Here is a 68819-nt window from a genome sequence, read left to right on the forward strand (position 1 = left end):
CTTATCATATACTAACATGTTTTGATGGGAGGGAGATAATGCCTTGCTAGTGTATGCGAGTGGTCGACCATTTTGTATGAGAATGACTCCAATTCTGACTCCAGATGCATCAACCTCAATGATGAAGGGTCTATTGAAATCTGATAGCGCAAGTACCAACATCGTTGTCATGGCTGCTTTAAGTTTGTCGAAGGCAGCAGAGGCTTTGTCCGACCATTGGAAAGCATCTTTTTTCAGTAAAGAAGTGAGTGGTGCACTGATCTTCCCATAGTCCTTAACAAATTTTCGGTAGTAGCCCGTTAGTCCAAGGAACCCCCACAGTAATTTCACGTTTGTAGGCTTCGGCCAGCCTTGTATTTCCTCAATTTTTGTTGGGTCTACCGCCACTCCTTCTTCTGATATTATATGCCCAAGGTACTCTACTTTTTGCTGGAGAAAGCTGCACTTTGGTTGCTTAACAAAAAGAGTATTCTCCCAAAGGATCGTCAAAACAATCCGTAAATGCTGAAAGTGAGTCTCAAGAGAAGGGCTGTAAACGAGAATATTATCGAAAAATACCAGCACAAATTTATGAAGAAAGCTTTGAAATATATCATTCATGAGACTTTGAAAGGTTGAAGGAGCATTAGTGAGTCTAAAAGGCATTACCAAGAATTCATAATGGCCATCATGTGTGTGAAATGAAGTTTTTGGAATGTCATCATGTTAGGACTCTAGCTAGGAGAGTCCTAATTGAGAGGGACATTCATGTAAAACCTACCTAAGCAGACCCCTATTAAAGAGGTAAAGAGGCCGGCTAGGGTTAGGAGGTTGTTTCTTAAAGAAGAATTAGGAGTTGTAAAGGAATAGGAGTCTTAAGGATTAGGAGTTGTAAAGGAATAGGAGTCTTAAGTAGGAGTCCTATTAGGAGTTGGTTAGAAGTAGGAGTCTTGATTAGGAGTCCTATTAGGAGTTAGGGTTTAGAAGCCCTATAAATAGTCATGTATTCTTCCTCTTTTCACAAGCAATAGATGAATCTTTTCTGCAGCCTTTGAGCAGCAACTTGGAGGGAGGAACCCCTATAGAGTTCCAAGGAGGTCGATCCCCTAAAGAGATCAACCCCAAGTTTAGAATCTGCAAGGGTTCTAACACCTGGTATCAGAGCAGTGTTCTTGGCGTCTCGCTGCCCTTCCATAGCCATCCATCAACCCTCCACAACCGCCCAAAGCAATTCCCACAATTGCTTAAGAGATCGTTGCCAAATTCCGCCGTCATCTCCACCACCACGGATCATCCTTTGATCTCCCCGTGAATTGCAACAGGTTCTGGTTTCTTACCTTACTGCTGCTGCAATTTAGTTATCCTTATTCGAAAATCCAAAAAAAAAAAACTGTTCCTATATTGCTGCATAAACCTTTCGTCACAAAGTTTTCATCTCTACGACGAAAGATACATTGCAGAATTCCAGCCGCATAGTACCATCTGTTTGATCTTGCTATTATGCTTTTTCTATCCAAATTTCTATGAAATTTTTATGACATCTTTGACACTTCCTAATAGTAGATTTCCCTTTGGTTTTTTCAAAAAATTCTCAATATAAACTACTGATCTTTTATGTCCAATCTGCTGCACTTGAATTGCAGAATTCAAGCCGCATAGCACCATCTGTTTGATCTTGCTACTGTGCTTTTTCTATCCAAATTTCTACGAAATTTTTATGACATCTTTGACACTTCCTAACAGTAGATTTTCCTTTAGTTTTATCGAAAAATTCTCAATATAAACTACTGATCTTTTATGTCCAATCTGCTGCACTTGAAAATCTATGCTGCAGAAAATTTCAGCTGCATATCGTTGCCTTAACCCATCTATTTGCAATCTTTTTTGAATAAAATTTCTTATACTCTTCATAGATCATCTTGGCTTCCTTCTAAGATTGATCTATTAAGAAATTCATCTCTAAAAATGATTTTATGTTGCTGCAAATTTTCATCGTAACCCGCTGAAATTTTTCGACGATAATTCTGCAATTGCAACTTGCACCAATTTCCTTGTTGTTATACTACCAAAATTTTCTTGATTAAATTAGATATCCTTGCTGTCATATAAACTGTGATTTTGCTATCAATTCAATTCTCAATTCTCTCAAGTTTTTGGTGGAAATTACGTCGAGAAACCGTTGTTTCTTCGACGACAATTATACTCTTACAAGACAGCACATACTTGCTGCAACTTCCATGGATTTCTATCAAACCTTTGCTACCATCTACCACAGATCCAAAACTTTCATCCACAGCCCTAAAACTCTACCAAACCACACCCTCAAACTGCACCCAAAACAGCCACAAAACAAGCCTAAACCGCAGCCTACATCCACCAATCCACCAACACTTTCGACCATCACTTCTCTCAACCTATACATGCCTTTAACCCAATAGCAAAAGAGAGATCTTAACATCATTGATTTGGGGCCATATACTATGGCATCTAAGGAGGCAATCAATGCTAAATTCGAAGCCTTGGAGGCGCGAATGGAGGATAAGATTCGGACGCTCTTTTTCGAACTCAGATTGGGCCGACCACTAAGCCCGAAGAAATCATATCAAGGAGAGAGCTTTGCCCAATCACACCAAGCCCGAAGAGATGACTTCCAAGGGAGGGTAGGCTATATTACCAACCCCAACTATCCATGCATGAGAGTGGACTTCCCTAGATGGGAAGAAGGAGACCCGATTGGTTGGATCTCGCGCGCGGAGCGATATTTTCGGTACCATAAAACCGCGGATGTATCTATGGTGAAAATTACAGCTATACATCTTGAAGGGGATGCTATACAGTGGTTTGACTGGTTTGAACATACTTATGGAGTCCTTTCATGGCGACAATTCAAAGAAGGACTGCTGATTCGCTTCAGACCAACCGATTACGAGAATATTGACGAACAACTAGCAAAGATCCGACAAACCTCCACCATTCAGGAGTACCAAACCAGGTTTGAAAGGTTATCTAATCAAACTCATGATTGGTCTTAAAAACAGCTATTAAGGACCTTCATTGAGGGCTTAAAGCCGGAGATCCGAGGAGAAGTTAAAGCGCGACAACCGTATACGCTTATGGCAGCCATCTCTTTCGCACAACATCAAGAGGAGCAATTGAACCATGAAGCTCAGAGGACTAGGGTCGCTCCTCAACCAGTAATATTGAAGCCCTCAGCCCCCCCTACTATCGACCAAGTACCTACACCAAAGAGGTTAACAAGAGAAGAGCTTCGGGAGCGATATGCGAAGGGGTTATGTTGTCATTGTGACGAGCCGTGGAGCCATGAGCATCGCTGTAGTAAAGGGAGACTTCTTATGATTGAACCAATAGAAGAAGAGGTCATTGAACATCCAGAAGAGAGCCTTGAACATGAAGAAGAAGATGCAGAAGAAGAGCCACAACCGACTGAAGTTACGGTACATGCACTAGTTGGCTACTCAAACCCGCAAACGATGAAAGTTGGAGGCCTTCTCAAACAACAACCGATCACTGTTCTTATCGACACGGGCAATTCTAGTAACTTTCTAAATAGTAAGGTTACTATCCAGATGGCCTTACCTATTGAGAATTGCAGCAGGTTTGATGTTAAGGTCGTCGACGAACGGATTTTGAATTGTGATCGTAGGCGCCCGCAGGAGAAACTATTGCTGCAGGACCAAGAGATAATTGCATATTTCTTCCTTCTCCCTCTTGATGATCATGAGGCCATGCTCATAATTAAATGGTTGATGACTTTAGGTGATATTTCTTGGAATTTTATGCAACTAATTATGAAATTTTACAGTAAGGAGAAACAGGTGATACGGAACGGGAAACGTGAGGGCGACATAACAACGATTTGCACACAACAAATGAAGAAGGTTTTGCATAAAGCATGCAGTGGCCTTTTGGTACAACTTGAGTAGCAAACCAAGGGAGAGCCAATAGAATTTGAAGATCCAAACCTACTTCCTTTGCTTGCTGAATTTTCAGATATATTTGACGAACCGCACAACCTATCTCTTACCAGTCGGCATGATCATTATATAACGATTCTTTTAGGCAAACCTCCAGCAAATACTCAGCCATATCAGTATCTACATCTCCAGAAGGATAAAATAGAAAGGATTGTAAAAGAGATGCTCGAAACAGGAGTTATTCGGCCAAGTTGCAACCTCTACTCTTCACTGGTGCTACTTGTACGCAAGAAGGACGGAACATGGCGAATATGCATTGATTATCGAGCTCTCAATGGCATAACCATCAAGAACAAATACTTTATTCCAATAACAGATGAATTGCTAGATGAAAGGGAGCACAAATCTTGCAAAGCATGACCTTCGATCCGGGTATTATCAAATACGAGTGTATGAAGAAGTCATACCGAAAACCGCCTTTCGAACACACAACGGCCACTACGAATTTTTTTACTTTCTTCAACAAAAGGTGAAATATCTTGGGCATATCATATCAGAGGAAGGTGTGACGGTGGACCCCTTCAAAATTGAAGTAATGCAAAACTGGCCTACCCCGAGGAACATAAAATTGCTACATGGCTTTCTGGGTTTAACAGGCTACTACTGCAAGTTTGTGAAAAACTATGGAGAGATTAGTGCACCAGTTACTTCCTTACTGAAAAAAGATGTCTTCCAATGGTCGGACAGAGCCTCCACTGCCTTCGACAAACTTAAGGCAGCCATGATGACGACGTCAGTGCTAACACTACCAGATTTCAACCGACCCTTCATTATTGAGGCCGACACATCTGGAGTCAGAATTGGAGCCATTCTCATGCAAGATGGTCGACCACTCGCATACACTAGCAAGGCATTATCTCCCTCCTATCAAAATAAGTCAACATATGATTAGGAGATGCTCGTCATTGTGCGCGCAGCAACGCGGTGGAGACCCTACTTGATTGGTCGACGATTTTAAATTAAAACCGACCAAAAAAGCCTTAAGTACGTTTTGGAGCGAACGATATCATCCTCTGAGCAGCAAAAATAGGTAATAAAACTTTTTAGATTTGATTATGAAACAACTTACAAAAAGGGGAAAGAGAATGTTCTTGCAGATGCGCTTTCACAACTAACCGAGCAAGCTGAAGTTTCGACCGTTTCACTTCCGACCAGCGACTTCCTTGAGGATATTAAGATAGTATGGCAGGAAGATTTAGAGACTAGTAAGATTATAAGCACCAAGCAGATTTTACAAAAATTGGAGGAAGCACCAAGCTCCATGGCTCATTACAATTGGGACTCAAAAGAATTACACTTTAAGGGATGCATTATACTTGTGACAAATTCTACTTGCATCTTCACAAGCAGATTTTGGACAAAGTTATTCCATATGCAGGGTATTAAATTGAAAAGGAGTATGACATATCACCCACAAACCGATGGCCATACAAAAGTTGTAAATAGGTGCTTAGAGATAGCCCAAAGCCACCCACCAAATATGACTATGCAAGGAGAACTCCAGACCCAACCAAGTGCTATTATTGATCGACGGAATGTGACTCAACGATGACGACCCACTACTGAAGTGCTAATACAGTGGGCGAACCTATTATCAGAAGATGCCACTTGGGAGAACTACGACGACTTGAAGATCAAATTCCCAGAATTCATGAATCGTCAGCCTCGAGGACAAGGCTGATTTGAAGAGGGCGGGTCTGTTAGGACTCTAGCTAGGAGAGTCCTAATTGAGAGGGACATTCATGTAAAACCTACCTAAGCAAACCCCTATTAAAGAGGTAAAGAGGCCGGCTAGGGTTAGGAGGTTGTTTCTTAAAGAAGAATTAGGAGTTGTAAAGGAATAGGAGTCTTAAGGATTAGGAGTTGTAAAAGAATAGGAGTCTTAAGTAGGAGTCCTATTAGGAGTTGGTTAGAAGTAGGAGTCTTGATTAGGAGTCCTATTAGGAGTTAGGGTTTAGAAGCCCTATAAATAGTTATGTATTCCTCCTCTTTTCACAAGCAATAGATGAATCTTTTCTGCAGCCTTTGAGCAGCAACTTGGAGGGAGGAACCCCTATAGAGTTCCAAGGAGGCCGATCCCCTAAAGAGATCAACCCCAAGTTTAAAATCTGCAAGGGTTCTAACACATCATCACATACCCGAATTTGGTGGTAACCGGATCGGAGGTCTAACTTCGTGAAGACTCGAGCTCCTTTCATTTCATCAAGAAGTTCATCCACCACTTGTATTGGGTACTTGTCCTTGATGGTGATGCCATTTAAAACTCGGTAGTCGATGTACATCCGCCAAGTTCCGTCCTTCTTGCGTACAAGTAGCACCAGTGAGGAATAGAGGCTGCAACTTGGCCGAATCACCCCTGTTTCAAGCATCTCCTTTACGATCTTTTCAATTTCATCTTTCTGGAGGTGAGGATATCGGTACAGTCGAGTGTTCTCTAGTGGCTTGCCCGAAAGTATTGGAATTCGATGGTCATGTTGCCGAGAAGGAGGAAGACCGCGCGGTTCAGCAAATATGTCGGCAAATTCAGTAAGCAATTGGGCAAGATTTTGATCTTCAATTTCTATTTTCTTCTCTTCTGGTTGTGGTTGGAGATGCATCAAAAATCCACCATTTACCTTGTGCAAAACTTTCTCCATTCGTTGGGTCGAAACAGTGGTAATGTTGCTTCCGCGCTTCCCGCGTAGGATGGTCTGTTTGCCCTTACAATAGAATTTCATAATTAATTTAGAAAAGTTCCAAGAGACATCACCTAGTGTAGTTAGCCATTCTATACCAAGTACTACCTCATAGTCATCGATTGGTAGGAGAAAGAAATCAGTGATAATTTCTTGGTCTTGCAGTAATAGTTTCACCTGCGGGCATCTTTGGTCACACTTTAGGATTCTACCGTCGACAACCTTTACATCGAACTTGCTACAACCTTCAATATGCAGTGTCATCCGAGCAGCAACCTTACTATTCAGGAAGTTATTAGTGCTACCCGTGTCGATGAGAATAGTGATCGGCTGTTGTTTGAGAAGGCCTCCAACTTTCATCGTTTGCGGATTTGAGTAGCCGGCTAGCGCGTGTACCGTAATGTCGGTCGGCTGTTGCTCTTCTTCCATATCTTCTTCTTCATGTTCAAGGCTTTCTTTTAGATGTTCAATGACCTCTTCTTCTACTGGTTCAATCATAAGAAGTCTACCTTTTTTACAGCGATGCTCGCGGCTCCACGGCTCGTCGCAATGCCAACATAACCCCTTCACAGATCGCTCCCGAAGTTCTTCTCTTGTTAACCTTTTCGGTGCAGCGACTCGGTTGATAGTAGAGAGGGCTGAGGGCTTTAGTATTGTAGGTTGTGGAGTGATCCTAGTCCTCCAGGCTTCATGGTTCAATCGCTCCTCTTGAAGTCGTGCGAAAGAGATGGCTGCCATAAGCGTGTATGGTTGTCGCACCTTAACTTCTCCCCGGATCTCCAACTTTAAGCCCTCAATAAAGGTCCCCAATAGTTATTTTTCAGACCAATCACAAGTTTAATCAGATAACATTTCAAACCTGATTTGGTACTCCTGAATGGTGGAGGTTTGTCGGATCTTTGCTAGTTGTCCGTCAATGTTCTCGTAATAAGTTGGTCCGAAGCGGATCAGTAGTCCTTCTTTGAATTGTCGCCATGAAAGGACTCCATAAGTATGTTCAAACCAGTCAAACCATTGTATGGCATCCCCTTCAAGATGTATAGCTGCAATTTCCACCATGGATGCATCCGTAGTTTTATGGTACCGAAAATATCGCTCCGCGCGCGAGATCCAACCAATTGAGTCTCCTTCTTCCCATCTAGGGAAGTCCACTCTCATGCGCGAATAGTTGGGGTCAGTCATAGAGCCTCTCCTCTCTTGGAAGTCATCTCTTTGGGTATGATATGATTGGTTAGAGCTCTCTCCTTGATATGATTTCTTCGGGCTTGGTGGTCGGCCCAAACTGAATTCGGTAAGGAGAGTCCGAATCTTATCCTCCATTCATGCCTCAAAGGCTTCAAATTTAGCATTGATTGCCTCCTCAGATGCCATAGTATATGACTCCAAATATGTGATGTTAAGATCTCTTTTTTGTTGACGGGTTAAAGGCATGTATAGGTTTGATAGAAATCAGTGAAAGTTTGCTGCAGAATTGTGTTGTCTTATAAGAGCAGAATTATCGTCGAAGAAACAGTGGTTTCTCAATGAAATCTCTACCAAAAATTTGAGAGATTTGAGGAGGAAATTGATAGTAATATCTTAGTTTATATGACAAAGAAAATATAGTATCAAGATCAAACAAACAGTGCTATGCGGCTCAAATTCTGCAATGTATCTTTCGTTGTAGAGATGAAAACTTTGTGACGAAAAGTTTATGCAGCAATATAGGAACAATTTTTTTTTTGTTTGGATTTTTAGATAGGGATAACTAAATTGCAGTAGCAGTAAGGTAGGAAACCAGAACCTGTTGTAATTCACGGGATGATCCGCGATGGTGGAGATGATGGCGGAATTTGGCGACGATTTTTTAAACAATTGTGGGAATTGCTTTGGACAGTTGTGGAGGGTTGATGGATGGCGGTGGAAGGGCAGCGAGATGCCAAGAATGCTGCTCTGATACCAGGTGTTAGAACCCTTACAGATTCTAAACTTTGGGATTGATCTCTTTAGGGGATCGGCCTCCTTGGAACTCTATAGGGGTTCCTCCCTCCAAGTTGCTGCTCAAAGGCTGCAGAAAAGATTCATCTATTGCTTAAGAAAAGAGAAGGAATACATGACTATTTATAGGGCTTCTAAACCCTAACTCCTAATAGGACTCCTACTTAAGACTCTTATATCTAACCAACTCCTAATATGACTCATACTCAAGACTCCTATTCCCTTACAACTCCTAATTCTTCTCTAAGAAAAAACCTCCTACATGAATGTCTCTCTCAATTAGGACTCTCCTAGCTAGAGTCCTAACAGAATGTCCCTCTCAATTAGGACTCTCCTAGCTAGAGTCCTAACAATCCCACACGTACTTTATATTCTTTTGTGTCAACTTGGTCAAGGATCCTGCTATTTTTGAAAAGCCTTCTACGAATCTTCTATAGTATCTAGCCAAACCCAAGAAGTTTCTAATCTCTAAAACATTATAAGGCTACTTCCATTTTAACACAACTTCAATCTTATGAGGGTCAACATATATACCAGCACTCAAAATTATATGACCGAGAAACATAACTTCATTAAGCCAGAAATTGTACTTGCTTAATTTGGCATGTTAGTTTCTCTTATCTTAGGACTTCCAAAACTATCTTAATATGGTGTTCATACTTGGTTTTCTTTTGGAGTAGATCAAGATATCATTAATGAACACAATTACAGATTTATCAAGATAAGGGTGGAACATCCTATTTATGAGATCCATGAAGGTAGCCGGTGTATTTGTGAGTTCAAAAGGCATTACTAGGAATTTATAATGACCATTCTTATTCTAAAAGTAATTTTTTGTATGTCTCATTCCCTTATCTTCATGATACCCGGATCTTAAATCAATCTTCGAGTATACCTAAGCACCTTGAAGTTGATCAAATATGTCATCTATTCGAGGAAGAGGATATTTATTCTTTATGATCATTTCGTTGAGTTGTCTATAATCGATGCATAGTCGCATGAATCCATCTTTCTTCTTCACAAATAGGATAGGGGCACCCCAAGGTGATACACTGGGTCGAATAAAACCCTTGTCCAAAAGCTCTTGGATCTATTTGTTTAACTCCTCCAACTCAATTGGTGTCATTCTATACGGGGGTTTAAAAATAGGTGTAGTGCCAGGTAGAAGATCAATTGTAAATTCAATCTGCTTGTTTGGTGGCAATACAAATAGATCTTCAGGAAAAACATCTGGAAAATCCTATACAATGGGCATGTCCTTTAATACTGGCTTCTTAGATTCTTCTCCATAAATGAAGGCCAAGTATCCCTGACATCCCATAAATAATATGAGGGAGCTTTTCTTGAATTTTAATGAACTTGAAAGGTGGTTGATCTAGGGGTGAGAAAGTAACAGTCTTTTGGAAACAATCAACACTTGCATGGTATTCTGAAAGGCAGTCCATACTCAAGATAGCATCGAAATCTTGAAATTCTAGTAAAATAAGATCTACTAGCAATTCGTGACTTTCAATAGTAATAATGTAGTTTTTATATATTTGATCAAATATCAAAGAGTTTCTAACTAGTGTTACTACCATTAATGCATTACTCATTATTTCACGATTCCTATGCAGTTTCATAACAAAATAGAGTGATATAAAAGAATGTGTAGAACTAAAATCTATAAGTATAGATGCAGGCATACCATAGAGTGTGATGGTACCTTTAATAATATACCCCGAGACTTCAGCATCTTGGTGGGTCAATATAGAGACTCTCGTTTGACCTCCCTCTATGGGTCTTAGTTGTTGCTATCCAATTGTTTGGGGTGGAGCTTGGCGTTGATGTTGCTTTTGAGGGCAATCCTTCGCCATATGCCTCGATTGTTGATAATAAAAGCATACATGTTGTCCCATAGGGCATGAGGTAGAAACATGATCTATCTTCCCATAGAAATAGCATCTTATGACGATTTGATTATTAGAAGCTCTTGCCTGTTGATGCCTAAACTGTTAGCCCTTGCCTTTCTTTGAGGGTCTAGAATGTGATCCCTCATACAATGATGGTGCAATACTAAAATATCGCTTTTGATCCTTTGCTTATTGTAGTTCATTATCCAATTTTTTTACGACCAGAGCTTGATTTAACACTTCAGCATATTGTCACGAACAAAATTGTAAATGGGGTGTTCGACATAATGCTTATGTATGTCTGTGTCTTTTGATTTGTTCATGCTTTGCACAACATGTAAAGAAAAGGGCTAGTAGTAGGCTTAGCAGCCCTATTTTCTTTTGGTGTGTAGTGGACCATTTTGGACCCTTTGTTGTGCAACCGTTCAAAACTTGTAAAGTCTATTTATAATTTACATTGGCTATGAAGTATTTTCTGAAATGATTGCTTGTGGATCCCGAGTGAGGCATTTTCTCTAACCCGTTTTATCTTTTGTAGGTCTTAAGGGATCATATGAGGTTTCGGGGAGGCTAACCTTTGTGGACGGACATGCAAGGGTGCCGCACGACTTAGACAAAACTAGCTAAGTCTATGATAGATAGTGTTGGAAAATTTTGGGGTGACATCACATACGCAGTGAAAGAACAAGAAAATAAAATCCCCGATTCCCAAAGAGATGTTCGTCGTCGTGCGAAGATTGGTGCGCAAAATCCGTGAAACTGAAAAACTGCATATAGAGTAGATTGTGTTACCTAGGGAGATCATATATCCCTGTTTCCTTGTAGATTTTTAGGAGAGGGTGAAGGAGGTCAAGCGTCCTCCTCTCTAGCGGTGATCCACACAGTAGGGCTGCGACGACGCTCCTCAAAACTCCAGGCCTACTCTGAGGTGGAGAGGGGAAGGAGAATAAGAGAGGCAAGCAAATGATCTAGCCTATGAGGCTCTAAATCCCTCCTATTTATAGAGGTCCCTTGTCAAACCCTAATGGATCCTCCCCTAGTGGGTATTGGATCTGTATCCAATAACCCAAGCCTTTTAGATTAGTGGATCTCTATCCAATAATCTCTCATGGGCTCTTATTGGATCTCGTACATGGGATCCAATAATTCAGGGGCTTATCGGATATCCAATAAGACAAGGGCTCCGTCGAATATCTCATGTCCGAACCTCTACTCATCGCAATGCCTACCATATGTGTGTGACCCTCTAGGCCTAATATCGAGCTAGCTGTGAGTCAAACCTATCAGAACTCCTTCAAACTCAATGAATTATTATCTCTGTAATAATTCACTTGACTCATCGACTACGGACGTACTAGACCACTACGTCGTAGTCCCCACACGATACAGGGGAATCCAATCCATTGGACTTGTCTGTCCTCAGTTACCGTGTACCTATAGTCCCTCATCCATCTAATATCCCAGAGATCGTTTATCGAGCATGGTGCTGTCAGACCCATACGGTTTCTACTCGAGTCTCGCTCTAATCGGATTTTCTCGGAGAACTCTTTTTCTCTCAACCCGAATGACCCTGGCCAGGGATTTGTTTGAGCAAGAACACATGGGATATTCCTCTCATGACGCCGAGAGTGGATGATCCTCTATCGACACTCAATAGCCCTCGTAAGGTTCACTACCACTCCCAATGACCAACTGTACTAGATCTGGGACAGCCAAACTTATAAGTCTAGTATCAAAGAGTGGAGCACTCATACAGGACATCCTTGGTATCTCAAGTCTAAGGACCAGATATACCACTAGGACTACGGAATCGCTGTCTGACAATAAGGCATCATCAACTATCCAGCATTCCATAAGCGGATCAATCAGTGAACTCATTCTCCAATGAGCACTTGTACTATATCCTTAGTGTCCCTACACGAGTAGCTATGAGACTAGCTGCATCCATCATATGGACGGGTATACAACACACCAGTCTGTCCGGTTATCACGATGTCCCTCTCGAGTAACCTATGACCGGGATTATTTAGGATATGTGCTTAAAGGTGAATCGATCTTATTTTCGTGATCTCATCACGATCCAATTCCCATTGCACAAATCCAAAGACATCATAATATATATATGTGCATATATGCAATTGTTATAAAGTGATATATGCCAAAATATAATAAGCAAAGAGATTCTGTATCAAGTCACACGTGACATCACTCACGTGATTGGCTTGTTGGACATCTATGACTAGCAGATAATATCAGAGCCGGACAAGAACTTATAGAAATACTTGACATGCAAACGTGGGGGACCTAGCGAGGCTCCATTAAGGGTAGCCAGCACACGACCGTTTGGGGGAAAACGAACATGAAGATGTAGGCAAAAGGAGTTGCTTAGAGGAGCGGGTATCTGAGATTGACATTCAGAGGAATGACCAAACCTTCACATAAGAGGCACCACAAGGACAAGCAAGCTTGGAAGAACTCGTAGCACATAAAGGTTGGGATGATTGAGTTCGAGCTACACCTTGACAATGACAACCATATATGATGGTGCTCAAGGCAAGCGAGGTGCTTGGTAAAGGATGAGACCATGCAAGGTGGAATGAGTTACTCAGCAACTGAAAGAGTTGTGCAAAGCTCAAAGAGGTGAGGGGAATTGCTAACTTGAATAATTTAGTACTCATGCAAGGGCTTGCATGCGGACGATGAAATGTTCATGGTCATCCCAAGGTGACCGAAACTCGGCACCATGAAGTATTGAAACTTTCTCTTCGGCATGAGAAGGATACGTTCGTGAGAGGTTGAAGTGTTCAGTGAGTTCAGCATGTTGCTAGGCCTTGAGTGGTGCAGCGGGGACTGCATTGATGTAGAGTCACAATCTAGCAAGTGCGTTTGCGGGAGGCAGAACAATGGACAGCTTGTTTAGCAAGATGGAGTAGTCTAAGGGGATGGTGGTCTCCGAAACTTTCAGATAGAAGGAAGCGAAGAGAGAAGTTGCTCCAACGGGACAGATATCTAGGAGGGATAAGTCCCAACTCTTGAGAGGGAAAACTATGTACAACGGATCGCACATGTTGAGGAGGAGTACCTTAAAACAACTCCACAAAGCTCAATAGATTGAGCAAGTGGGGAGGAGTCGTCGCATGATCTCGCTTGAGATAATGCGTTGGGGGGAATGTATTACGAGATTATATAGAGGAGCGACCCAAGGCAACACAAATGAAGGCACACTTGGAGTCGACATGGAGATCGGACTCAATGGAGGGCTGACCTGTGGAATGGTGGGCGCGAGGGCCACCATCAACTCAATGCAAAATGAGGAGCGAAGCAACTTCGGTGTAACTTGACGAAGTACCCAACTCGCATGCAGGGAGCTAACATAGAAGATGGAACATGTTGCGGAGGCACAGAGTTTTTCTTGGACAGAGGTCAAGGACATGAACTCTTGTAGAGGCAAGAGCAGGATCATATTGTTCCATGGGTCCTTCATTCCGATGGAGTAGACTCAGCTTTCATAGTGCCAAAGATAAAGGGATCTTTTGGGCATATACATATTATCTTGGAGAAGTATTTGATGGAGGAACTAAGGCGACTCAACTTGTGGAGGCAAAGTTGGGTTCATAAGGCCTTGACATAGGGCAAGAGGACACGAAGGCGGGTACTCTTGAAGAATATGCCACAGTGTTGCCATTCAAGTTGTCATGAAGGAAGCGGTGCACAGTAGAGATTGTGCTAGTAGGGGCAGAGACCCGGGATCTAGATAATGATGTATTAATTTTAGCGAAGTCGGTGGACTTCGAGAGCTACTAGGCGATAGACTGTCCTAGAGCGGTGCTTCGTGTAGGTGTGACCCGAGAGTGGGTGGACGAAGGTCAATTGCCAAAGGAGCGAACACAATCGAAGGTGGAAGAGGCCCTACAATGTGGTGGCAGATGCCACACATGAAGGGATCACAATCCGAATTCATCCCACAATGATCAGAATATAATGAAGATGTCACTAGGAGGCGACATGGTGCAGTAGATCATGGTGGAATAGTTCGTGGCAATGCGATACACACGAATCTAGTCCAGTGAGGGACTATATCATATGGAGGTATAATTGGGAGCTATTGGGAGCTCTACTTCGGTGAACAACACGACAACAAGAAGGGCTATGGATTCAAGGAGTGAAAGCCATGGTACCGTAGAGGCGGGTCTTCCATGTGTGCATTGAATTTTATATTGGATGAAAGCCTTGGTCATCAGCATATGGGGGATGTGTACCACTAAGGGAAAAGTTCGAATGCAAGTACCAATGAGTCCCATGGGAGGGACTTGATCATGTAGAGGTATGATCAGAGTAGTTGGAGAGTTATACTACTCTAGAGCTCATATTCGCTTAAGGGAGCCTGACAAGTCAAAGGACAAGGCCGAGTAAGCGAACATTACTACCAAGGAAGTTAAGGAGAGCATAATCGGTGCGAACCCTACAACATGATGACTGAGGCCATACATGGGAGTTACAGTCTGTCTTTCTATATACCAAGGGGAACTATTGGGAGAACATAGAGGTGTTGAAGCAAGGGGTCTAAAGGGGTGAGGAAGCAACGACGAGTCCAGAGGGAATTAACTACTCAAAACAAAACATCTGTTAGAATGAAGGTGGACTCGAAGGAGTGCCACAAAGACATATCTATCGATCATGAAGAAAGGGATGCAGATGTGAGACGACAGATAGTAGGGCCATGGGCATGACAGCGCCATGGTACCATAGAGGCAGGACTTCTGTGCAATCATTGATCCCTTGCTCTTATGGAGGGAGAGCACTTGGTCATGAAAAGGGCCGAGAAGGTAGAGCATGCGGAGGCAAACTTCAAGTAGCAAGAAAAAGCTGAAGGGCAGAGGCCAAGGAACTTTATAAGACTGGTGTCAATGAGCTTCTCATCAAGATAGCCGATAGTGAAGGACTTCGGGTCGTGCAAGAGTGCACGACCAAGGAACGAAGCATGCAATATGCGGTGTTGTATCTTTGCTATTCTATGGAGTAGGCGGCAAGGTTGATGGAGAAGACGGTACAATCCCAGAGGCGACCAAAACTATTAAAGACTTACTCCAAGTTGGGGTGAAAACTTCTTGCATTCCAGAAGTTCGATGGCATTGAGAAGGTGAATCATAGTAGCTAACTCAACGCAATGAGTGCAAACACTTCGAGTGCTTCAGAAGTGTAAGCAAATAGCAGGCGAAGGCTAGTAACCAGCTTGATGCATGAAGTACAACCCTCGAGGAGGCGGGCAAAGTTAAGTAACCTTTGTCTTCTCAACTCTTAAGAGAATGGGCGAAGCTGAGTACCCCAATTCTCTTATCTATCCAGTAGAGGAGCTCTGCACATGTTCTAAGACCCTTCGAAGAAACTAAATTAAAGACAATAGTTGTCAAATCATCACCAATGGTGATAAGTGCTACTGAGAGGAGATTATCCTCTTCATTTCCCAACAGAATACCAATCGAAAGTGAAAGTAATGCGAATCTACTTGGAAGTGACAACTAAGTGAAAGAAGAGTCGATGAGCAAATTTTGTGGAGAAAGGACCTAAAAACTTCAAAAGTTTGGGAGACGATACTCGTTAAAACTCCAACAAGCAGCCACCCAGTTCAAGCAACATAAGATATTTGAGAGATTGACACATACTAAGGATGGTCTTTTCTTTCATCTGAAAGATCCGTAGGAACCAAAATGGATCAACACAACTCAGCCAACCCCACACAAGAGTCAGAATCATTGGCGAGTTGAAATAGCGTGTCAGATCAAAAGTTTGACTACTCAACAACAGTAGTAGAGAGCAGTTGAGAGCCAAGAGACGCATTACAACTAGAGCAGAAGATTAAAGACTTAGCAAAGGAGAGGAGTTGCAGTGTCGGCAAAGGCTTCGACGAGGATGTCGAAGGAATAAGTGGGAGAGAATGTCACAGACAAAATTATAAATGGGGTGTTCGACCATTTTCTTTCGGTCTATAGTGGACCATTTTGAACCCTTTATTTTGTAACTGTTCAGAGCTTGTAAAGTATGTTTGTAATTGCATTAGCTATAAAGTATTTTATAAAATGATTGCTTGTGGATCCCGAGTGAGGTGCTTTCTCTAACCCTTTTTTTTTTGTAGGTCCTAAGGGACCATAGGAGGTTTCGGAGAGGCTGACCTTTGTAGACAGGCATGCAAGGGTGCCGTACGACTTAGGCAAAACCAGCTAAGTCTGTGACAATATGTTGATAAAATCAATACTGCAATGGATTTTCTAATTGATGATCAAAGTTCCCTCTCAAAATGACGAGCTTTTTGATTTTTATTAAAAGCAATACGTGGAGAAAATTGGGCTAGTTCAGTGAAATAATAATCATATTCCATTATGGTTCTACTTTCCTGATGGATGTTAAGGAACTCTTGTTACTTCTTAAAGTGAATTGAATCAGGAAAAAACTACTCATAAAATGCATTCTTAAATTACTCCAAATTCACTACATTACCTCCCGCCTCTAACATCCTCCTTTTTTAGGTTCACCAAGTGTTTGCCTTTCCTCCAAAATAAAAGAAGCGAAAGGCACCTTTCGATTTTCCCTACATTCGATAGCTTCGAATGTCTTCTCCACTTGACGAATCCAACGTTCAGTAAAGATTGGATATGGTTTGCCCTAAAAAACTAGTGGTCCCAATTTCTTAAAGTGATCCAAGGTATTATTTTTACTTTTGAAACTCCATCTCGCTCCTATAACACTCAAAGTATCCTGCAATAGCATTAAGGACTCCGTGTATGTCATCTGGAGCATTGACGGGTGTTGGGGCATAAGGTGCATTCTACGAAGTTGGAGATATTGAATATCGGATTTTGATGATAAAAATAATTAATAAGTGTTTATGATTTGATATGCGTTTTGAGTGATGCAGGATGCTTCGATCAAGGAGGGACATTTAAAGCTGGAAGAATCATGTTGGGCTAGAGAAATATGTCAGAAGATTAGACATCGTGTTGGAGGATCGATCGACGTATCGGCAGAAGGCTTCGGACCATGGATTCGGGCATCGAGCCAAGAAGAGTGGATATTGCGCTAAGGATATCAGAGTTGCGGAGGTCAATTGGCCGATTGGACAATAGGCCACAAGAGAGGAACATATGTCGAAGAATCAGATGAAGCGTCGATGGACCAATGACATGCCGGACAACATGATTCATGCTTAGTAATAATTTTCTAGATCAAAATGTGTTTTATATATGTAGGATTAACTACGATAGCAAGACATAAAGCAAAATGAAGTCCCGGAGTCAAGAACGCGATTTTGTTGGGAGTTCAAGAGTTCGTCGAAAGTGCGGACGTTCGTCAGAAGTTCTACCGGAATTGACCGAGAAATCCAAGAGCTTGCCAAAGAAGCTCATCGGAACTCACCAAAAAGATCATTGTGAAGTTCAGGAGCTTATCGGGAGTCCATCGGAATATTGCCGAGAGATCATTGGAAGTTCACCGGAAGATCGTCGAAAGCTCGCCGGAAGAAACCAAACTTATATTGCTTAGAATATGTCTTAGGAATCGTAGTTAGCACATAATTGGAGTTGATATTGGGAGGTAATCCCATCAACTATGTTAGGGGCCCAACTGGGCCTGAAGTTAGGTTGGTTTAGGCTGGATTCAAGGCCTAACCAGGATGTTGAAAGCCTGGCCGACGATGGCACCACCTGGGAGACTCAGTCTCCTAGGTGGTCTGGGCAGTGGTACTGTTGGCAGTAAATGATGCCAGCGGTGGTACCGCCCCTGTCAGGCGATGGTACCGCCCCTGTCAAGTGGTGGTACCGCCCAGTGTTAGGGTGTCAAGCGGTGGTACCGCCCAGCATAGGTGGTGGTACCGTCCGTACCTGGAAAACCCAGGATGAGACATTTTTAGGCTCTAAGTTTGAATCAACTTGAAGCCTATAAATACCCCTCTCATCCCTGGTTAAGATACACAAGACTTGAGAGTAAAAAAGGAAAGAAACAATACTGCAATCTTGTGTGAACTCCTCTCCTTCTTCTAAGTGTTAGATTAGTTTGAGAGAGAAGTAAGTGGGGGTGTAAGGGTTATCTCCTAAACTCGGTAAAAGGAGAATCAAGTTGTAAAAGGTGGTTGGTCTTCGCCTATTGAAGAAAGACCGATAATAGATGTCGGTGGTCTCGACGGAAGAGGAATCAGTGGAGTGGATATAGGTCACGACGACCGAATCACTATAAAAATCTAGTTTGCCTTTACATTGAGTAATTTACTTTTATAGCAAACTGCCTCTCCTTTTTATTGTGCTTTTACTACGCTTACACTCGCATACACTTTCAAGTTTCCGAAATCGGTTTTCAACGTACGAAACATTTTTAGAACCGACATGATTTTACCACTACACTAATTCACCCCCCCTCTTAGTGCCGACTCGTTCCCAACAGTTGGTATCAGAGCCTCATAATTTTTTATTTGGTTTAACACCCAAGAGAAATGACTCTTTTCGACTTTCAAGAGGGTTACTCTCTCATTCGTCCTTTCTTATTCAATGGGACGGACTATATATATTGAAAAACTCGAATGAGAGTTTTTTTACTTTCGTTGAATCTAGATTTATGGAATATTATCGAAAATAGATTTCAAAGGTCTTCTCTTCCAATGAACCATTGGAATGATTTGGAGAAGAAGACTTTTTCTTTAAATGCGAAAGCTATGAATGCTTTGTTTTGTGCCTTAGACAAAACTGAATTCAATTGAATTTCTATGTGCAAAATGGCTTTCGATATATAGTACACTCTCGAAGTCACATATGAAAGCACTAGCAAAGTTAAAGATTCGAAAATTAACTTTTTAATGCATGATTTTGAACTTTTTCGAATGAAGCCAAGTAAAACCGTTGTTGATATGTACACCCGTTTTATAGGTTTAAAAGCACTTGGTAGAAGTTTTGCAAATTTTGAACTCATTAACAAGATTTTACGATCGCTTTCTAAAAATTGGGATTTAAAAATAATGGCAATATAAGAATCAAAGAACTTGAACCATTTACCAATTGAAGAACTTATAGGGTCTTTGATGACCTATGAAATGACATGCAATGCATGTGAAGAACTTGAGAACCACCATCCAAAGAACAGGAAGGATTTCGGACTTAGAACAATTGAAGACCACTCAAACATAAGCTCAAGTGATGGTGAACTTGAACTCCTCACTATAAAATTTAAAAAGTTCATGAAATAAAAATTAAAGAACAAAAAGAATACAACTACTTACTATGAATGCAAGAAGAGGGAAACACTTTGGGATGAATCGAGCTCATCCGAAGACGAAGAGAAAATCAAGAAAGGCGACGTGACAAACTACGCCTTAACTACTTTCTACTATGAGGTAACCAAAACCCCTTTGCCTTATTTCGAAATTACATAATGCATTTCATGAGTTATTTTAGTTTAAAAAATTATTTTTCTTAAAAACTGCATGTTTAATAATATAATGAAAATATAAAAAAATTGGGATCATGCTTATCTTTCTAGTAATTTTAAAAATGATCATGAAAATTACATGTTTTATGATAAATGAACAAAAATGTTAGACTTAAATCTAATGATAATCCTATGTATGTTTTAAGAAGCAATAAGGTATATCTTGATGATTTTCGTATTGATTTTTGATTTTGTTTGGAAATGCCTTATACTCAATGAAACAATAATTGATGAATATGCTTTATGTTTAATGATTTCTTTGGCTTGTATGCCTTATCATGATGAATGTTTTGAAAATAAATGTTTGTATCATACTTGATGATTTTTATGCATGAGGACTTGAAGTAATGATTTGAAATCATATGTTTTGGAATTATGTGTTAAACTTTTTGATCATGTTGATTTTTTATCTTTCCGTTTTAAACATTGATGCATGGTTTTGACATAAGAACAAATATTTGGGCATGCTAATATAAAGTCAATCACACAAATTGAAACTAAAGAGGTTTAGATATATTTAAGAATCATTCAACAGTATGTTCAACGAAACCATGCTTGAAGTCTTAATGAAAATATAATGATGATTTGAAAGCATGCTTAACGAGTTTTATTTCGAACTTATGTATGATAATTTTTACGATCTTTTGAAAGTTCTTTTTTGGTGTTAATGAATGATGCATGGATTTGAAAGAAAAGAACATGCATGTATGAAATCAATTAATAAATTGAAACAAAAGGAAGAAAGTATTTTTCTTGAAAATTTTCTTTTTCTCTATCTTATCGATTTTTCACTGAGAGACCAATAAAATTATTTATGCCATTTTGAATCTCTTGAAAGAAATGTTAAGATTTTGATGATTTTGACGATTTGAATTTGAATGAGTTTTATCAAAATCATGATCTTGGTTTCTTCGAATTACTTGAGATTTTTTGAATCAAGATCTCTTCTTTGTACCCCTATAATTTTTTATTCTTAGTATTTTATTTAAAGAAGAGATTTACTATATGAATCATGTCTTTTGGTATTCAAGTGGTCTTATCTTTGATGACATGATTTATTTATATTTATGACACGAATGCCTTAAAATGATTGAAATATTTTACACTATTATGTTCTTCCCTTATTCTTTCTTGTTTATAATGATAAAAGGGGGAAAAGTTATAATCATGTATGGTAGGATGTAATTTGACAAATTGATACCATCATGATATAAAATATTTATGATTTGAAATGATGCATGCAATACTTATACTTTTTATTATGATGATGTATATGATGTATTGCATATGATGTGAATCATGATTGAAATTGCTTTGATTTGAATTCAAGGTTTATCTCAATTATGGTATTTTGAAAGAAGAATGAATACTTTACCTTTGTCATGATTTGAAAATTATTATAAAGGGAAAAGAATTACAACATTGTATTCTTCCATTCTTTTTGACAATGACAAAGGGAGAGAAAAATTGCTAGCTCCAGATGCAAAATTTGAAAACTTGCACATTGCAAAAGAAGCAAACTTGCTAGCTTGCTCATCTCAAAAGAGAAGCAACAAGTGCCATCTTGTCTATCTCAAGAAGCAAAAAATGTTAACTTGCACATCTAGCAAAATTTACAAACTTGTATATTTCAAGAAGCAAGAGTTACTTTCTTGAACATCTCAAAATTGCTAGTTTGTATGTTTTAAAATGTTGTAAAATTATTGCTAGCTTGTATGATGATAAAACTGAAGATTATGTTTAGTATGTGATGATTTGACATTATATCCAAACACTTGATAGTTGAACTTCTCCTTTTTGTTGATGACAAAGGGAGAGAATTATGATGTTATGCATAAGTTTTATGATAACATGTAGCTTGGATTTTTGAATCCAAGAGTTCTATCAATATGACATATTGATAGTAGGAGTTTGTTTAAACTTCGGGAGTTAAGGTTAACTCCATAATCAATTGGTTGTCATCATAAAAAAGGGGGAGATTGTTGAATCTCAGATTTTGATGATGAAACTAATTGATAAGTGTTTATGATTTGATATGTATTTTGAGTGACGCAGGATGCTTCGATCAAGGAGAGACATTTAAAGCATGAAGAATCATGTTGGGTCGGAGAAACATGTTAGAATATTGGACGTCGCGTTGGAGGATCGGTCAACGTATCGACAGAAGGCTTCGGACCATGTATTCGGGCATCGAGCCAAGAAGAACGGATATTACGCCAAGGATATCGGAATTGTGGAGGTCAACTGGCCGATTGGGCAATAGGCCGCAAAAGAGGATGATGTGTCGAAGAATCGGACGAAGCGTCGATGGACCAATGACATGTTGGACAATATAATTCATGCTTAGTAATAATTGTCTAGATCGATGTGTGTTTTATGTGTGTAGGATTAACTACGATAGCAAGACATAAAGCAAAATGAAGTTCCGGAGTCAAGAACGCGATTTCGTTGGGAGTTCGAGAGTTCGTTGGAAGTTCGGACGTTCGTCGAAATTCTGGACGTTCGTCGGAAGTTCTACCGGAATTGACCAAGAAGTCCAGGAGCTTGCCAAAGAAGCTCATCAGAACTCGACAAGAAGATCGTCGTGAAGTCCAAGAGCTTGTCGGGAGTCCGTCGGAATATTACTAAGAGATCGTCGGAAGATCACGGGAAGAAACCGAACTTATATTGCTTAGAACATGTCCTAGGAATTGTAGTTAGCACATAATTAGAGTTGGGATTGGGAGGTAATCCCATCAACTCTGTTAGGGGCCAATTGGGTCCGAAGTTGGGCTGGTTTAGGTCGGATTCAAGGCCCATGATGTTGAAAGCCTTGTCGGCGGTGGCACCACTTGGGAGACTCAGTCTCCCAAGTGGTTTGGGCAGTGGTACCGCTAGTAGAAAATGTTGCCAACGGTGGTACCGCCTCTGCCAGGCAGTGGTACCACCCAGATTAGGTGGTGGTACTGCCTAGTGTCAATATGCCAGGCGGTGGTACCGCCTAGCACAGCCGGTGGTACCGCTCAACACAACCGGTGGTACTGCCCGTACTCGAAAAACCCCAGATGAGACATTTTTAGGCTCCAAGTTTGAATCAACTTGAAGCCTATAAATGCCCCTCTCATCCCTGGTTAAGATACACAAGACTTGAGAGTAAAAAAGGAAAGAAACGCTGCTGCAATCTTGTGTGAACTCCTCTCTTTCTTTTAAATGTTAGAATAGTTTGAGAGATGAGTAAGTGGGGGTGTAAGGGTTATCTCCTAAACCCAGTAAAAGAAGAATCGAGTTATAAAAGGTGGTTGGTCTTCACCTATTGAAGGAAGACTAATAGTGGATGCCGGTGGTCTCGACGGAAGAGGAATAGGTGGAGTGGATGTAGGTCACGACGACCGAACCACTATAAAAATCTGGTTTGTCTTTACATTGAGTAATTTACTTTTATAGCAAACTGCCTCTCCTCTTTATTGTGCTTTTACTATGCCTACACTCGCATACGCTTTCAAGTTTCCGAAATCGGTTTTCAAAGTACGAAACATTTGTAGAACCGACGTGATTTTATCGCTGCACTAATTCACCCCCCCCCCCTAGTGCCGACTTATTCCTAACAGGAGAAGCTGACACATAATAAGTGACAGGTGTACGTGAGGACTAGGTTTGCTCTACGATGCATAGAACTTCTAAATTATTGTTTGCTCGAACACCTCTCCAATTGCGTAGACCAATAACGTTACGACCATGAGTACCCCGAGTAATAGGACCGCTATTATCTGGAATTAGCTCCATTACTCCTATAATAGGTTAAAAAAAATTATTGGTCAAAGTCAATTAAGGGACTTACAACTACATGCCTTAGACCATGCTTTGATACCATTAAAAGATGTCACATCTAAGATTTTTTTAAAAAATCATATATTTCCACATATTCAAAGACAAATAGATGAACATCACTTTATTCATAATTTATAAGCATATATTATAATTTATTTATTCATCAAATCACAAGTGAAAAGGTAAACATAGTGATGTTAACTCAATGAATCATCCACGTGGCTCTACGTAGCGACAGAGGAAGGCTTGCTCTCTATTGGAATATGATTTAGTACTAGTGGGAGGCTGCTCTAAAATTCAAAAATAAAGAAAATTCAGTAATACTAAGTAGGAACTCCAAAAGTCAATTCAAAATGAATACATGATCAAAAATTAATCATCTCATTGACATATATCAAATACCCGAAAAAGCACTCTCCCAACAACGGATATAGAGACTGCACATACGGGATGAGTTTGTATTATCCTAACAGTAGATGTAGACAAACTCATATCATACTCCCAACAGCGGATGGAGTGGTGTCCCTTACTTGCCAAAGTGGAAACATGTTCCTCCCAATAGTAGATGGATGAACCGTCTAGTCGCCACGTTTGACGGCCCGCTAATCCCCAAAGGGAATCGCCCTACCTGCCATCGATAGGGAAATAACATAATCTCACACTACTCATGTCTATATCGGAATGAAATAACGCATTTAAAACACCTCTTTCAAATATCATCAACATTAAATAATATAAATTAACCCTCAATTGACTTGAACCCTAGTTCAATCAATCTAATTGAACTCGATTTACTAGAACCTAACTGAACTGATCTCTAATCATTATTTAACTGATCTGGAACCATCCTATACTAGTATAATTTGAACTAGATTATGTTCAATTTAGGTTAAACTGACTTAAATAAGTTAAACCAATTCGGAATCGAATTGATCTAGACTAATCAAGTCTGATTTAGTTCAATCAACGTTTGGACTCAAATCCAACAATTACATAATATTAGACTAGGCTAGGTCGACTGAGGTCATGTGTACTACACAACTATGCTTGCACCACAATCGGTTGGGCCAATCATGGCCCATGGATTGGTCATATGCCTCGCACATGACTGCCCATGTTGGGTTGGGTTAGCTTGCGGGCTAGGGCCTGACCCGCGGGTTAGGCTTAGCCTATGGGTTAAGCCTAGTTTGTTAACTAGGCCTAGCCAATGGGCTATAGCCTGACCTATGGGTTGTGCCTAGTTTGTGAGCTGTTCTAACCTTATGCCTATCTAATTTCATCAATATTGAATTATGATAATATATATTCATTAACAATAATACATTAAAATATAACATCAGATTCAAGAATAAAATTGAAAGATAAACTTCAATACAAAGAAATAACATTCTTAATTTAATACAATTTCAATACCATGAATAATTTCAACATGATCCAATCAAACAATAAAATTCTAAATTTTAAAAAGAATAAAAATTTTCAGATAATATACTATAATCTAACAATAAAAATTTTAGTAGTTAAAGGATTAATTTTTTTTAACTACTCATAATATATTTTAATCCATATAAGATTAAAAGGTAAACTGCAATACGAGAAAATAATATTCCTATTCCAAATATGAAAAATCAAATATCATATATTCAATACATAAAATATGTATAATTTTAGTATATTTAGATTGAAGAATCCCTTAAAAATTACATATAATATATCTTAATCTAATAATAAATATTCTAACATTAAAAAATTAATAAATATTTTTAAACTATAAAAATTTTTATATTTAAAGAATCAAAATAAAAAAATTTATTATCAAGAAAGGTAAGAAAACCTACCTCTTATCAGTCGGATGGAGAAAAATCCCTCCCCCTTAAATAGGAGGAGGTAAGCCTCTATTAAAAAAAACATCTTAATTTTTATATTTATTTAATATGAATCATTTTTATTTAATATTATAATAAATATAATATTATCTTATTTGAAATGCTTAATAATCATTTCCTAATTTGCAATGGTAAATAAGAAAACAAGATAAATATTTCTTAAATTAGAATGATAAGTAAGGAAATAAAAATTGATTCCTAAATTAAATATTTGATTTGATTACATTTTGGCCAACTATAAATGAGAAGAAAGAAAATAAGAGCTTGAGAATTCATTTTGAGCAGAAAGTATGTTTCTGGGGTGGTGTTCAGTCTACTTCTAAAACCACCTTGCCAGGTATAATTCTTTTCTCTTTCACCTCATGAGCTTTTCTAACTTTGGCAATGGGGAATGTTTCCTCCACAGGTATCTTCAGCTTCCCGGCTTCTGAAAGCCTGCGGAACTCGTCTAAACCTTCAGCATCAGCCCTCATGTACGTCCACCAGTACTCTGATATTTTCAACATCACCAATAATTATCAGTACTAAGACATGATCTCAATAACTGATCACATTTCTGGAATGTTAACAAGATAAATTTACTTTTTTCAAACATGTCTCTGAAAATAAAAGCATGCAACAGGTAATCAAAGAAAGCTTTTATCTTCATGCTTCACGAAAGAGACTACAGAAACTTTAAAAGATCAAGCAGTGTGATTACAGCTACTGGCATCTTGTAGTAGGAAATTCTATAAAATCTAATCTGATAATGGAAGTTTGCATTCCGCTCTAATATGTACCTCCATGGAGAAACTCCAACTGGATGAAGGTAAACTCCATAAACATAAAACTAACTGTGAGACAAAAATCAACAATCATGGATCCTCAAAGGTGAACTACACCAAATTGGCCATACTGGTCTGTCATCAGTTGAATTGTTATTTTGAACTTGCAGTATATCTTCTCCTGAATTGTTGGTATTCATAGTGATTGTAGCCCTCTTCCTCCATAAGAGTTTCCTTACTAAATTTTAATGTGACCCCTAGGAATTCTGGTGATCATACTCAGGTGGGAATCTCAACTTACTGTTGAAAAATATAAAGTGTGAATAAGAGGAAGAGGATGGATGGATCATTGTAGAAGTACAACACAGCAATCACAACATGCATGTGATCCATCAATGTCCCACAACTATGCAATGGGAACACCAAAATTTAATCATAATGTACTAGTTGCAGTAGCATAATTGAACTATTAAGAGTCAAAAAGCTAAGAAGACAACTATATTAACTGTGCTCTAATCATGACAAATACTAATTTAGGTAGGTTAGAAACCCCTCATCCCTCATCTTTAGTTAATTTCATATCAGTAGGAAATACGCAGGAGGGGGGGAATTTACAACCAGGTTAGGAAATTGCAATTCTCAACCAACTGAAGGCAACCCAATTAATAATATAATACCTAATATAATACTTCACTCAAATTAACCTACTTGGAGCAGGTTTGGATCATGATTGCTACCCCTACAGAAACACCACATGCTAGAAATATCATAGCAAGGCCACTTGAGAAGAATCCATCATCAAGAATTACTGTGATAGTAAACCCTGGATCCTTACCCTTGCCCTTTGAAGGACATGTTATTTTATCAATTATATAAGTAACTGAAAAAGAGAGAAACAGATTTGTACCTATTCCATGAGAATATCGATACTGAAGTTGCTTCTTTAGCAAAATAGTAGTGGCAACAGGAATACCAATGACCAACCCATACTTATCAGCTAAAGAAGCTGTTTCTCCCTATAACATTGGGGGTAAACTTCAATTTCAGTGACAGAACATTAAAAGAAGATGGAGATGATGAACAAAAAAGGGAGTTGCAGGGGATCAAAACACTAATGATTTGAGAAAACAGATCCCAGACACTTGCCTGTAGTGTCATAGCGTCCACCTTTCTTCAGAAGATTGATTCCTGTTCTCTCGGTTTCAGGTACACCTACAGTGTCAAGAACAGCATCAAACTGTCCTTTAATTGCAACTTCTATGTCCTGTAAATGCATGATGGTATGATGTCCAGTGAGCAACAAACTAACCAATCGTATAACTAGCTAGAATGAGACTGTAACAGACATTCGTGTTCATTTAAATGAATCATGTGTTGCATCATTCATGTACCACTACAAGAAGTACTACGATAACTTCTGTTGCTATCAATCTTTAGCTTCTATCATTTCTGTTCTTTCCTGCCAGTTGTAGGACTCTCCAGTCTCCACGATATTTCACAAAATGCTTGTTATTATGATACATTAAAGCTGAATTAAATAAGAACTTCTTCACTAGAAAATGTTCTTTTTTCTGGTGCATGTGTGTTTGCTATCTCAAGTAGCTTCGTATGAGGCTACTTATGCGTGCTTCTTTTTTCCCTTTTTTTTGGAAGGAACAGGGAGGAACATACTAAACAAGCTTTTCTTTTCTTTACTGAGAAAAAAAGACTGGTAGACAGAGCCCCCAGAAACCAGAAGAAGCTGGGCACAGCAAATTGAGTTAAAAGCTTGGTTCAATGACAAGCAAGCATCTCAATTTCTAGGATGAATTCTACCATCCCCCCTTGAAGCAAATGAACACCAAGATTCCCAATTTGACTTCTCAAATAGTTTGCAGGTCCAGTTAGTTGCAAAAATCCTGTACTAGCACGACAAAATGAACAACTACTGGAAGTCAAGCTTCATCCACTTAGAATATTATGCTAACATGAAAACTTTGTCTACAATTACCTGGAAAATTTAAAATACTCTTATCATCTGAAACAGAATTTAACTTTGTGCTTGGCAGTTCAATGCATCTTTTTGCCGATTCTAGATATCTATTGGCAACATCATGCTAATAGCATGTGCATTGCGGTAAATATAAGTATCTTCCTCACAACAAAGAGAAAAACTACATAGTAATTTATAATCATTTGCATTTTCCACATTAATAAAATGTATGTGTAATGACATTAAATAAACACCAGATAATTTAATTTAGCAATCTTTCCTACTGGATGATTGTGTGATTATAGCAAAATGATTGCATATTTGCAATCACAACAAACATTTTCATGTTTAAAACCAAGCGTCTCCCAAACCACAACTGTACAGTCGCACAAGGGATAAGTTCCTCTAAGTGGCAATTACTCAGGTATACGACACTTACCTCAGCAGTATAATCAATGGCTTGTTCAGCACCAAATGCCAAAACTTGCTCAATGCTCTGGCTTCCACACGTAGCTGATACACTGCACCCCGCGGCGACTGCAATCTGAATTGCAGCTAGTCCAACTGCTCCTCCCCCACCTAGTACTAACAACCTTTGACTGCATAAATAAACAGCGAGCAATAGCAGGAACGAATAAGATACTGTGGCCAAGTTAACAACCTTTTGTATCTGAATAGTGTATCGTCTAAGATTTTAGCCTAGCATTTTACAAGTTTGTTTAATCTTGAGAACATGATGTGCAGAAACCAGATGCACTGAGTTCAGTTGAACGAAAACAAGTGTCCTGAATCAACCATAATCATATGCTTGGAAATTGGAATTAATCCTTTGGCACCAGACCAAGACATGTTATATTACAAAACCATTTTGATTTTCATCATCCCCTCGACATATTTCAAAATACCCAGAACTCTTCACGCGTATAATAAGAAATAAAAGCACAAATTGTAGCAGAAAACCAAAAACTATTTGGCTATATTAATAAAGATAACTACTGCAAAGTATGTCAGCAAAAGAAAACGTTATTCTGTGCCTGTAGATGAATAATCACTATAACATGTCAAATAGACAACTGCTACTCCATAAGAAATTGACATGTCCTTTGGGAAGACTCTGAGCAAAGCAACTGGACATACCCATTAGTTATTCGAGCTGTACTTTATAAAGCACGCCAAGCTGTCAATGCAGCAAATGGTATTGCACTTGCATCCTGCACAATCACAAAGTTTTCTAAGATGTACCATGGTCCATAGATGTCCCCAAGTATTCAGATGCAGCATCATTAAAGCATCCCATTTTCTCTAGATATGAGCTTTAAGAAAGCATTGGTGCTGCTATACATATCTTGAATCAGTTTGTCACAAATATCAACTTGTTCCTATTTCAACAAAGACAGCAAAGGCAATCCATCAAGATGACATTCATTATTTATAACCATAGAAAACAAGGGTGCTTTGTATTTATTCCGTGGGGTGCTCTGTGTAATTTTAGGTGTATGAAGAGTTTCTGTTTCGAGATCTCACAAGGAGTAGAAGATGGCCCATTTTCTAACTAGCCAAGTTTGCCTGAATTCCAAATTGCCAACAGTTAGTTTTCTTGTTCACCCTTGGTAAAACTTGGAAAAAGGAAAGACATGTTGGTGTCACACTTCAAAAATAACTAAAAGAAACAGCTGGTAAGTACACACATGTTTCTCCCTCACATTTGCATGTAACAATTTAAAATATTTACACTTGAAGTATCAAAAAGTTAAAGCAATAAAAATGAATTTAAATAGAACAATAGCTAGAAAATCATATTTGGATGTCCTAGTCTGAGTAAAAAAAAATTCTTAAAAGCACAAAGCCACTATCTTTTTTGACCAAAATGGCTCAGAGAACACTGAAGAAGAAAAAGTTTCTTCCACTGAAGAAAGTCTTCAAGCATCAAACAAGATGTTTAGGCCTCATATAGAGCATTTTCTAGTGACTCAAGAATCAAGCTGCTAAAGCTTGACATACAAACACAAGGTTGATAGCATAATACATGAGTACATTGGCTAACTGCTGTTGGTAATAAACATTTTTCTAGCCATGCTAGATCATGGTCCTTGTAACTCATGATTTTCTAGTACTGGAAACATATCAATGGAAGATATTGAATAACCAATGACAAGTCTTGATCCTGTTCAAACAGAATAGAGGCAGGTGGAAGCCATCAAGAGTTGCAGAATATAAATGATCGAAACCAATCTTACTCTTCACATGTGTTACAGAAGGTGGTTTAAGTGTCAACTCATCTTCTGAGAGAATGGCATAATCTGCATAAGTACCCCTAACAGCTGTTGGATGTAGTGCACCGAAAACTTCTTGACCAACAGTCAGTGAAGAAACTGAAGTTCCAACAGCTGCAACTTCACCGCTAATGTCACGACCAATAATTAGAGGCAAAAGTGGTTCAAAAATGGAACGGCCATAACCAGATCGCATCTGAAATAACAAAATTTAAATCTCTTCAATAAGATTATATATTAATATATTTAGTTAGAAAATCAATGGATGCTAATTTACATATGATTCTGCCTTTGAGGTTACGTTGGAGATTATTTGTGGTTTGCATCCACATAAAACTTAAGCACTGACAACTTAAACTTTTTGTATTATGTTACCGTAATTCTCAGGAATTATGCTTAAGTTTCTAGAGTCCCACTGCCTTTCCAATAGTGACATTAGTTACACTAACAGTATGAAAAAAAAAATTGCAAAAGCATTTGTCATAAGTTCAACCATTAACTGACCCATGATCTTCTCATGATCCATTCGGAATCATTTCCCACTCTTTCCACAATCATATCCCTATTTGTCTTCTGTAATTAAAACATTTCTTAAAATACTACCATGTTGTGATTACACCATTATCTTATAATTTATAAATTTGCAAGAACTACAATATAAGTGGGGTTACTAATTTGGATCCAGGTGCAAAAGAAGATTCAAAGGAAGTCATATTAATTCTTGACCATTTATAGGCTCCAACCATAAGGAAACAAGCTTTAATTAGCTTCCCTTGTTACTGCTATGAAGAGTTATTATTCTTTTTCACTATTCTTCAGTTAAGAGACACTTACACACCACCATTGACGTACTTATCAAAAGATCAAAGTCCTCATGTACCTTACCCATCCACTTCCAAAAAACCTTTCCAACGACCACAATCGAGTCCTTTCTTGTGTCTTCGATCATTACGAGTATCCATTTTGTGTTGTATCTTAAATACTGTTTGTTCTCCACCAGGGCTCCTGACCTTCCTAAGTTTCATGCATTTCTCTCTTTATCCTTCCAATTCTTGCACTCTTTCCTCCCAATACCTCCAAGTCTATCTCAATTTTATGAGATCGTCAACATTCCTCACCATATTCTTACATGATAATTCAATAGCATCTATAAGTCTCACCGCACCATCAGCCTTACATCCCCCAAAACTCATCTTTAGTTCACCGTTTTGTGGGAGGAACTGTTCGACCTTTTGCTTGCTTCGCTACAAGTCCCTAATTCCCAAAGACACATGACTCGATTCAAAAGGTGAAAACTTTAGGTAGAGGATTAATTCACAAACTCACCCGCAAGTCCAGGGGATTGATGGAGACGGCGCGGGAGCGGACAAGCACGTCCCGCGGCTTTAGACTTGGGACGCCGACGGCCGGACGCACCTCGAGGACCTCGGGCCCGCCGAACCGCGGTAACATCACGGCCCTGCACGACGACACCGCGGCCGTGGAGGTGGCCCTGAGCCCCACCGCCGGCGCGAGGAGTCGGTGGCCGCCGAGCTGCCACATCGCAGGCGTCCCCCACCCCCCCGGAGCTAGTCGGCGGCTTACAGCCCTGGCGGGACGCGACGGGAGCGAGAGCGGACCGCGTAGCGTGGAGAATAGAGTGCAGGCAAGGGGGGCGTCGAGTCCGACCAGTTGTTGGAGTACCACCATCCCCTGGAGGCGGCGATGTGTTCTCCGGTCGGCCACGCACGCGCCCCAAACGATGGTGTCGACATCGAAACCGAACCCAACCCAATCGCGACACAAAGAGTTGTTTTTATCTATTTTCTTCATTATAATATTAGGATTTTTAAATATGTATCCTCAATAAATTCAGAAATATCATAGAGCGATTTTTCTACAAAATATTCATATTTTTTGGTATTTATAATCAGTATCTCTCTCTCCCCTTTTTTTTTTTCTCTCAAACTACCCCTCAAGAATTTTTCTACCTATTATAGGATTTTAGCCTATTACAGTGTTCTTACCACCATAATAAATATATTATAAAATTTATTTAAAAACACTATAAATGAACCAAATAAAATCAAAATATACTAAAAACTATTTGATATATAATATTATAATTAAAAAATATTTATAATAGTTTTGTTATAATGTTTTAATCACCATAATAAAAACACTGTAAAACCTATTAAAAAATACTGTAAATAATTTAAATAGATTCTTAATCTCAATAAAAACACTAGAAACGAGCCAAATAAAAATATTATAACTGTTAAAAACTAATAAAAAATGAGTAAATTTTTTGAAAGATATCAATAATTTAAATACGGTACTATTTGATTAAAAAAAAAACATGAGGAATACTGAGGTACTGTTTGAATGTAAGTATCTTTTTTGGGGCGAATCGCGCATTTAAATATCCAACATAACGGTGTATGTGAGGAGGGTTCGATACACCGGTTTAAGCCCCCTCAGTGAACAGTTTCCAGTAATACCCACTCGACGAAGGATAGGGTAGAAAGGAGAGGCCGACGTGGGCGGAGAGGAGAGGCTTCTAGGGTTTGGGCGAGAGTTGACGCGACCGCGAGCGAACCTAAGAAGCCATCCCTCTCTCGCTTCCCCCGCTTCTTGACCTCGATCGCGGTATAGCATGGGGAGGGGCAGGTTCAAGGCCAAGCCCACCGGCCGCCGGAACTTCTCCACGCCCGAAGAGATGGGTAATCGTCTCCGATCGCCCTCCCTTTCGTGTGTTCTTTACAATTCTTTCAGCTTCTAGGGTTCCCACGGACGTTTCTTGCTTTCTTGCTCAGATCTTTGGGATTCTTGATTCTTTTCCGTTGGTTCTTGTATGCTGTCTGGGTTGTCCTGCGTCTGATGCAGCATGGTCCGTATGTGGCGTACGGTTCTTTTTAATATGTAGACCGCAAACATCCCTTGGATGCTATGTTAGTTGTTAGGTTAAGCAAGGGCATGGGGCTTTTCGTTCAGGAACTCCGCTCCTTGGGTTTTTGTTGATCCAAGTGGTAAAAAATCGTACTAGTTTACCGGAGGGTGAATTGGGAATAATAAGTAAAAATATGTATATATCCATGTAGATGTGCATGGAAAAATGGAAAGAAGTTATGGAGACTAATCGATAACTTGAAAGAAGTTATGGAAACTAATCAATAGCTTGGATGATATTGATCTTGTAAACACAGTAGACACATGTAATTCAATCTTCTTTTTGTTTTTTAAAAATGGAATTTTTAATTCTTATTTTCCATCAGATGTGGTTGTAACTCAAGATCTTTGGGTCACTGTAATTCTTTCACATCATTGCAAAGAAAACAACCTTGTTTAAGGCTTCAATATTTCTTCTCTCTTAGGATATTATTTGTATTGCATCAAAAATATCCTGCTGCTTAAGGTTCAAAGATTAATTCATGGTGATTTATATCAGGCTCATTGAGATAGATTGAGCAGAATATTTTCTGAAGCCAGATATTGAAAAAGATTATAATAAATGGGAAAAGAACTGGAGACAGTGATGAAGAAAGTCAAATGAAGCAGACAAGAAATATAATACATTACTGTTTGGCTTGTCAAGTGTCTTTGATGTCATGGTCAGCTTATCTCATTCTTGGTCATAGTATTGAACAAATGCAAAGAAAAGAAGCCGTAGAGTTTGTCCTCCTCATTTCTTTGTTATGTAGGAGTCTTTTTTTTTTACGAACATAGTTGTGTTTCTCATGGATTGTTTTCTAACAGATGCACTCCGCTATAAATTATATGATTTACATTTAACTGTTTGATCTTTCATAGACTGCAGACAAGATTTTTTTTAGTTGTTGAAAAGTGATGTCAGAAGCTGTGCTTTCATCGAATTGTGAACAATTATTGTTTCTTTTTCTGTTTAGTTCTGTTGTCATTTGAGTTTTAACAATAAGATTGATATATTGTTGGTTGGGGATCTATGCAAAAGTTGCTATGGCTCTATGGGTTTGTCTTAGAACCTGCGAGATCAGCTTGTGGCTAAAACTTTTATAATTGATATTAAAGGAATGGGAGTAAAGTTGGAAGTTCATAACAAATGAGTGGAAGAAAGTTAAAAGTTGGAAGTATGTTGGATCTATTTTTCATCAAGAAGGTAATATAGATAGAGATGTTGTATTTTGCAGTTTGAGTTAGGATGATTAAAGTGGACCAAGGCATCAAGAGTTTTGGATGATTATCATGTGCCTTCTAGCTTATAAGAAATTTGTACACACTTGTTCAGAAATGATGTGTAAGTAATTAGTATTGCAAAGATGAGAATGATGAAATAAAATTGTGATATTACTAAAAATGATAGTAAAAATAATGTCTCAATTAATGAACAATTAGGTGTAGTTTTGATTGAGAATGAAACTAGAGAGTATTGTTTAAGATGGTATGAACATTTGTAAAGAAGATCCGTAGATGCACTGGATAAATGAAGTGGATTAATTATGATTGCTGATGTGAAGAGTTGTAGAGGAAAACCTAATAAACTTTTATTTGAAACTATTAAAGATGATCAGGTTGTTATTAGCTTGACTACTGTTATTGCTCTTAATTGATCTATATGGTGCCAAAAGATCCATGTAAGAGACCCCTGCAGTTGGGAGATCATGGTTTGTTGTTGCTGTTGTTGTTGTTTGTGGCTTAGATTGCATGTAAATCTCTTGGTAAAATTCAAATATACCATTTATTCTCTTTGGAGTGGATGCTCAAGACGTCACATTGTCGAGCATTTTTGAAGTAATAAGGAACTTTGTTGTTAGAAGTTCATTGTACACATCAATAGTGAAATATAAAGAATGGTTATAACAAATTTAAGAATCAAACAGAGATAGCATTGTTTCCAGTCCACTCCTTTTTACTCTGACTTTGCATTTTAGGTGATTCATGCATAGTTTTAGAACATAGGAAGAAAATTTTGTAGGTGCAGTCAGCGACATCTGTGATTGACATGGCTTATAATTTGTTGACATGAGTTCCTATTTAATGAAAAATTTTCTTTGAAGGTGACTTTTTCAGATATCTTATGTATTTGTTATATTCATTAGCACTTGAAATTTTAGTGCAGCATTGTGGAATCATCACTTATATATTTATTTGTAAGAAGCTGCCGGAGTGTTTTTTTGCGACTTAGCTTCTCTAGTTTGTTACATATATATTTGTTTGTCTTTGGCTTCTTATTCTTCACCAGTAGCTGTGAAAATGACAATCTTATAGAGGAGCTTGAGATGACTTATGATTCAAAAGTATGATAAAGCCCTTTATAGCTGTTAATTGTAGATAATTATTTCCATTTTGCTTGTTTGTAGGTTGGTTGTCTGCATATCTGGGGTTGACAATGCTTAGTTTGTCTAAAAGATGATATGGCTTGAATCCCACAAACTGTAGTAGATCTAATTGAAGTCTTTGCTTTAGATTGTTTTTGCAAGTAACATGTTTCTGCTGTTCAATATTGTTGCAGCTGCTGGCTCCTCAGCTCGTCCTCGCACCTTCAAAAAGGTTGGCTTGTTTCAAAAAATGATTCATTTTGATACTGGTATAAAAATAGTTTATAGTCATATTTATTTATTTATTTATTTATTTTTTCATTGTCATTATATGGTGCTTGTTATTCTTACTCTCTTACTCTCCTTTAAACTTTTCTATGTTGTTCATTGTTTGTATGCTAGTAATTAACTCATCTCAGTACCTCTAAATGAACTGCCTGTGCAATTTCTTTTTAGAATGTTCACAAGTTTTGTAAGTACATCTAAAGTATCTTCAAATCCTTGAAGAAGGGATGATAAGCCATGCTACGGTTGTGTGTTGGGTATTTAGAGAGAGAGAGAGAGAGAGAGAATATAAAAGAGAAAAATAAACAAGCTCACAACTTAATTATAAACTCAATTCATAAAATACAATAGCTTTTTCTATGAGCTATAATGCACAACAAACTGAGTGAAGGGTTTCCTATTCTGACTATCTTGGTATCTTTTAACCTATATAGACCACAAAGTTCTTGTAACATTATTACTTAGAGCTAAACAATTTTGTAAACAAAATTACAACTAACGTTCGTCATTTCGCCCGGACTGGTCTGAGCAATAACTGGTGCGTGAACCCACCCTGGTCCTGTCCATTGTATAAAAGGGAAGTGGGAAACCCACTTCTCACATGAGCGCCGCCTCCAAAGTGCTCGTGAGCATTGCAATCAATGCTACGATCAATGGCGACCTCCGCTTGCAGCAACCTCATTGCACTGCCACGTCTCAATTAAGGTCTGTTCACTACTTCCTCTTCCTTCTTCCTCCTCTGTCGCTTCCTCTTCTTCCCTCTTTCTTCCTCCCTTTGCCATCCCTTCCTCTTGTCCCTTTTTTCTTCCTCTCCGAAACACCAGTACCTACTGGTATATCGTATGTAAGTACACTGGTATAGACCGATATATGCCGTGTCGTCAGTCGGCCAGCATGCCGGCTTGGACTGGTAAGGCGAACCTTTATTACAACAATGATAGATCTAAACACTAAGAATTTGATTCATAGTAATATTCTTCAATCTTCTCAATAATGCAAACAGTGCCAAATTTGAATCTAACCTAATCTTCACAAAATAAGACTTGAGCAAAAGCTGAATACATCAATTTCATGATGCATATTAACCCCACTGTCTTTTGTGAACGTTTCCCCCATAAGCCTTCTTGTTTATATACTTTTGCCTGGTTACAATGAATGGAGAATTGTTACCTTCTAGATTGGCCACTGTGAATTGTTTCATCTTATATATATATATATATATATATATTATTGAGCATCTTTGCTGTAAGGGTCTCATAGCCCTTTTTATGTCCAACAGAAGGAAGCTGAATATAGTGAAGAGGAGGAACCCGGGGAGGAAAGTGGAGGGGACTCTGAACAAGAGACTGAGGTGCTCTTTTTTGCTTGTATATCTATCGTATATCTTTGTGAATGTTGATGCTTCCCCTGTTTAACTGCTTTGTCAGATTAAAGTGTAATTCTTTATTTTTTTTGCAGAAAAAGAAGGGCATTCTTCACATTAGTGAGATTCAGAACCCAAACCTCGTAAAACCAAAAAACATGAAAGCTAGAGCAGCTGATGTAAGTGGGATGTTTGTTCTTGTTTATGATTTCATATAGAATCCTTGCTGTCATCACAGACATGCATTTATCTGGCTTTGCCTACTTGTTTATTTTAACCACGTGTTTGTCAAGTTACCTTGGTAGATTTTTTTCTCAGGTCTCAAAAGTGGTTATGATGAAGCTATGAACTTAATTGTGTTGTATGGCATTAATGTTTAAGTGGTCATGGTTTGTAGGCAGTCAATTTGTCACATAGCATATGCACAGTGAAAAGATTGTGGCCAATCTGGGGTCTGGGAAGAACCAAGAGATTATTTCCATGCTGCAAATGCATGTGGTTGAACCAATTATTCAAAGTGATAGGTAATTAAGTATAAATAAATAAATAAATATGAAATTAACATTAGATTATTAATAGGTAAATATGTGCTTACACCAAACTAAAATTTATAGGGGGACATTTATACGCTTACAAGAACCAGTGAAACAATAAATTATAAGAAATGAGTAAATCTGGACCACATGTGATTGTAGGGAGATAATTATAATATTTGAAATTATGCTAATAGAAATGTAATTCACATATGTGGTCATATATTCTTTCTTATGTGACCGTACATGTCTGCTGCATATGCTGCCATATAGCCTTTTATAAGGTGATCTTATGATGCATGCACATGTATGACTATGTACTGCATTTTAGAACTGATTTTAGGCTGATTACAGGGAATAAGGAAAGAGTTGGACAATAACAAAACATAAAATGATTAAATTGTTGTAAAATATACAACAGTCATTTTAGCAGTAATAGTATATCAAAAGTCATTCCATACATGACTTACAAAAAGACCTCTTGCTACAGAGGTGCTAAGCTTAATTAAAATTGATAAGAATTTCCTTAGTTCTGCATATCAGGAGCTGGTCATTTTGGAACCAATGTTGATGTAAAATTGTATGGCTTTTTGATACTTGTACACATTGTAGAAGTTTTTGTTTGAAGCTAATGATTGGTGCCTTTTCACTTTTCTGCATTTTTTTTTTCATATCCACAAAATATTTGGTCATGGTCCTTATTTACAAACTATTACATGTGAAATCTGCTTATTTTGAATCGATTAGCATGCTTCATGCTGTTTGTCTAAACTTCACATGGCAACTTCAAACATTTGGGTGCCTTCTCAAGCTGGACTATTTAGTTAACAAGATGCTGACTTCAGCTGGGGAGAGCAGCAACATTATACCACATGGTTAACATAAATCTTGTTGACCTGACAAAATCATGGAGATAATTTGCAGAATTCACAAAATTACCAATGAGAGCATCCACAAAATTTCCCTTGAATTTGCTAATTTTGGCTGACATGTGAATACTTACATGAGTTAACTGAATGACAACCCACATAACTATTGAGACTGATTGGTAAATAGCTTCCTTTTCATTAGACAAGAAATTTTGGTGAGTTTGAAAACTATGTAGAACAATTTCATAATTTTTGTTGATTTGAGACACAATGAATCTTATGGTTGAAAGGCTCCCATCTTCTAAAGCTATTTGCCTTGACTAAAATATTTCGTTAATTCTTTCTATCAACCATCTTGCTTGTAATATGTTGTTTAGAATCTTTAGATTACTTTTGATTGATTATGATTCTTCCATTCTAAAGGCTTAGGATAAGTTGTTACAACTTTTTTTAGATTGAGTAATGCTGTCAATAAATTATTTGCTCTGTCTATGATGGATTAATCCTGATGTTTTGGTTAGACCCACGTTGGGTATGGGCCGTGGCTTTAGATAGCATATGAGTTATTTTTAGAGCACCTTCTGAGTCACTTATTTTGTGGGCTTTATACATATAGTTATGGACTTGGCTTATAACAAATATGGTTTGAGAGGAGCAACAACTCATGAATGTATGGATCATTATAGGCCCGATCATCCATTTGATGAATCTTCGTTCTGGTGGGGGCTGATACAATCAACAGTGTCAGCAATGTTATGGGATATGATGCCTCCAGGATTCCACATCACTTACAGAGATCTTGGCGTTCCTTGTGGACTTGTGTGTGTTACTGTATAGACTTAATAAGTGTGTCTGATATTTGAGTGTGGGAGATTGTGCTATTATATTTAGTTGATTTGCACATCTAGCATGTGGTATGACATGAAATATTACATGAATCACCATACACCCCCAAAGAGCCCCTTTGAGCGAACTTTTCTAAGGGTTTGACCCCATGTGGTTGGATATTGAGTCACAAAACCAACTGCCTGCCATTCTCACTCTCCTTCCCTTCTTCTGGACCTATATTTTTTTTGTACTCCAGTGACTTTGTGGGTTAGCAGGTCTGGAGTTATAGTTGGATGCTTCTGTACCTTTTTAGCTCTCACATGGTTGAGTAAATTAAACATTAGTCTTAATATTCCACATTTAACTTCTATTTTTTTCTGTTTGATCATTTCTTCTAATAATAATCTTTGTACATGTCACTGTTACTGAACTTTAATATTTTGTTCCCTTCACTGTGTTCTTGAATGAATATAAATATATTATTATGTTGTGTGGTAACTGTTAATCTGTTCCACAAAATGTTTATCGTTGCAGGTGGAAAGCACTCCTGAACTCTCTCGTAGAGAAAGGTATATGCATACTTTATTTCCTCTCAAAGCATTTGCTAATTGAGCATCCATGATTGGTTATGTAGGCTTCTACATTCTGTATTTCTTATTGCCTTATTTATCTATTTACATCATATAAGATGTTCATGTATTCATTTGGCAAGCATGTCCTAATTTTATGAGATAATGGCCTAATTATAAGATAGTCATGATTTTTTTTACGGTTGGAGATATGCATTTGGTTTTTCCAGTCTTAGTTTTGATACTTTATTTGTCAGTTATAAGATTAGTGATTTTTTGGTAGATTTATTAAAAAGTTATACTCAGTAAGAAACAGATATATTAGGGGAACGGATAATACATGGATAAAATAAATTGAATTTTATTTTATTTTTGGATGTTAGTGTGCTGGCTTCTCACCAAGCAACAAAATAAAATAGCATTTTCAGACCACTATTGTCATTTATCACATCATTATTCTATGGGGATCTAAACTTCCAGGATGTTTAATATATGATCTAGTGACTCCGCCAATGGCTTGAGGAGGGATTGATGTACTTAATTTCTTGCAGGGATGGTTAACACTTGTTAGGTATTGTGTCTAATAAGTGCTTCTACAATTTTATATAGAGAATAAGCTTCCAGGAAGTACCAAGTAGAAGACTATACTATGGGATATACTGAATTATAATGGAATAATAATAGAGAAATTGTCTGAGCATGAGATTTAAGGGCTTACGATATGTCCATTTACAGGACTAGTAGTGCACCAATTCCCCTAAATTATGTATAGTAAAATTGGACATGCAATGATAGACTCTTGCCATGTGAATTAAAAATGCCATTATGGTATTGAATATAATAAAATTTGGAATGCTAGTGCATACTGTGGTATTTTTGTATTGAATCTTTTTCGGAAAACTAAATTGTTTTCCTTGGCAACACATCATGTGTTTTCATCCTTTTAATTATAATTAGTTGCATTTAATACAATAGTTTGAGAATAATCTAGTGACTAACTATTTAAAATAAAATATTAGTTGATAATTATATATGTTGTAACTGTACTATGGCCCATAACAGTATGGGCATGCAGTTAATCTATTTAGGAATTCAAACTAGTATGTTACACAGTGATTTAAAAAGGCGCTCGGGCGAGGCGAGGCGAGGCCCGAACGCCTCGCTTCACTTCGAGGCGGCGCGCTTCAAAGAGGCGCTGGGCGCTTCGAGCGAGCGCCTGGGTTAAACCAAGCGACCGAACCAGGATTTTAGGTCTGGTTCGGTCTCCGATGGTTAGTTGGTTCAATCGAACCAACTAAAATTGATATCAGCTGTCGCTGCCCAACCCTAACCTTGCTCATTGCCGCTGCCGCTGTCGCTGCCGCTCTCGTTGCTCGCCGCTGTCGCTGCTTGCAACCGTTGTCGCTGTCGTTGTCGCTGCTTGCAACCGTTGTCGCTGTCGTTGTCGCTGCTTGCAACCGCTGTCGTTGTCGCGGCTCCTACTCCCGCTGTCGCTGCTCGCCGCTACCGCTGTCGCTGTCGCTGCCTGCTTACACTATCGCTGCCTCCTTACACTCCTGCTCCTGCCGTCGCTGCCTCCTTACACTCCCGTTGCCGTTGTCGCTTCCTCTTTTCTCAGTCAGCACCCCCTTACACTCTTCCTTCTTCTCCTTCTGTATATTGTTTACAGTATACAGTATACTATTAATATTGTTAGGTTTATTTGAAATTATTAATTTTCAATACTGTTAATAGATTAATAATATATTATTCTTAATTTAATAGCATATTTTTATTTAATATTTTAAATAATTATATTTATTAATTATATTATATATTTTTATATTTTAGCACCTCAGGCGTTTTTGGACCTTAGCATCTTTTGACGCCTAGCGCTTTTTAAATCATTGATGTTACATAAGAAGCATATGGAAAGTATAGCATAATGCTATTATAATGCCTCAGTGTCCTGTCCTCAACTCTTTGCACGAGAAAAACCCGTTTCTTTATTGCATTCCAGCAGTCGTCTTTCCAGATTGAATAGGATTAATGTAGATATCTCCCAATTTCTGCAGTTCTCTTTCAAACATGGTAAGCTGATGTCCTCTTTTTATGTTCTCCTTTTTGTTTCCTATCTCTGTAACAGCAAAATTTTCATTCATCTGGAGGAAAATTTGACTTGAACTTGAAAACAAAGACCCTACAGAATGCTATTTCATATTGGACATCTTTTCCTTGCTGTATTTTTCCGAGATACCTTCCTAAGAAGGATCAGCCCACTGCATGACCAAAATCTGTTCTAATGTCACCTAGATTACACTAGTATTCAGTTCACTTGCATGTTTGAAAATTGACATCAAGATACTGTTTCTCTGTCCAATAAATTTAGTGATGATTTCTTTATGTTCTTCTAAAATACAATCATTCAATAATAGCTTGCAGTTTTGTTTTGAATTACCATTATAATATATTTATACTTTTGTGTTTCATGCATGAATAGTAGTATCTAAAGAACTAGACCTTTGGTCAACAACAAAAAAAATTATTTTTTGATCATTAAAAGATATGATAATGCTTTTAGCATTGGCCTTTTTAGGAGCAGTTAGACTTAAATGTTATGTCTGGCTGATTTTCTTCTTTGAGGCCGTGATTGTACATTTTTCCTGTTATCAAGCTTATGATTTGAATTATTTTATTACTAATGCTTCTGTAGGGAAGAGATAGAGAGGCAGAAAGCTCATGAACGATACATGAGGCTGCAGGAACAAGGAAAAACAGAACAAGCTCGAAAAGATTTGGGTAACAATCACGCAAGCACTTTGCTGTTTACTCTCTTTCTCTCTCTCTCTCTCTCTCTCTCTTACTCTGTTGAAGTGATCCGGCACCATGGGAGAGGGAAAGAGAGAACCGGAGATAGAGCGAGAGAGGCATGTGGGAAGGAAAGATCAAAGAAAAGGAGAAACAGGAAGATAACTGTCAAAAAGGATGATAGGGATACTGGATGGTAGGCTAAATATAAAAAATCAGATAGGGAACTTAGTTTGGAAGGATTATAGGGCAGTAACCTCTGTTCCAGATTGGAACCGGCAAAATTGTGCATCCTTTTTTTGGTCGGACTAGTAAATAGTGGTTTGGTCAGTCCAACTGGTCCGATCAGGTTTTTTTTAATTCATATTCTGATATATTTTGAGTTTCTATTGAAAAGTATATATCTTTATTTTATAAGATAATAAGCATACTCTTACAAATTAAAATTACCTACTTTTGAAGTGGCATATCATCAATGTTCTTGAATATGGGTGTTCAATTTTTTAAATATTATGGATGACAAACACAAGTATTTTATTATTGGACTTAAAGCTTACTCTTTTATCATTTGTCCCCAGTCATTGATGTTATTAAGGAAAAATGCAAGATTAATGCAACCTATGTTCGATGTATGCATGTGCCATATGAGTAGCCATGAAGAGAGCATTGTTCCCCCCTTTTAAAACACCATATCATTCGGCACTTGTTTTTATCACATAGTAGTAATATTGGTTATTATCACATATGTCTCATTCTACTTTTGTGTTCCATAGAGCGCCTAGCATTAATACGACAACAAAGATCTGAGGCTGCAAAGAAGCGTGACGAGGAAAAAGCTGGTATGATATATATATGTTCCGTGTTACTAATTGATACTAAGGGTACTAATTCTTTGCATACTGATTGATCCCATCCCCTTACTATGCTGACAGCCAAAGAACAGAAGAGGGCTGAAGCTCGCAAATAATCAGACTTTGAGTGTGCTTTTCAGCTCCGTATGTTTGTATTTTGTTTCAAGTTGTTACTATTGTGCGTCTGCAGCATATTAAGTTTTTACCAAATGTGCATGTCAAAGCATATTGGTTATTGTAGATAACGATATTTAATAGACTGTTGAATTGGCAGCAGAGTTATCTTTGTGCTGTGGCGCAACATTAACTTGTCTTTATTAGTGCTGGTGGGGAACTCCTACTCTGAATTATAAACAAAGACTATACAGCAAATCTGCTAACCCAGTAAAAGAGACAACAGAAACGAGAAGAAGAACCAACAAATCATTCAACTGTGATACTTTTTGTTTGGTACAATATTTACTAGAAAAATAATAATCAGTGCAACGTAAACTTAAATAAAGAAGATAACAACGATACAGGCTTTGTAAGGTGCGAGAGAAGAAATCAAATATTTTGCTCCACATCTGATCTACGCTGAACAACAACCAGCTTTCTTAACAGCAGATACATCATCATGGGTGCCGATGTTGATGGTTTGACCCTTTGGCAACGTTGTGGGATCATCACCAGCATCGAGCGCCTTCCTGCTTGTGACACGATATATCTGGGTGAGTACTTCTGTGAAGGCATTGTCCACGTTGGTTGATTCTAGAGCAGATGTCTCCATAAAGAAGGAGTTCTCCCTCTAGGCAAAAGCCTTTGCGTCCTCCACCGTGACAGCCCTGAGATGGCGCAAATCCGCTTTGTTGCCCACAAGCATAATCACAATACTGGAATCAGTGTGATCCCTTAGCTCCTTCATCCATCTCTCCACATTCTCAAATGTCGTATGCCGAGTAACATCATAGACGAGAAGGGCCCCGACTGCTCCTCGATAATAAGCACTAGTGATTGCTCGGTATCTATCAGAAAGTGTTTGTCTTTTTTTAAAAATTTAAAAAAAAGTTATCATGCTTTAATATTTTACAAAACTTACTAGAAAGTAGAAACAATAGCAATGCTGTTCTAGAACGTCCAAGAGTTAGACAATGGCCCAAAAGGTAGCTGGGGTTTGTGATTGCAGTAAGCAATTCACGTTGAACAATGAAACAAGATATATTATTTATTTGTATAAAGATGTGCTCAGTCGTAAGAGTATGTATAATCAAAATAACAAATGGAAATAATAAACTAAATCAAACAAAAAACAATTCAATTACTTGATGAAATTTATATTAATTAAAACATCATCTTAATAATTTGACCTAACTAATCAGAAAAGGATTGATGTGCTAAAAAAAAACACCAAAATTACTGCTACTCTCTCTCTTATACACACACACACACACACACACAAGATCATAAAAGTCCAAGAGAAAAGAGCATAAAAAACTACCATATTATCTATGGCTCTAGACCATACTATAGAGGGTAGCTAAACAAATATATGATATTAGGACACAACTTATATTTGTTAATTGGCCTATATGCAAGCCAAACATTGTTACTAACAAAGTGGAGAACTGATCCACATCTTCGTTCTATAGCCAGAACCAGTCCAAGTCTGAATCAGGGTGGGGGGATACATCCAACCCCATTTCCACCAAGCTTTATGCTAGATAAGGAGTTTCGCAATCCACAAGGCTTTATGATACTTGGGGTTTATCCAGAAGGATCATTTTGACTATTACTTGCTCAACAAAAGCAAAAAAACTTCCAGAGGCAATGGTGGAAGAACAAAGTTCATACTGCATAAGCATATATGCCACATATGCAACATGTTACTTGCTACCCAATACAACAATGTCCGAAAACCAATTTCTCTTCTAGTGTCAACACCTCCATAGAAAGACAACAGCCTCTAATCGTTTAAAACAGGAGATGGACAATCTTCACCAGCTCCATTGGGTCAATGTGACGCAAGCCACTTCAACATGGTCCACTGGTTTGTCAAGAAATCTCAATCCATTGATGGATCAGATCAGGTTGGACACATGTTCCCATACTATTAAGGTTCTTCAAATTGGACAAAAGCATTAGGCAGACAGGAAGGGTGCACGCCAAGCTATCTTAACCTACTGAGATAGTAGGTCGAATTTGCATTATCCCTAAGTGTAAATATTGCTGCAATTGTAATATATCTAACTCAATCTAACCTGACATGATGACCACCCAAATTTGGACAGCGATATTCACAGGCAATTTTCCTAACACACGTTTGATTAAAGAGCAAAAGAAAACCTATTGCCCAAATTAAAACAATCAAAATTCTTATATAGGTACGCAGTCATTCTGACTTCTAGCATCAGTACTGCATCAGTCAGCGTAATGGAATCTAGATGCCTAGACACAAGTACACCGTAATAAGCATTGGCATTTTTAGTAAAGGTTCATGGTAACAGATCTTCATTTGATACCTAACAACTTCAATTTGTAATCCCCATGATTGTTCAGCATCACCCATAAACTAATTAAACAGATTGAAAATACAGTGGCATGTTTGTGATCATGGACACCTTTTTCACTATAAAAGAAAACTTCTTTGGACCTTTAAGTTACAAGTACACCGATACCTAGTTTCCTCTTCATAAATCTGAATCTAATAAGATAAAACCCTCCATGATATCAATCAACAAATAATTATCAGCAAGAGATGTCCAATTCAGACATCGAAAACTGTTTTCCCAGGTGAGGTGATGCATTAGGATCATCCAACTGCATAAGCATTATATTCAAACTGGAACTTAATACATTGGGGACGGAAGAAAGCGATTTGAATTACCATATAGTTCTATGTTACATGGTAGAAAGAACTGGAATTCACATTAGAAATATTGAGAGTGGTCCAAAACCAAACATGTGAAGACCAAGTAACCAGTTAATGAAGATATCATTTGCCATCATTTATTTTCTAAGTTTATAAAACTATGGAGATTAATGGTGAAAGTCCAAAGCTTGCACCAATTTTTGCATTTACAAAAGGAAGCAATCAGAGAACCAAAGTTATAATGCAAGAAAGAACAATATTGTGATTAGATGCATATGACCATAAAAAGCTCTCGGATGGAGGACAGTTGAATTCAAGTAGGTACCACTTATCAATCTTCATCAGATCCATTGGGTCGATCTGAGCCCATGACACTCAATATGACCCATTGGACTTAACAGCAAGACCCGAATGAAGAAATCTTGATCCGTCGATACATCAGATCAGGTTGAGCATATGTTTCCACACTAGTAAAATTTAATAAATTGAACAAAATCATCAGGCAGTGCATGCCAAGATATCTGGTTCTTCTAACATAGTAAGTCGAATCAAGTTATCCCTAACCAGATGTTTTGTGACCACCCTATTTTGGATGTTGACATTCATGGGCAATTTTCATAACATTCATTTGCTTAAAGAGCAAATGGAAACCTAACGCACAGACTAAAGCAAACAAAATTCTTCCATAGGTAAGCAGCATTCTAACTTCTAGCATCAACACTGCATCAATCATTATCAAAGATTCTAGAATGACTAGATGCAAAGGACACCATGATAAGCATTGGTATTTTTAGTATAGATTCATGGTAACAGATTATCATTTGGTACCTGACATCAGCATCAAAATAAACTATTTTAACAGACTGAAATATACAGTGCCATGCTTGTGATCATGGAAACCTTTTTCACTATAAAAGAAAACTAAGGTTCTCATATGTGTATAGTCCTTGGAAGAAATCCAGGAACGACCAAAAACATGAAAAACTTTAGGTAATAGGATATGAATCTTTAATTTTGATAACATACCTATTATGTTTGCTCTCTTATTTGTATCGTTTCCCCTGAATTACAAAGTAAGAGTCAACTTTTATACCGACACCTAGGTTCCTCAAAGATCTGAATCTAATAAAGTAATGTTCTCTATGATGTCAACAAACACATGATTATCAATGAGAATAAAACAGAAAGAAGATGGTCCATGATGTCCAATTCAGACATGGAAAACTGTTTTCCCAGGTGAGGTGATGCAGTAGGAACATCCAACTGTTCACTATATCTTGAATCTGGAACTTAACATAATGGGGATCGGAGGGGGCAATATCAATCACCATTGACTTCTATGTAACACAGTAGAAAGAACTAGAATTCACATATAAATATTGAAAGTCGACCAATAGCACTTATTTTAGATCACTATGAGTGAAAAGAACTTCATACAATGCCCAGAAGCATGTGAAGACAAAGTAACCAGTTAAGGAAGATAATGTTTGCCATCAGTTGTCCTCTAAAAGGTTATGATGCTATAAAGATTAATGTTGAGATTCCAAGCTTGCACCCATTTTTGCATTTACACAAGTGAAGAAATCAGCAACACTGAAGTCATATTACAAGGAAGAACAATACTGTGATTAAATGCATATGATCAAGAAAACTCCTACATGGAGGACACTCGAAGGTGCTCCTTAGGAAATTTAGTTTTGACCTATCTAGAATGATTATCTACACACAAGATCACTATATGTTTGTTTATATTACAAATTCTTCACGACTGAATTAGCAGTAATAGGAATGACGAGGAGACCTTGGACTAGAATTACTTCTTTTCAAAATGGGGACCGGACCTTGCACCACCTTAGGCCGCAGAGTTCAAAACGTAGGCAGGTAGTGCACACGGATCAATCTAAACCCATTTAAGACTACAGAGACCATGGATGGACATCATCCATCCATCCACCATATAAGGTGAGGAATGCACGGCTTGATCGCAATAGAAATCCAAAGCCTCAGCTCCGATAGAGCGGAGAGAAGTTCTATCATCCGACAAGGGGGCCACATAAGACAAGATGTCTGTCCGTAGTATCCAGTTCTCATGATTGCAGAAACTTCCAAAATCCCCATCGATAACAGATCAGGAGCTTTGGCATGGAATAATCTAATAACGAGTGCATCATTCACATCAACTAGAACCCATCCACGGGAACCCTAATCTCTTTACGGAATCGAAACTAGCGGGCACGAGATATTGGGAGAACGACTGCACCCCAAGCCCGATCCGACATCCAAGCATCCGAAACCGGCCAAAAGATCAAGGATAATCGAAGAAAGGCGCATAATAAGAAACCGACTCCCTCCGATGGGGGGAGATCGGATCAGATGCGATGGTATAGCGAATCGAACCTTTCTTGGCCGGCGGTATCCCAAATCTGGGCCTTAACGACCTTATCCTCGACGCGGATGCTGCGGGTGGCGAACTCGACGCCGATGGTGGACTTGGACTCGAGGCTGAACTCGTTGCGGGTGAACCGAGAGAGGAGGTTAGACTTCCCGACGCCAGAGTCGCCGATGAGCACCACCTTGAAGAGGTAGTCATAGTCGTCGTCGGACCTGTACGCCATTCCTCAGCCTCCGCCACCGCCGCTTCTATCCGGCGATCAGATCCGCGCTCCGTCTGGCTCAGCGTGCCTCTCCAACGCCGTCGCTCTCCTTCGACTCGGAGGAAGTGGGAATGGGTTGTCGCAGGGGAAATGAAACGTTTCGGGGGAGACGGTTTCTCTTCTTTTTTGTACTTAATATTAAATCTTTTATTAGAATTATTTTGTTTGCTAACGATTATGTTTGTTATTAACGATGTAATTAATTAAAGACAAGCAGTTACTGCTGCCCTTTAAAAGAAGGATGACGAGGGGAACGACGTCATCATCCCTTCTATTTCTGACCATTTTCTATTATTATATAATTTCTGCTTCGAAAAAGAAATAATATTTTTGTAATAATATATATATATATATATATATATACATATATATAAATGGAGGAAAATTTTCGTTTCATTTTTTTTTTGTTAATCACATGTACAAATTTTGCTATTACCAGACTGCCTTCATAATTTGACCGTGACACCTTGACCTTTTGTTTTGCTCATTCTAAGTAGAATTTGATCGAAATAGTTGACAAGATCCATTATATTCAAAAGTATCCAACCATATATATACATATATAATCATTTTTATCAAAAAATAAATATATATTAAAAAAGCCAAGATGAAGTATTTATTACCTTTTTTTTCTCAAAGAAAACTAATATAAAACTGTTGTTTAGTGTCACTGAGGTATGCCTAAAATTGATTATAAAGATATTATGGTCAACTAGAGCTTAAGTATTTTAGATTAGTGATTTATTTTAATGAAGTCAATAGGTCAATTATCTCATCAAATCCTATTGTAATAATTAATGATATCGGATTGAATCTAATATTTGAAGTATTATGAAAAATTAGAATAGATCTGATTTTATTAGAAGTAGGATTAGTTTAAAAAACTAAACACATTTAATATGACTTTTTAGGTTAATTTCGATAATTTTGGCCCAAGTCTGTCACACTTAAAAAGACAATAATAATTAGATATAATTATAAGATACTTGATACAGTAGTATGTATCTTAGGAAAAGAGTAGTACTACTACTTGGAGTGCAGCGTTATCCATTTTATGTTGATCTTAAGAATAAAATTTGATCTGCAACATCTGAAAGCTTCCATGATCTATCTCTATTATTACTTTTTTTTTGTTTAGAAAAAAAAATCTACTAAGATTTCACTACTCTACCAAAAGACTTAGATAAATCATTTTAGATCCATCCATCCATCCATCCATCCAGACAACCTAATGTGCTCTCAAATCACCTTCTCTAAAACAATACAAGATAACTACTGAATGTAGTCGTAGCAGAAGCTATCAAGCTATTTGATGTTTTACAAGCCATAGGCACTGTCGATTTAGAGTTTAGCGAGTCTGCTAAGAAGATTGATGAGCCCGTCTAAACTTGAAGTTGTGTGAAACTATTATTGATCGAAACTATTGCTGAGTGGGGATTTATTCTTGAGATACATTAGACTTGCTGCACAGCATCTTCCACAGTGATCTCTATCACCCTGAAAGACTCAGTATTAAGTTTATTGTAGCCTATAGGTATTTTTGCCATTATAGCTGAAGAGTATTATTACACATCTTCAGACCAAGCAATTCTAACGTAGAGTCAATGTAATATATAATAATGTAATGTACGCATTTAAGGCATTACGAATCAAAATTGATTTGTAATGTAATGATATATTATAAATCTATGGATCCATAGTAGCATAATTTTTTATTTATTTAAATAATCCTTCTCTTAAAGCAAGAAAGGATTGAGTAAATAATTTTTAGCTCTAAGTAGAACGATGACATTTAAGAATATTTCAAGTGCTTATATAATCATATTTAGTATAAATAATAATAAACCATTAACTACCATGATTGTTTAGATATCTAAAATATATATTTAAAACTTGTAATGTCATGAATATTAAGGTCATCGAGATGAGTAGGAGAAGCGGTGGTTTTGCCGCTAATAAGATGTAGTCCATTTGTATTATGAGTGAAGCTAAGGGAAGGTAAGGCTTTTATTGAGTTAAAAGCTGAGCAAACAAAATATATAAAAGGATAATGGATCTGCTGGTCTAACACCATATTTATTGAGAAAAATAGAGAAATTATTTTCATTAATAAGGCAAGAAAAATAAGGAGATTAAACACAAGCTTGAATCTAGGCATGTATTTAGGATAGAAATGCTTAAGAGAAACAGTTCTAAAGACAACATCCCAATATGCTTTATGCCTATCAAAAAGCTTTCTCAAGATCTAACCTAATTATTACTGTAGAATCTATGTCCTTAGAAGAATACATACAATGAGCAGCTTCCTAATTACAATTAGAATATTATCATAAATATTATGCTTAGGAATTAAGATAGAACATTCACTATTAATTAGGGTATTAAGAAAAGTTTTTAAATGATTGACTAAAACTTTGGTCATAATTTTTTAATTAACATTAGCCAAACTAATAGATCAGAAAAGTAATAAAAGCATGATTATAGAAGGATTGAAAATTTATGAGAAAATAAGAAGAGAGAGAGAGAGAGAGAGAGAGTATTTTAATAAGATTTACTCTTGCCCATGCCCACAGAGATAACAACTTTATAAATCTCATTAATACTGAAACTAGATATTAAAGAATCTGTATGACCATTAGAGATTTGAGGAGTAATAGGCCAAGCATGATTATTAAAATATTTATTAATAGTATTATTCTAGAGATCAAAATAGTGTTTAGAAAAAAAAAAGGGTGCAAAATTAGGGTGGTGTCTTGAATAAGATTGTTATTAATATCACAAATTCCTCATATAAAATTTTTATCTTTGTGTTACACAACCAAATTATGAAAGTATTAAATATTTTTGTCACCATCATTAATCCAATGATATTTAGCCTTAGCCTACCATTTGAGATTTAATTATTTAATAAAGGTCATTTGATAGTTATAAAGAGAGGAAAGCTGTCAGAGAATAGAATTAAAATGAATAGCATTATCCAGCTTAGATTCAAGATCAATAATATATATATATATTTTAATAGTATCTAATTTAGTTTCAAGCATAGCTAAATTATTCTTATTTCAGTAAGAAAAAACTCTATAAGCCTTATAAAGATTAGGGTAAAAAAAGTAAAATGGGATTCATTAGAATTAGTAGGAGCATTCCAAATAGAAGAAATCAAATCTCTAGTTTTAGTATAATGAGTTCAAAATTTTTGAAATCTAAATAGCTCACTTCTATCATAATTGAAACTTTTTTGAATGGTATCTAAATTAGTTTCAAGCATAGCTAAATTATTTTTATTTCAATTAAAAAACCCTATAAACCTTATAAAGATTAGAGTTAAAAGCAAAATGGGGTTCATTAGTATTAGGTGGAGTATTCCAAACAGAAGAAATCAAATCTTTGGTTTGAGTATAGTAAGTTCAAAAATTTTGAAATATAAATAGCTTACTTCTATTAAAATTGAAACACATTAAATTCATTTTAAGTGGAGCTTGATCAGAACAAATTCCAGGAAGATAGTAGACACAAGAATTTCCATAAGAGTTAATTTATAAATCATCTTCAAAAATTCTATCTAATCTAAAATAGATTGTAGCATGACCTCTTCTATTATTACACCGAATATAATTCGATCCAGAAAAATATAAATAAATAAGATTATAATTTTTTGATAAAATCACTACAAGCATGAGATGAAGCATTAATAGAAAATTATCTACCTCCTATTTTATCCTTTGAATGCAAAATACAATTAAAGTCTCCCATAATCCACCTATCTATGTCATGTCAGGAAGACTTAAAAGCAAAAAATTGATCCCATAGCTTGTTGTGATAAAAAATAGAGGTATTAGCAAAAACACCAGTTAAAAGCCAACGTTTATCATTCTAAAATTAAACTATTGTATAAATAAATTAAGATTGTTTGGATATCATCCAAATATTAGAGGACCAAGCAAGAATAGTTCTACCGGAAGCTCCTTCAACTGATTGAAAGTCTTTCTTGCTAAAACTTTTAATAGCTCTCACAGATTGTTTTGCATCAGCATGAGTTTCCTATAATAATAATAATAAAAAAGGTTCTTGTCTTCTACAAAGAAACTCGAGGAGTTTATTCCATTATTAGCATATAAAAGATTTATTTCAGAAATATAGCAAGGTATTTTAAGATTTATTTTACTAATGGTTTCAAATCAAAATGGGTATATCTTGGAAGCCAAGTATATACCTTTGAAAAAAATATAAATATGTCATAGAAATATCATGATCTTGAACTAGGTTAACAAGAGGATTCGTGGAATAATAAAGAGCACGGGCTATTCTTTTGGTTTCAAGAGTTTTAGCATGTCTCCAACAGTAAATTTTGTAAAGACAAAAATAATAGCTAATCGATTATTGCCGACCTATTTATTAATCTCGATAGGATCTTAGCGATTAAGGGTAGAAGAAGTTATAAATTGTAAAGAATGATATGAATCCATTAAGTTGTTAGATTCTCTTGATATGATCTTAGTGATTAATGGTAGAAGAAATTATAGGTCGTAAAAAATGATATGAATCCATTAAATTATTGAATTCTCGATTCGAAATGGATATAGAAGAAAAAAATTTTAGAGCCGAATTTGATATAAAATTTTTGATCATAATCATATGAACAAACAGAGGAAACCATGTAATCTATCATATATCCCTATCAAATTCAAATTTTTTGAAAGGGTTTCATGGAGAAGCATTGGAAAATATCATTTCATTAATGAGACAAATGTCATCCACAAAAAGATATCATTGTAGAGAAGGCCTAGTTTTCAAAGCGGAATGAGCGAAAAGCATGTTTAAAGATGAAACTATTATAATAGTAAAAAGATAAGTGGTGTCATAAAAAAGGATGTGTTTTAGTGAGAAATTATCATAGACTCCCTCATGTGTTCTGCCCATGTTAATTCATCAAATAATTTTACCATAATCTCTAACATCAATATCATTACTATTATTTTATATTGGGATGGATAACGTTGAACTATAATCAAATGTTAGATCCCGAGAGTTCTTTTCAATTATTGAACTTGGTTAAGACTCAATCAAAAAGGATTGAGCTTATATAAGGAAGTAGAGGATTGGACAAACGCATCTTTAGACATATTAGGACATTGATCAATTTTATGTTATGTTTCAAGGGAAAAGTAATATTGATTTTGACCTAGATTTAAAGATTTAAATATATTGACTTCTCTTAAATTTGAGAGACAAGAGTCGATTTTAAGTGGAGAACCAAGGAGAGGGGTTATTTAAAAAAATATTTTTCATTCTAATATTTTGTAAAGAGTCCTGAAACGTGAATCTAAATAGAGATAGTGTCTATTCTCGCCATATTTAATTGAAAATTAAGTCACTAAGTGGTAAGTTGAAGCATGATTCTAAGAACTATTCGTGATAATTTATAAAAAAATTAACTTTTATGTTTAAAATTAAAATACAATAGGAGAGAGACCAAATCTTAGGAAGAATATTTTGTAAAACTGGTAGAGGAGGTGATGAAGGAACTTATCGATCAAGTAAAAATTCTAAGATTTTCTATAAAATTATTGTTTATCATTATCAAAAAGGTATGAAATCCTACATTAAAGATTTGATGTGTTCAAGTGAATGATTAAGAAGAGATCCCCAATTATGTGTTAAGAAAAATAACTTTGAAACAAGAATGGAAATCCATGATAATCGTTATAGAGTAGAGGAGATATGACAAAAAAGATCGAAATACTTTTATAAAACATAAGGAGGTAAAGAGGGGGAGAACACGGGCTAAGAGAAAGGAGAAGAGGACATCACTTCAATCGAAATACTAGTCCTACATGCAGTAAGAAAAATACTCTTGATATACTTGTTATTAAATTACTTCAAAATTAATAGCTCATTAATGTTTCATGAGTTGATATTTAATTAATTAATAGTATTCACTTGTATAAAATTTTGATTTGAGTTAATAAGCTTAAAAAAGTTCCCATATCGACAATCCAACATCAATTCTTTTTTAAAATAATTATATATTTAATTATCATAATTAAATTTTTTATATCCTTATGTCAAATATATATGAGGATCTTTCCCTAATGCGATAGAGATGAGTGTAGAAATAATTTGTTTTTATCCATATGATTATAGGATAAGCATAGATAAAATATTTTTTACTTAAGAAAATATAAAAAAATTGATAGATTTTCAAACGAGGATGTTTGATTTGTCTCATCCTAGTGATATTTTTTAAGAATCATCTTGAGGATATATGATTAGAAGAACTAGGATATGTGATTAGAAGAATGACATTATTTTGATAGAGGATTATAATTAATATTTTAAATGATAAATATTTTTTTATTAAGTAATAGTTAAATTTTTATTAAAAATTATCGTATTCAGCAGCAATTCCGTACGTGTAGTAGGAAGAAAGATGCAGGCTGCCACGGCTTGTCGACAAATGTATCTTCCAAAGAAGCCGTAGATGGGAGTTCCGTAATCGACCGGACAAGTAATCCAAGTGTTCGAAGTCGGATTGGTCAAACGTACACGTGGGTCTTCGCTTTGACCGAAACGTCATTGACCTTTCCGTCCTTCCGCTGACTCGTGCGGGAGACAGGTGGGAACCAGAGGGTCCTACATGTCACCATTTGGAGCGCTTATCTCCACAGTAATCTAACCGGGGCTGAGTTATAGACGGGTCCGACCCGATAACACGTAGACCAGTAATAACGATGACGACGTCCTCCGCACTCGGACGAGCGATTCCAACACGTCTCTCCTCCTCTTTGTCTGCGGAACTGGGTATTATTCCCATGGTTTCCAAAGCAATCAATGCTGGCGAATGGCGACAAAGCAAAAGGTCGCTGGTGAGTTACAAGGCCACCTCCGGTTTCTTCTTCTTCTTCTTCTTCCCACCTTCCCTTTCCACCACCTTATCCTTGAATCTACGGGGTTTTCGAGCGCACGTTTATAATTGCCATCGAAGTAGCAGAACCGGGCGTTGATGAGAATCATGGCCGGAGATGAAGACTGCACTCAGACGCAGCTACCCTTCAACGAGAACGACTCCCAGGACGTGGTCCTGTTCGAGGTCCTCCGCGAGGCGTCGGCCGGGCCCCCGCCGCCGCCGCCGCTGCCCTCCTCATCCTCCACCTCGGACGACTCGGGTTCAGGCCCCGCCCGCAGGCGCGCCGGGAAGTACCGAGGGGTACGGCGGCGGCCGTGGGGCAAGTTCGCGGCGGAGATCCGCGACTCGTCCCGGCACGGCGCCCGGCTCTGGCTCGGTACCTTCGACACGGCCGAGGCGGCGGCCATAGCCTACGACCGAGCGGCGTTCCGGATGCGGGGTTCCAAGGCGCTCCTCAACTTCCCACTAGCCATCGCGCTCGCAAGCGGAGCGCCGGCGGTTGGCAGGCAAAGAATTGCGCAGGGCGGTTCCGATGCCGTTCCCAGCACGGTGGAGGCTCAGAACCCGAGGCCGGACCACTCGGCAGGCTTGCTGGAAGCCTCCAAAGCAGGTGAGAGTACAAAGAGTGTTCTCAACAGGCAACTCTGACGTGGTGATTCATGAAGCTTGATGTGAGTAAACTTGGAATCGGATGCAATAGATGCTCAAAATTGATCATAGACGAAGTCCTCTGTCAACCTGTTGAGGCGATTCATCAATTCATTTACTCTGTTTCCCTTTTTATTAAAGACTACGCTCAATATCTGATATTGTAATACATATGCAATCTGGACAAAGCAAAAGAGATGGATGAAACCGATGGACTGAGAAAAGCTTTTGTGTTTGCTGTGCTCTCTTTGGGCTCAATTCAAGCTGTTCATAGACATACATACATGGAAAACAAAGAAACATTTAGCATTGATTTCTCCAAATTTTCACTGTCCCCATTACTCTTGAGACAACAAGCTTTCCAAGTAGTCAGTGCCAAGGTCTTGCAACTCCACCACATCTCTTCGGTTGTTGATCATCCCCTCGATGCTCCTTTCTCTTCTACATGCCGGTCGCTCCTCGTCCAAATCCGCTCGCTCATGAATTGCTGCGGTGCAGCCGTAAACAGAGCATGCCTCGTCGCACAGCGCGCAGGTTGACGGCTGCTCATAGCGAGTGCTTTTGGAGCTCCTGATGGCCGTCTCCAGTGGAAAGTTCAGGTGAGCTCGGGGCCCTCTCATCCTCAACGCAGCTCTGTCATACGCTATGGCGGCTTCCTCTGCAGTGTTGAACGTCCCCAGCCAAACCCGAGCTCCTTTCCTGGATATGTCCCTGATTTCTGCTGCAAACTTCCCCCATGGCCGCCTCCTCACGCCCCTATAATGCCTGGTCGTCTCCCTTTCCGCTCCGGCAGCTGTCGGCCTCGTACTGCGGGCTGATTCGGTAGCAGGAGTTGGGCTGCAGTTTGAGACGCTGCAAGTTCCATCAAGCAGCTCCTCCCACGTCTCAGCCCCCATGGAGATCCATCTCCCAAGGCTTGGAAGTCTTTGGATGAGCGCCAGGTTCTCGTTCCTGCTCTCCAGGTTGGGTAGATCTTCCCAGGTCGCGGATCCAATGGCTGGTCGGTGACTGCCATTGATGAAGCTGGCCCATACGTTCTCGAGCAGCATCTGGTTTGATTCAGACTTCTTCTCCATGAGGGTTGTGGAGCTCAGAAGACGTTTCGGATTGAAGAGAAGCTGTGAAGTTGAATCGCAGAGAAGCCTATATAGCATTGCCAGCGACCACACAGCTCATTGTTCGATTGATGCAAGGAAACTTGAAGTGCTCTCCAAGGATTTTGCTGACATGTATACCACATCATGATCATGCTAGGCAGACTGGTGGATCGTTGACTTGTTACACAACTCCTGATCATTCTTAAGTTGCAGGCCAATCGACAGGTGCTGCTGCATGAAGGTTTCAGATCACTTCTTCCTGAATCATCGCTCCTGCTTTCCTGCACCTGCACGATATCTTTTGTTACCGGGAAAGATCATAACAGTGGGTGTCGGATGTATGTGATGAACGGTTGCTTGTGGTTCATCCATCCATGTATTCTCGTGTTGGATCCTTTTCTTAGGAGTCTTAAGAGGGCAAGACATTCCCCGTGGTTCCTTATGGAGATGGCAAATGAGCTGCTAATCCCGAGTCCTCTTTCTCCTGTTCCTGAAGCAACTATATATATATACACCTTTGCTTGGATATCAGCCGCAAGTAACATCCAATATAGAAGTATTTTTAATGTAATGGGAGATTGCTTTGCATCTTGAGGTCAAGGGCAAAGCTGTGGGCTCATGAAAGCTAGAGTAACACTTCAATTATGATGCTGGCATCGAGAGATGAGCTGTAGATACAATGTATCTGGTGAATCCTGCTTGGGTATTATTGTGTGCTGGTCAACGGAATAGGCTAAAGCTGATGGGACAATTACACCTGTGATTTAATTATACGAGACTTTATATATTGAGTGATCATTGAATCAACCCGATTGGATTCGAGCCAATATGTGTAAGGAGTTTGATGTCGTTGAGAAGATACTTGTGCATCTGTAGATCGATCTTGTGATGTCTAATGAGATTCTTTTGATATTTAGGTTAATTTTGATAATAACATATAAAATTTTTCTAACGAGAAAATCTCTTTATTCTGAAAAAAATCTTATAATTTATTGAGGGACATGTGAATGCAATCAAGCTTATTCAGTAATTTCTTTCACAATCTGACTTACACCTGAAGATGATCGGGAGGACTCCAGCAGCTGCCTCCCAACCGTCCAAATTTCTTTCTCTATACTTTTGTTTCTAACATGCTATCAAAGCCTGAGGTAGGAACTTGCACCTGAAGATGGATCGTGCATAGGGAGGACTCCACTGCAGCAGCCTCCCAACCGCTCACCACAGTTCCTACAGTGATGCCTGCGATTAAAAGCTCCAAAATTTGAACCACACGATGTGCATTTGCTTACAGCTTCATCAGGAACCAGTGATCTTTCTCCTCGTTAGTAGGTTTTATCAAGCTTCCCCGCCGGAATCCATTGCAGCTGCCTCCCAACCATAGCAGCTTCTCAAATCTCGGCTCGTGGACCGTGACTCCATCTTAGTCGCTCCCCCCTCCATCGTTGCTCCCACCGTGACTGCACCCGACGTCGCCATCAGGATCATTGCGTTGGCCTCTTTCGAAGCTGAACAAGGGCCACCATGCCACACCCTCTTCTTCTCCTTGTGCCGATGACATTCTTTATTGTTGCTTTTCCTTTGCCTCTTCCTGTAGAAGCAGAGTTGATGCAGCCTCGCAACTACTCCCCAGCGAGCGACCTCTTCTCCTCATTCTTGCATCTCACTCGAGCGAGAAGTGCCGTTGTCACCATTCTTGCCGCACAGCCATCACTGCCTTCCTATGACAGCAATAACGATTGCAGTTCTTCTTCAACGATCTTCCTCTAGGAATGAAGGAATTGAGACAAGTAACAAGCCGCAACAACTTTCGCTACATCTGTTGCTACCACTTCCCTCCGCATTAAGGCCGACGGAGCTCTTCCACTATACGCCTAATCGCTGCAGATTTCTCATAGATTTCTCTCGCTACAGTTTCCTTGAGCATTACTGCAGCTTCTGTTAGGATTAAGATTTTAGTGCAGTGGAAAACTTTCACGATTTTAAAGAAATATTTGTTTTGATTAAAACCGATTCCGATGAAAATGGTTTCGATTCAAGCTCTTTCGGAGAGAAGTTGAACTTAAAGCTTTCGTAAAAGTGTCAGAGAAGATTAAGGAGGTTTGCAGTAATGTAAATTATACAAATGAAAAGCAAATTAGAATTTAGAGTGGTTCGGTCAATGTGACCTACATCCACTTTTGGATTTCTCCTCTAACGAGGTCACCGGCATCCACTAAAGGCTTTCCTTCAATAGGTGAAGACCGAACACCTCTTTACAATACTTTCTCCTTTTTCTGGGTTTAGGAGATAATCCTTACAAGTCTCACTCCTAACACTTTTATGACTCAAGAATTCAAGATTAAGTCAATGCTTTCGTGCCCTGTCATGTAGAAAATGGTAGGATTTTTATAGATCCTAATGGCTTCAAAATTAGAGCCAAAAAGTGCCACATCCCCGGAATCCGGGGTACCGACGGTACCACCGTGATGGTACTACTGTCGCTGATATGATACTGGCCAGCTACCGCCTGACAAGAGCGGTACCATCACTGGTAGCATTCACTGCCAGCGGTACCACCACCCAGTCTGGGTGGTACCACCGCCTAGATATCCTTGGGGGCACTACTTTCCAAGCAGTGTCACCACCGACCAAGAATTTAGGGGTTGAATTGGCTAATCAATTTGGCCCAATTCAGCCCTATTAAGGGCCCAGTTGGCCCTTAATTAAGTTAGCGGGATTACCTCCCAATCCTAACTTAATTTATGCTCTAACTATGATAATTAAGACATAATTACAACGTTTTTTATTCCGGTGCGTCAATTGCTCTTCCGGCAAACTTCCAACGAACTCTCGGCAATATTCCGACAGACTCCCTGCAAGCTCCTGGACATTATGACAATCTTCTTGGTGAGTTATGACAAGCTTCTTTGGCAAGCTCCTAGACTTCTCAGTTGGTTCTGGCGGAACTTGCGACGAACGTTCGGACTTCCGATGAACTCTCGAACTCCCAATAAGATCTCGATCTTGACTTCGACATAACACCTGCTTTAGCTATCGTAGTTAATCCTGCACGCTTTTCTCAATATATAGATTAGATCAAACAAATTACAATTGACTTCATCATCAAAGAGATTAAATAATCTCCCCCTTTTTGATGATGACAATCAATTGATGATGGAGTTAACCTTAACTCCCCTATTTATATGTCATACTTGAGAAAAGATATTTTTGAATTCCAGGCCTTTGAATTCAAGAAACAAACTGATAAGATAAGTTCATTAAATTTATCAATATGCACATCATGATTCCTATCATGATCTAACATTTTCAAAATACGATGCCAAGTATTTCTCAAAATGATGTAAAGGCATGACATCCATTTTCAAGTATGATATTTCAAATATCAAAAATGATAATGATAGCAATTCATCATTCTATGGCAAGATATCAATTGTAAAATAGCAATTTAAGTTCTAGATATCTTATCATAATGAAAGAAATTTATCAAGCAAACATTTCAAGTATATATAATGAAATACATTACATACATTTGTCATCAATTTACCACATTTTGATATTATTTCTCCCCTTTTGTCATCAACAAAAAGGAGAACAATTCAATAATGCAAGTGTGGTAAAAAAAATCAAGCAAGTTTCACACTCAAAAGTTCTCATCATTAAATGTTATCAACATTAAAGCGATAGATTCTAACAACTTCTCCCCCTTTGTCATCACAATTTTGCACGAAGAGGAGGAAAGAAGGTAAGGAGGGAATCCATTAAGAACTAAATTTATAAAATGATTTAAATCAAGTCAGAAAATGATAAATAAGTTTTCATTAAAGCATGCTTTCATTTTGACAAAGAGAAGGGATTCATAAAAAGGATCGAGATATCCATATGAAATCAAATCCCCACGAAAATTATCATACACAGGCTTTCATTATCACACACAGAAGGGATTTGTTAAAACATGCTTTCATTATCACACACGAAAATTTATCTTTCAAGGATTAAGATATCCATTGGAATTCATAAGAGTGAAATTCGTGAGAGATGCATTTATCAATGACTTCCATGTATCAAACATCAACATATGTATAAACACTTTCATGCATTTATAAAATGTTTCGTTATAGCCTTTCATCACTACTTGCATGAGGTAATATCATTAGTGCTTGTAGCACTCAAAAGTTAAGAATCCGATGTATGATTAAAACTTCTCAATATTCAATAGAGATCATAATTATTATAGAAATTTTCAGCATCAAAGTAACATGATATTGCATCATCGTATGATAACATGCTCATCATTTAAAGATATCACAACATCATCAAAGTAAACACGATATTGCATCATTGTATGATAACATACTCATCATTTAAAGAGATCACAACATCATAGAAATTTTCAGCATCAAAGTAAACACGATATTGCATCATTGTATGATAACATGCTCATCATTTAAAAAGATCACAACATCATAGAAATTTCCAACATTAAAGTAAACATCTTATTGTCGTGAAGCACACAACCTTATTTACATTATCATGTAAAATTTATATCATAAGAGGAGAAGATTTAAGTGAGTGATCCTAATCAAGAAAGTTTGAAAATGAAATGTAACAACTTCATGCATTCGGACAAATTAACATTCCTAATTTTCTTATAATAAAATCAAGTTATTCTTTATTTAAAGGCTTTGTAAAAATATTGACTAATTGATATTTTGTATTAATAAACTCTAAGCTTACATTATGATTATTGACATGATCTTATATATAGTGATGCCTAATATCAATATGTTTAGTTCTAGAGTATTAAATGGAATTTTTTGTTAAACATATTACACTTGTATTATCACATTTTATGGGAATGTTTTTAAGATGAATCTTATAATCCTGTAAAGTATTTTTCATCCACATAACTTGTGCACAACATGCACTAGTTGCAATATACTCGGCTTCGGTTGTAGATAGTGCAACCGAGTTTTGTTTCTTGGAAAACTAAGAAACAAGTGTATATCCTAAAAATTGACATGTTCCGGATATGCTTTTTATATCTAATCTATATCCATCAAAATCTACATTAGCATAAGCAATTAGCTCAAAGTTCTCGGATTTTGGATACCATAATCCTAGATTTATGGTCCCTTTAAGATATCTAAATATTCTCTTAACTACTTTAAGATGAGATATCTTAGGATTAGATTGAAACACAACACATAGTCCTACACTAAACATGATATCCAGTTTAGTTGCGGTGAGGTAGAGTAAACTTCCTATCATACCCCTATAAACTTTTGATCAAAGCTTTCTCTACTTTCATCAATGTCTAACTTAGTGGCGGTGCTCATAGAAGTGTTGATAGCTTTTGAGCTATCCATATTAAACATTTTTAGCAATTCTAGAGCATATTTTGTTTGACTAAGAAAAATAACATTATTTAATTATTTGATTTGTAAGCCTAAAAAGAAAGTTAATTCCCCCATCAAACTCATTTCAAATTCAAGACTCATACATTTATATAGAGATTCATTCATAGAACCGAAAATAATATCATCAACATAAGTTTGAACAATAAGAAAATTATTTTTAAAATTTTTGATAAATAATGTAGTATCAATCTTGCCTTTAGAAAAATTATTTTCGATAAGAAATAAGCTAAGTTTCTCATACCAAGCCCTTGGGACTTGTTTCAATCCATAGAGAGCTTTAGTCAATTTAAACACATGATTAGGGAGATTATCATTCTCAAATCCGAGAGGTTGTTCAACATAAACTTCTTAAAAAATAAAGCCATTAAGAAAAGTACTTTTAACATCTATTTGAAATAACTTCAAATTGTTACTACTAGCATAAGCAATGAGCATCCTTATGGCTTTTAATCGTGTCACAGGAGCGAAGGCCTCTTCATAATCGATCTCTTCTTCTTGGTTGAAACCTTTGGCCACTAATCTAGTCTTGTTTCTAACCCCGATACCAAATTCATCGTGCTTATTTCTAAAGACCCATTTAGTACCAATAACTAAATAGTTATTTGGCCTAGGAACAAGCTTCCATACCTCATTTCTCTCAAATTGATTTAACTCATCTTGCATTGCGACCATGAATCATCTTTCATGGCCTCATCAATGAATTTAGATTTAATTTGGGAGAGAAAAGTGACGTTTGCATAAAAATTCTTAAGAGAGGAACGAGTTTGAACCCCTTTAGATGTGTCTTCTATGATTAGCTCCTTAGGATGAGCATCTATATACTTCCAATCTTTGTGTAAGGATGTTTCAGAAGTAGATGCATCCAAGTTGCTAGATAGAGAAAGGGTTTCATTTAAATTCAAAGCATCAAAATTAAGATCATCATCAAACTCATTTTTCTTAACTTCGAAAACTTCATTGAAAACAACATGAATAGACTTTTCTATAATTAAGGTTTTTTTATTAAAGATACGAAATGTTTTAGAAATAGAAGAATAGCTAAGAGAAATTCCTTCATCGGATTTAGCATCAAATTTTCCTAAGGCATCTTTTTCATTCAAGATAAAACACTTACACCCAAAAACTTTAAAATAAGAAACATTAGGTTTTTTTTGTTGTTCCACAACTCATAAGGAGTTTTGGTGAGTAAGAGTCTTACTAGAACTTTATTCATGACATAGCATACCATGTTTACGGCTTCGGCCCAAAAATATTTGGGTAGGTTATGTTCATTCAACATAATTCTTGCCATTTTTTGTAAGTTTTTATTCTTTATTTCTACTGCTCCATTTTATTGAGGATTTCTTAAAGCAGAAAAGTTGTTGTTATATCTATTAGATTCATACAATTCTTGAAAATCACGGTTTTGAAATTCACCACCATGATCACTTCGAATTGACGAAATCATAAAACCCTTTTCATTTTGAACAAGTTTACAAAATTAAGAGAAATACCTAAAGCATTCACTTTTGTGTGCCAAAAAATAAGCCCATGTATATCTACTATAATCATCGACGATGATAAATATGTATTTGCTATCTCCTAGGCTTGATGTAGCAATTGGTCCGAACAAGTCCATATGGATCAATTGCAAAGGTCTAGAGATGCTTATTTGATTCTTAGGTTTAAAGCTACCTTTTATTTGTTTTCCTAGTTGACATGCATCACACACATTATCTTTAATGAACTTGATATGAGGAATTCCTTTTATAAGTTCTTTAGATGAAATTTAAGTGATTAGTTTTATACTAGCATGACCTAATCTCCTATGCCAAAACCAAACATCATCATTCAAAATCGAAAAACACATTTCATTGCAAAGATCATTAATATCAATAGTATATACATTATTTTGTTTTAGTGCAATTATAGATATATTTTTGTGTGGTTTTTCAATAATACAAGCATTAGATTCAAATTTAATGATGTATCTTTTATCACACAATTGACTAATGCTCAAAAGGCTATACTTTAAGCCATTAACTAACAACACATCTTCAATAAAAAAGATGAATTTGTTACCTATGGTTCCTTTGCCAATGATTTTATCCTTGTTATTGTCTCCGAAGGTGATATATCCTTCGTCTATGCTAGTGAGCTTAGAGAATTGAGATGGATCTCCGGTCATATGCCTTGAGCATCCACTATCAAGGTACCATCTCTTGCTCCTAGCTTATGATGGTAAATATTTCTAAAAAAAGGATAATTTTTAGGTACCCATTTGACCTTCGGTGCCTCAAAAATCGATCTACATAGCTTATCATATTACATTGAGTCATTTGAGGTTCTTTTAGGAACCCAAATCAATTTGTGTGGACTACATTTCTTAAATGGACAATGATAAGCTATATGCCCTAATTTACAATAAAAGTTACATTTCTTTCGGGGTAAAACATGCACAGTAAGACCTTTAACAAAGGTGGTTAGATTTTGGTAAGAGCTATTCACAAATCCGATTATGCCTTTTCTATGAACGTGACCCTTATTGGCAAGGATCATGTTCAAGGATTTGCTACCAACCTCAAACTTTTCTAAGGTTTTCTTAAGTAGTAAGTTTTCCTTTTGAAGTAATTCTAGTTCATCACATTTCGTATATGAAGCTAAACTATAATTGTGCTCCTTTTAATCTATCATAATCACTAACAAGAGAATCATGCTCCTTTTTTAATAATTTATATTTTTTACTAATTGACTTGCATTCATCAAATAAATCATGAAAAGTATTTAAAAGTTCATCAAATGATAAATTTGCATCAAATTAACTTGTTACCTCATCTCCAATGGCCATTAGTGTATAGTGAGCAACTTGCTCGGTGTTGGTTAGCTCCTCTTCTTCGGATGAACTTGAGTCGTCCCATGTTGTTTTAAGAGCATTATTCTTCTTTGGTTGTCTCTTCTTTGATTGGGGACATTCACTCTTATAATGTCCCGGCTTCTTACATTTATAAAATATCATTTATTCTTTCTTAGGTTTAATTATATTTTTATATTATTTTTAAAATTTTTATAAATTTTTTGAACCTTTTTTGTTAATAGTGCCAAGTCTTTATCAAAATCTTTATCACTTGAATTTTCTTTTAAGTGGTCTTCTTGAGTTTTAGAGCCATATCCTTTCTGTTATTTGGAAGGTTGTTCTCTAGCTCTTTATGAGTATTACAAATCATCTCATAGGTCATTAGTGACTCGATTAGTTTTTCAAGAGGAAAGTTATTTAAATCTTTGGCCTCTTGAATGACTGTGACTTTAAGGTCCCAACTCTTTGGATGAGATCTTAAAATTTTATTAACAAGCTCAAAATTCGAGAAATTTTTACCAAGTCCTTTTAGACCATTGATGACATCCATAAATCGGGTGTATATGTCTCCAATGGTCTCACTTAGTTTTATTCGAAACAACTCATAAGTATACACTAAAAGATTGATTTTTGACTCCTTCACTCTACTAGTGCCTTCATAAGTCACTTCGAGTGTGTGCCAAATATCAAATGTCATTTCAGAAATAGACACACAATTAAACTCGTTTTTATCTAAGGCATAAAACAAGGCATTCATAACCTTTGCGTTTAAAGCGAAAGTCTTCTTCTCCAATTCATTCCAATCGTTCATTGGAAGAGAAGACCTTTGAAATCCATTTTCTATAATATTCCATAATTTGAAATATATTGAAATTAGGAAGATCCTCATTCTAGTCTCCCAATATATGTAATCCGTCCTATTGAACATGGGCGGGTGTGTAATTGAATGACCCTCTAGGTTGCCAGCAAATGCCATCTCTCTTGGGTTTAAAACCAAATAAGAGTGAACCTTGTTTTGATACCAATTGTTAGGATCAAGAGTGGCACTAAGAGAGGGGGTGAATTAGTGTAGTGGAAAACTTTCATAATTTCAAAAAAATATTCGTTTCGATTAAAACTGATTTCGACGAAAATTGTTTCGATTCAATATATTTCAGAGAGAAGTTGAACTTGAAAGCTTTCGTAAAAGTGCAATAGAAGATTAAGGAGGTTTGTAGTAATGTAAATTGCACAAATGAAAAGTAAACCAGAATTTAGAGTGGTTCGGTCAATGCGACCTACATCCACTTTCAGATTCCTCCTCCGACAAGGTCACCAGCGTCCACTAAAGGCCTTCCTTCAATAGGTGAAGACTGAACACCTCTTTATAGTGCTTTCTCCTTTTCCTGGGTTTAGGAGATAACCCTTACAAGTCTCACTCCTCTTTCTTAGATGGTTACAAAGCTAAGAGATGAAGGAGGAAAACTCTAACTTTTACAATACTTTTATGACTCAAGAATTCAAGATTAAGTCAATGCTTTCGTGCTCTTTCATGCAAAAAAGGGTAGAGTTTTTATAGACCCTAATGGCTTCAAAATTGGAGCTAAAAAATATCACATCTCCGGAATCCGGGGTACTGGCGGTACCACCATCGTTATTGGGTGATACTACCGTCGCTGATCTGATATTGGGTGGTACCATCGCCTGACAGGGGAGGTACTGTTGGGAAATCTTGGGGGTGACATCACATGCGCAGCGGAAGAACAAGAAAACAAAATCCCCGATTCCCAAAAAGATGTTCGTCGTCATGCGAAGATTGGTGTGCAAAATCTGTGAAACTTAAAACTGCGTATAGAGTAGATTGTGTTACCTAGGGAGATCGTATATCCCTGTTTCCTTGCAGATCCTTAGGAGAGGGTGAAGGAGGTCAAGCGTCCTCCTCTCTAGCGGTGATCCATACAGCAGGGTTGTGACGACGCTCCTCAAAACTCCAGGCCTGCTCTGAGGTGGAGAGGGAGAGGAGAATAGGAAAGGCAAGCAAAGGCTCTAGCCTATGAGGCTCTGAATCCCTCCTATTTATAGAGGTCCCCTGTCAAACCCTAATGGGTCCTCCCCTAATGGGTATTGGATCTGCATCCAATAAGACAAGGGCTCCATCGGATATCTCATATCCGAACCTCTACTCATCGCAATGCCTACCATATGTGTGTGACCCTCTAGGCCCAATATCGAGCTGGCCGTGAGTCATACCTGTCAGAACTCCTTCTAACTCAGTGAATTATTATCTCTGTAATAATTCACTTGACTCATCGACTACGGACGTACTAGGCCACTACGCCATAGTCCCCAGACGATACAGGGGAATCCAATCCATTGGACATGTCTGTCCT

General features: G+C 37.6%; 3 protein-coding genes and 2 pseudogenes across 3 annotated transcripts; 2 read left to right on the forward strand and 3 right to left on the reverse strand.

Moving 5' to 3' along the window:
* Window positions 1–25849: 25849 nt before the first annotated feature.
* Window positions 25850–32449, reverse strand: LOC135607691 (uncharacterized; annotated as a pseudogene).
* Window positions 32450–33134: 685 nt separating this feature from the next.
* On the forward strand, window positions 33135–44322 carry LOC135607692 (uncharacterized). Its single transcript, XM_065099693.1, has 8 exons — window positions 33135–33390; window positions 36156–36193; window positions 37526–37597; window positions 37705–37788; window positions 40374–40408; window positions 43101–43186; window positions 43969–44034; window positions 44128–44322. Exons 1-8 carry the CDS (start codon window positions 33324–33326, stop codon window positions 44160–44162), a joined length of 483 nt encoding a protein of 160 aa, XP_064955765.1. The 5' UTR covers window positions 33135–33323; the 3' UTR covers window positions 44163–44322.
* Window positions 44323–44451: 129 nt separating this feature from the next.
* Window positions 44452–49639, reverse strand: LOC135607694 (ras-related protein RABA1f-like; annotated as a pseudogene).
* Window positions 49640–56404: 6765 nt separating this feature from the next.
* Window positions 56405–57327, forward strand: LOC103978384 (pathogenesis-related genes transcriptional activator PTI5). The gene has a single exon (XM_009394163.3). The coding sequence runs from the start codon at window positions 56552–56554 to the stop codon at window positions 57101–57103; it is 552 nt and encodes a 183-aa protein (XP_009392438.2). The 5' UTR covers window positions 56405–56551; the 3' UTR covers window positions 57104–57327.
* On the reverse strand, window positions 57210–58397 carry LOC135607693 (ethylene-responsive transcription factor 2-like). Its single transcript, XM_065099694.1, has one exon. The coding sequence runs from the start codon at window positions 58255–58257 to the stop codon at window positions 57442–57444; it is 816 nt and encodes a 271-aa protein (XP_064955766.1). The 5' UTR covers window positions 58258–58397; the 3' UTR covers window positions 57210–57441.
* Between the last annotated feature and the right edge of the window lie 10422 nt (window positions 58398–68819).

This window comes from Musa acuminata, chromosome BXJ2-3 (assembly GCF_036884655.1).
Source record: "Musa acuminata AAA Group cultivar baxijiao chromosome BXJ2-3, Cavendish_Baxijiao_AAA, whole genome shotgun sequence".
In the NCBI taxonomy this organism is placed as follows: Eukaryota; Viridiplantae; Streptophyta; class Magnoliopsida; order Zingiberales; family Musaceae; genus Musa; species Musa acuminata.

Bases quoted from the DNA above. Each gene is read 5' to 3' on its own strand.
- LOC135607692 (XM_065099693.1), top strand. From the start codon at position 33,324: ATGGGGAGGGGCAGGTTCAAGGCCAAGCCCACCGGCCGCCGGAACTTC. The intron at 37,598-37,704 runs GTGCTCTTTTTT...TTTTTTTTGCAG, and splicing joins ACTCTGAACAAGAGACTGAG to AAAAAGAAGGGCATTCTTCA. The intron at 44,035-44,127 runs GTATGATATATA...CTATGCTGACAG, and splicing joins GCGTGACGAGGAAAAAGCTG to CCAAAGAACAGAAGAGGGCT.
- LOC103978384 (XM_009394163.3), top strand. From the start codon at position 56,552: ATGAGAATCATGGCCGGAGATGAAGACTGCACTCAGACGCAGCTACCC.
- LOC135607693 (XM_065099694.1), bottom strand. From the start codon at position 58,257: ATGCTATATAGGCTTCTCTGCGATTCAACTTCACAGCTTCTCTTCAAT.